This window comes from Dreissena polymorpha, chromosome 15, assembly GCF_020536995.1.
Source record: "Dreissena polymorpha isolate Duluth1 chromosome 15, UMN_Dpol_1.0, whole genome shotgun sequence".
NCBI lineage: Eukaryota > Metazoa > Mollusca > Bivalvia > Myida > Dreissenidae > Dreissena > Dreissena polymorpha.
This window is the reverse complement of record NC_068369.1, coordinates 12728555-12800643: the sequence shown is the minus strand read 5'-3', so window position 1 is coordinate 12800643 and position 72089 is coordinate 12728555. Positions and strand designations below refer to the sequence as shown.

Here is a 72089-nt window from a genome sequence, read left to right as displayed (position 1 = left end):
ACAACCTTTTCAACAATATTTGAAGCAAATTTTACATATACAAAGTCTTTGCAATTACTTGATTTTTCTATTTTGTTCTTCCGATTATTCGATTCGCAAAAAAGTATTAGAATATTCGGTGCGAGACCAAATATTCGGATATTCGTTGACATCCCTACATATGACACTAGAGGCATGACATGTGACCCCAGAGGCATAACATGTGACCCCAAAGGCATGACATGTGACTCAAGAGGAATGACATGTGACCCCAGAGGCATAACATGCAACCCCAGAGGCATGACATGTGACACAAGATGCATGACATGTGACCCCAGATGCATGACATGTGACCCCAGAGGCATGACATGTGACCCCAGAGGCATAACATGCGATCCCAGAGGCATAACATGTGACCCAAGAGGTATGATATGTGACCCCAGATGCATGAGATGTGACCTTTGAGGCATGAAATGTGACCCCAAAGGCATGACATGTGACCCAAGAGGAATGACATGTGTCCCCTGAGGCATGACATGCAACCCCAGAGGCACGACATGTGACCCCAGATGCATGACATGTGACCCCAGAGGCATGACAAGTGACCAAAGAGACATGACATGTGACCGCAGAGGCATGACATGTCACCCCTGATGCATGATATGCTTTCCAAGATGCATGACATGTGACCCCAAAGACATCACATGTGACCCCAGAAGCATGACATGTGACGCCAAAGGCATGAGATGTGTCCCCAGAGGGATGACATGTGACCCAAGAGACATGACATATGACCCCACAGGCATGAAATGTGACCCCAGAGACATGACATGTGACCCCAGAGGCATGTCATGTGACCCCAGAGGCATGACATGTGACCCCAGAGGGATGACATGTGACCCTAGAGGCATGACATGTGACCCCAGAGGCACGACATGTGACCCTAGAGTCATGGCATGCGACCCATGAGGCATTACATTCGACCCCAGAGGTATGACATGTGACCGCAGAGGCATGACATGAGACCCCAGAGGCATGACATGTGACCCCAGAGGAATGATATGTGACTCCAGAGGCATGTAATGTGACCCCAGAGGCATGATATGTGACCCCAGAGGGATGATATGTGACCCGAGAGGCATGACATGTGACCCCAGAGGCATGACATGTGACCCCAGAGGCATGACATGCGACCCTTGAGGCATGACATTCGACCCCAGAGGCATGACATGTGAACCCAGAGGGATGACATGTTACCAAAGAGGCATGACATATGACCCCAGAGGCATGACATGTGACCAAAGAGGCATGACATGTGACCCTTGAGGCATGGCATGCAACTCCATAGGCATGACATGTGACCCCAGAGGGATGACACGTGACCCAAGACGCATGACATGTGACACCAATGGCATGACATGTGACCCCAGTGGGATGACATGTGACACCAATGGCATGACATGTGACCCCAGTGGGATGACATGTGACCCCGGAGGCATGACATTTGACCACAGAGTCATGATATGTGACCCCAGAGGCATGACATTTGACCACAGAGTCATGAAATGTGACCCCAGAGGCATTACATGTGACACTTGAGGCATGATTAGTTTTTAATCAGTGTCATGATTTGAACAAACTTCAAAAAAGAAAACTATACAATTTTACAAACCAAATTTTAGATTTTTTTATGTTTATATGTTTATTGATATTTTCTATGCGCTTTACAAATCATTTGACCCCTGAGGTGTTGAAAGCTTTGGCCATAGGGGCATGATTTGAACACAATTACCAGAGGACCAATACAAGATAACATGCCAAATAACAGATCTCTAGGCATTGATGTTACAGAAAAGATGTTTTTTAAGTTTTTACAATATACATATGAGCCCATAGAGTGTACCAATTTTGACTTCAGAAGCATGATTGGAAATTGAAAGAGGATCACATGAGGACCATGGGACAATGTTAAACACTAAATATCAATCACCTGACCCTAGAAGGTTCACATTCTCTTTTTTTTATTATTTACTATATACGTCTATATAAATCATGTGATTTTAAGGCATGGACAGTTTTGACCCCAGAGGCATGATTAGAATGATAAAGTGTCATTATTTGGACTAACTGTGTGTGATTTCATGGAAGAAGAATTTTAAAGTTATTTACTACATAAGTCTACATAAATCATGTGACCCCTGGGGTGTGATCAGATTTGACCCCAGGGCACTGTTTTTAAAAACTTAGTAGAGGACCAATAGACGATGTTACACACAAGATATTAAACCCCTGCTTTTAGAGAATAAGATTTTTGAAGTTGTATATTTAAAATATATTATTAGTTCGGTTGCAATACATATGGAATTAACCAGAACGATTTGAAGAACTTTGATAGATGATCACCTAAAGATCATTTATGTGTACTGGTAGTTAATTTAAAATCTGTCAACGGGTTAAGGACGGGAAGTTAGAAGAAAAAGTTTATGTAGGCAACTATCGCACCTCACTCACTAATGAACACAGTATTCTATAAGCTCCCCATGAGAACTTAGTGCTAAGATGAGCTAAATATAAATGAGCACTTAATCTAAAGAATTATCAAATCACCCATTTTTACAGAATATAAACTATTTAACAAAGTTCACAAAAGATACATAGCCTCTGTTTCTTCATGAAAAACCCACATTGAGTAATCTATCATATACAATAATGTAAAAGACATTAACTTCTCATGTTCAGCAATTAAAAGATGATTGCTTGTTAAACCTCATCTTCAATTTCTTAAATTTAACTCAAACAAATGATACCGTCCGACCTATCGAACCCCACCCACGTCTCATATAACGACATTCACAGCAAAAATTAAGTAGCTGCCATCTATATATGCCAGCATGAACTAGAAACTCTATGTTGAGCAATAATTCAACTCCTAATGGCAAAATTTATGTTGACCTAATTGACAAAATTCTCTCAATTGACATTTCACAGGGTCAAGTATCAACCAATTAATATAAGGTGTCATATAGCGCCATTTCAATGAACACTTTCAGTCACTCATCACTAACTTCTACATCAAGTATTTTATTTCATTACTTTTCAGACAGACATGTAACCCTTGTTAAGTGCCATTAAAATTAAATCATTAAAAATGACAGCCAATCATAACAATTGTTAAAATAAAAAATATAAATTATTATCAATAAAAGTTTGCTATTTATTAAATGGTTTATGATTACCAATAAAATTAGAATACATTTAGTATCAACTATATAATCTATACAAATTTAATGTCTTGACATTCAATTTCGTTAGTGATTAATGTATCCATTTTTATACTGAAGGTGATATTTTAAAAGTTGTGTCAAAAACCTAGATACAGACTGATATAAAATGGTGATTTGTATATACCAGGTAGACACCTACATATCATTATAACACATTATGTTGTATATAAATGTGGTAGTGGGTGTAATGATTCAATGCTGTCTCTCCACAAAGTACCTGCAAATTGCAAAGATGCCCTATTACAAAGAACAATATGAAGAATAATCAGTAGTTAAGTTCTCTGGAGTCAAACATAGGAATAAGGAAACCCCAGCAACAGTATGAGGAGAGTAATTCTTGTAACCATCTGATTGTGTCCTTATTAACTGCCGCTGTAAGATCTTTTTCAAAGGGCAACATCTTTTGAATGTGGTTTTTAGTCTATTCATATTGTTTTAATCTTATTACATACATATTTATAATATAAATTCAAACAAAATGCACAGTGCTGGGTAAAGCAAACCTTTGTTCACTTTCTTTACTTTTTAAAATAAATATACAGTAAGGACACAAAAGAAGAATATTGATCTAAATTTAAATTGTTTCACATAAAACAAATTACAACTGAATGTAAAAAACAACAATTAAACAAGAGAGCAACAACTGCTAACATTTTAAACCATGATTTTTGCAGTTCTTATATGCCATACTACCCTATATGTCCTTATTGACGCTCATGCCCTTATAGACGCTCCGGCTGTCTTATCTGGGGTTCATCAGAATTTATCGGAACCATAAGACAAGATTAATGTAGCCCATAATCCATTAAAGAGTGGCTTATAACATCAGAAATCATTGTTTTTGCGGCCATTTTGTTTGCAACACGATGACACCGTCAATATGCTACCGTGCGAGTATACTATGTAGGTTACAAACCAACAATAATAATTATTGTCGTCAGCACAGGTGAGTGATAAATCATAGAGGTATAGACTAGTTTTATTTCTTCTTTCATAACAGACAAACATATGATATTGGTCTAAGGATCGCGTACTATAATTATGCATTTGATTTCTTAAAAAAAAACTAACAAGTACGCTGTTTCTGTTACCGGTAATCAATTACCATTTACATTGTTCATTATTGATTATATATTTTGTCGATGTATTTTCCTCAAGGACTGAGTGTAACATGAATGGGTGCAGTGGGTAGCACTTGCGCTTTATGCTGATGACGCCAACTGTATGGTATTGAGCGTTCGGGTGTATTGTTTGTCACACTATAAATACTTATAAATCAACTAGACGCAGTGAAGGAGCGAAATACCGTGTTAAACTTGATTTAATGGTGAACATCTCTTAATGGGGAAATATTTAAGTCAATGAAAAATAAAATGGGATCCCAGCCGATTTGCATTAAATTGGACATCCCGATGTAGCGGGTTTGCAGCAGACTATCTCATACTATTGGATTAAACAATGTTGTCAGCGGCAGGTAATGAAAACGTTACACTGTTCAAATGTGAGGAATAGGTAATAGTGGTTCAAATTTAACGCGCATAGGTCTTGAAAAAACACGCGCACTGCGCGTCAATAAGGACATAAACGGTAGTTATAACTTAAAACCACTATAATTGGGCCATGCTCTGTGAAAAGGGGATTTAATGCATGTGCCTAAAGTGTTGTCCCATATTAGCCTGTGCAGACTGCACAGGGATGACACTAAATGCTTTTATGATATTTTTAAGAAAGTCTCTTCTTAGCAAAAATCAAGTTTATACAAAAAGTGTTGTCCCTGATTAGCCTGTGCGGACTGCACAGGCTTATCTGGAACGACACATAACGCTCATGCATTAAACCCTCTTTTCACAGAGCGCGGCCTGTTGCAGTAAAATTATGCAAACGACAAATGCTAGGAGCGTCTGCTAGGAAAGAATACCACCACATCTGCCTGTTTATAGTTCAACACTGGTACAGTGCAGTGGGTGTATATGACTAATAGTGTTTAATAGCTTGTAAGAGGACATTGGATAGTCTAGTGTTTATTATTGAAATCTGTACATGGCTGCTTTCAGTAAAAATGCGGCTTCATGCATGTCAGATAAGATTAGCCAGTGCACACTGATTAGCCTGTGCAATGCGCACAAGCTAATCAAGGACGACACTTCTGATTTTATAAAAAAAATTGTTTAAAGAGTCTCTTGTACTGGGATGACAATAAATGCATATGCATTAAGCCCTGTTTTCCCAAAATGAAGCTTAAATTATATTTTTTATTAATGATTTAAAAAAAACACACATCTAGACCTGTGCTTTAAGACACATTCTTTATGGGTTGTGTTCATTTAAAACTTGCAATATAAAAATCTATAACATAATTTTTAAAACTGAGTTGCGTCTAAACTTATACAACAGCAAACACCTACAGTGCCTTCAGCGCTTTGATTTATATATACTTCAATAAGCTTCACGTGTTGAAATGTTGTTTCCCTGATGGACGGCCATGTAAACACCAAAGTTAATGGCCTCCTTTACTATGACAACAATCATTAGCAGATTAAGCCTTCATTATACCTGAAATGTTATTCCAAAATCAAACTGTTTGTGGTGTGTTTTAACAACATTAGACTGTTAATGGGGGTTAATTATAAGTCTGGAAATATTATATGTTTAAATACAAATTGTTCTTTTATGTGACAAACCAACATAGTGTTTTGAAAGATCAAAAATTAGATGTGAAGCCTTTCTGACTTATGAACAAACTGGTTTTTATTGTTTTCAGGTATACTCCTTTTTTATGATTAAATAAAATGAAAGCAAATTGTAAATTTTGCAAAATGAACATTCAATGGAATTGATGGTGTATACACAAAAGTTCCAATGTTGCTAAGGGTCCCTGTCATGTTTTTAACATAATGGTATGGGCCCTGTCATCTTGTGAACATTATGCTTGTAGTGTCGAAGCAACTTCATATAGTAGTGTCACACCTATTAGTGGTTTTATACCTACTTTGTAATTCTCATGATTTAGTAAATATATTACAGTACTGTTCCTGAGAGCAAGTTTTCTTTATTGTAAAACATCTTCAATAAAATACAAGAAACACGAGCTGTGTTCGATTGTTTATTGATCCAACAATGACTTTATAATACTGCTATGGCCCCTTTAATGTTGTAAACATTATGCTCTGGCCCCAGTCACCTTGTGAACATTATGCTATGGCCCTGGTCTCTTTGTGAACATTATGCCATGGCCTCTGTCCTTATGTGAACATAAGGCCCTTGTCCTGTTGTTAACATTATTCTATTGACATGTATATGCTATTAGTATTTTATTACATGAATATCACTTGTAAAAGCGTGTTGGATTAAAAAAAAAATATTATAAATGTATTATTTGGAACAGGCTTATTTTATTTTATTTGAACGAGATCATAACAATTCTTCAAACGTCGGCATAACTAAACGGCAAATTATATAAAACTTGAAACAAAACTCTTTATGTTGACAAGCAAAACATTTGTAAATCATAATATTTAAACATACTGGTCTCGTTCACCGCCATGTCCACCGCACTACAAAGCTTCATACTGCGACATGTGTGTAGATGACGTTCAAAGGGAAACAACACAATCAAATATCCCAAACTCTGTGTAGGTGCTACTTCCCATACATCATAAAACGAAGCATCCTCGTTTGTTGCTGTTATTTTTATTATTTATTGAACATAATTGGATGTTTCAACAGAATTGGAATTCCTATTTATGATCCGCGCTCTGTGAAAGTCGGGCTTAGTGCATGTGCGGAAAGTGTCTCTCAGATTAAAGTGGGTATGCACGATTTTGTTAAATATTTATGAATTTATATAAAATGTATCATACATATATTTCAATATAATATAAAAGTTAAGAAGAACATGTGTCGAAAATGCGAAATAAGCCAGATATTAAATTCTGAAAATGTATGTACAGTCGAATTCGCCAGCATGTATATCATGCATGTACGATGTGAATCTAAATTTAGTTTAACGGATCATTTTAATTTCCTGCAACGATATCTACTCATACGACACACGAACACTAACTACGATCCTAATAAAAAGACACATGCTTCGGTTATTGTAGAAAAATATGTACGAAATATCTTCGTCACAATCGGCTCGGGGCGCTAATTTGTCTTTGCTGCATTTTATGAAATTCGTCTTCAATGTATAATTTTTCTTGCCTATTTTGTATTATTGTAACATATTTTTATCCATATAATTATTACAATTTAACACATATAAAATCGTGCATACCCGCTAACCTCTGCTGTCCGCACAGGCTTATCGAGGATTACAGTTTCTGCCTACACTGGCCCGCTAACCTCTGCTGTCCGCACAGGCTTATCGAGGATTACAGTTTCTGCCTACACTGGCCCGCTGACCTCTGCTGTCCGCACAGGCTTATCAGGGATTACAGTTTCTGCCTACACTGGCCCGCTGACCTCTGCTGTCCGCACAGGCTTATCGAGGATTACAGTTTCTGCATACACTGGCCCGCTAACGTCTGCTGTCCGCACAGGCTTATCGAGGATTACAGTTTCTGCATACACTGGCCCGCTAACCTCTGCTGTCCGCACAGGCTTATCGAGGATTACAGTTTCTGCCTACACTGGCCCGCTGACCTCTGCTGTCCGCACAGGCTTATCAGGGATTACAGTTTCTGCCTACACTGGCCCGCTGACCTCTGCTGTCCGCACAGGCTTATCGAGGATTACAGTTTCTGCATACACTGGCCCGCTAACGTCTGCTGTCCGCACAGGCTTATCGAGGATTACAGTTTCTGCATACACTAACCTCTGCTGTCCGCACAGGCTTATCAGGGATTACAGTTTCTGCCTACACTGGCCCGCTGACCTCTGCTGTCCGCACAGGCTTATCAGGGATTACAGTTTCTGCCTACACTGGCCCGCTGACCTCTGCTGTCCGCACAGGCTTATCGAGGATTACAGTTTCTGCATACACTGGCCCGCTAACGTCTGCTGTCCGCACAGGCTTATCGAGGATTACAGTTTCTGCATACACTAACCTCTGCTGTCCGCACAGGCTTATCAGGGATTACAGTTTTTGCCTACACTGGATTTTAGATAAGATGAAACTTCCTTCAAATATAATTTCGAGAGTTGATGAAATATATTTAATATTAGACACAACTTTGCAGATATGGATACTTTTAATAATATACTATACGCATCATAAGGTGAATAAAATAAGAAACATAGATTTAAAAGAATTACGACACTTTAAAAGTTAAGGTTATTTACTATTATCGATTGAATAGGATAATTTAATATAAAGGTGCACATGTAAATTAGTCGTAACTTGTTGCACAACACGATGCTAAATTAACTATAAATTAATACAAATAAGAAATGTCTATGCATGGACGTCCGCACATGGGACCCTCCCCCCCCCCCCCCCTCCGTGGAAAATCGGTGAGCGGAAATGTTAGTAGACAAGTTTGGTCAGGTAAGTTTCACACGAACACCAACTCACATTTACATGTAAAAAAAAAATCATGATTAATTTGTGCGAAATCGAGGGGAGAAATCAATCAATTAACATTCATGTCAATCAGTCCATAAATAAGAATTGAAGAAGACGTGAGTCTGCAGAATGTCTCTATGTTTTTTGTATGAACATATGAGCCTTATTCTGACAAAACTGGGCTTAATGCATGTGCGTTAAGTGTCGTCCCAGATTAGCATGTGCAGTCCGCACAGGCTAATCAGGGACGACACTTTCCGCCTAAACTTAATTTTCGGTAAGGTGGGACTTCCTTAAAACTAAAAATGCCATAAAAGCGGAAAGTATCGTCCCTGATTAGCCTGTGAGGACTGCACAGGCTAATCTTGGACGACACTTTACGCACATGCATCAAGCCCAGTTTTCTCAGAACACGACTCTTATTCTTGTCGGTGTTGATCCGTTTCCTGTGAACGCTCATGATGCATAATTCTGAGAGCCTGTCGTCGGACATGGTTGATACAATCCTTCTCTTCACTCGTCTCAGCGTGCTAAATGAGCGCTGCACCGTACAGGGGGTGGCAGGCAGGGTTAGTAATATGATTATCGCCTCACGTACGCCTGGAAACAAATCCGTATTTTTCCCTTATCATGAAAATCTGACTTGATATCTATTGAATTGATCCTTCTAACTCATGTCGTACCATAGCATTGTATCTTGGTCAAAATTATTTATTCGATAAAATTAGTTCATGGTTCGAATACCTGGCCGCGAACCTTGCTCAAGTTCAGACCATACTTCTTGCACTGTGGTACGATTTTCCCTGCAAATTTTCTGCGTCCATTTCATCAAGTACAGTAAATCCAAGGAACTCTTCTTTTATGTTTTTTCTTCATCGAAAAATCTCAGTTCGATAGAAAGTTGCTCCGTTCTCGAGGTATCAGCAGTCTCATCCGCTAAGATTTAACTCTTTGCATGCTGGGAAATTTGTCATCTGCTAAAATGTCGTCTGCTGAATTTCTAAAATTAGCATTTTCTTCGATTTTTTTTTCCGAAGAATACTATAAAAATAGCAAACAGTTTGGATCCTGATGAGACGCCACCTTCTGTGGCGTCTCATCTGGATCCAAACTGTTTGCAAAGGCCTTCAAAATTCGGTTCCAGCATTGAAAGAGTTAAAATCCAGTTGAAATGTTTGCTACAGTATCACTCTCATCCCTCACAGTCTCTTCACATAAACTTATCAGTTCATTTTGGATAAGAACCGAGGTATATTTGGCATTGTCACCTGCGAGCTCAATATGTCTCTTCAATACGTCATCACCAGATTCGATTCGAAACGAACCAGATCATTCAAATTGCCGGCTTTGGAATCTTTACCCCTTAGTGCAATACAATGGGTATCACAGAAGATAATTCCCGACAAAATTGAAATTATGTTTGCACGGTTCTTTGAATCATTTTCATTGAAGGCACTGTCCCATTTTCGCACTGTTATAGAAGTCGTGTTGTAAACTTTCGACAAGGGGCACTGACTCGTTACCTTCCAATATTCTTCATGATAAACCATTATCTGGCCTTATTCTCAACATTTTCTAACCCCCCCCCCCCCCATTGACCCCCCATGATTATTCCTGCGAACGCCCATTTGTCTTAATACTAATTCTCCATTTAATAAAATTTCAGACGTAATTATTTTTCCTAATACCAATTAAGTAATTATATTTTTGTAAACACAGCCGCGTGCTATTGTTAAGATGAAACTCTCATTTTGGAGTCATTTTACGCCATCTTTGAATTAAAACACGGGTTGGGAATTCAAAATACAACATGCATACCATTTTGACACAATGATTTTAACAAATATAAATTCCTTCAAACTTAAATTAACTATCTTTACCATATTTATTTGAAATATAGCAAAAATATACCATTTTTAATTGATCGTTTTCACCATAAACTGCAAAACTATTACTTGTAATAGGCAGACGTGACACGCCTATAATGTCGCTATGTTTTAACCTACTCGTTACTAAAGATTACCTCTAGTAACAAAAATATCTAACACACATCACTTCGTAACTGCAAAAAAAAGTGAATCATGAAATTTGCATTTGCTTAATATAATAGATGTTTTTATGTATGTATATTGCACCTTACATTTACAACCAAAGCAAAGATCTACACTTAGGGACTTTTCTAACGCAACACTTGTCAAACTTGAATATCTCTGTTTTAAGTTAAGATTTTGATTTATAATTTTAAATTTGATCAAATTTCGTATTTTTGCACGTGGAAATGGTTAAACGCAATATTATTATAAATTTATACGAAACGCCTCCATAACTTCAACTAATCATGGAATCTATAATGTACACGCAAAGGTGACAATAAACCCAAAGTACCGGTAGATAGTTTCTGTTTTTTTTCTTTTAAAATAAATATACTCGCAAAGTATTGCATATAGGCCATTAATAATTGGCAAACAATAAACACATACACCTATAATTCGTCTTTTATAAAACCGTGAGTGGAAATGTTGCATTCAATTTTGTATAGTGTTTAAATAAAATGCATGTGTTTAAATTGATTAAATTAAGCTATAGGTCTGATCGGCTGAAAAAACTTTTTTCGAAATATTCCAATTGCACTCCGACATAATTTATAGAAAAGGTTAAGCGGGAAAGTAAATGCCACACGACTGTCATTCTGTTAAACTGTGGCATGTGTTAAGATTGAATGTTTTCAAAATCTGCGATATATTTCTACATCTATTTTACTTTATTAATCGGGGAAATCTCTAAACATATTACTTCAAAAGTGTCTATGGGGATTTTTCTTTTTTTTTTGCTTGAAGACATCAATTTTAATCAAATTATAAACAGAACATGTTGTCTTGAAGTTGATATCAGCCTATCAAAGTATGCATGTAATACATGTTTTATTTTCATTTGTTAAAAAAAGATCTATCAATAAACGTGTCTTACTAGATCTTTGTAAGAAGTAATAAGAATAATGGGAAATGATGTTTTTAAAAAATAAATTAATAGTGTGTTTGAACAAAAAGTATTTAGTGATGCTATTTAAAATCAACAATACATTTCTACACACTCATTTAAAATAAATGGTGAAGTTTTTGTTGTGAACGCACCAGTGTTGCGATATCTTTGAGTTGTTTGCAAATCTTGTTGATGCCCACACAGTTATTATTGAACTCGAGCTGCGTGCTTATTTATGTTCGATTGGTCATTGTCGTCTCGGGAACTACTTATATGTAAACCGGGTACGGTAAATATACTTAAACGTACCAGAAGTGCGTTCAGTTATAGCGAACGTTCGCAATAGTTCGCTTCGGTCCGCGAACGTTCGCTATTGAACGCTTGGTTCGTCGCGAACGTTCGCGAACCGAAGCGAACCGTCTCGGGAGGTAGTTCGCTATAGTTCGCTAGCGAAACCAAGATGGCGGACAATTAAGTTGTTGTTGTTGTTCAGTGTAACTTCGAAAAAAAAAATCATTTCTTTTGTAGTACATAAAATGAATTGGATTATAAACATAGTGTATTTTATTGGTTAAGTACTTTCTGTGTTATAAGCGATTTCCTCCATCAAAATCGCAATCAATTCTCTGGGAGCCGCCATCTTGAAACATTCGCGCCGAACTTATCGTTCAATAAGACCGAATCGGAAACGAACGATCATTGGCGAACGTTCGCTGTAACTGAACGCACTACAGGTCGATATTAGACTGTACCCGAGTTGTTTTCCCGCCCTAAACCCGATGTCGTAAAACGCGCTATCAGTTACCGTATAACTTTATGGTTGATCTTAAACAAACTTCTCTTCAAAAAAAAACCTGCATCAACATGCTTTTTGCTATAGTCACTCAAGGTTTCGTGGTCTCATATAACGCAGTCTGTTCACGAACTGCGCTGACCGCTATAGTCACTCAAGGTTTCGTGGTCTCATATCACGCAGTCTGTTCACGAACTGCACTGACCGCTGTAGTCACTCAAGGTTTCGTGGTCTCATATCACGCAGTCTGTTCAAGAACTGCGCTGACCGCTATCACGCAGTCTGTTCACGAACTGCGCTGACCGCTATAATCACTCAAGGTTTCGTGGTCTCATATCACGCAGTCTGTTCACGAACTGCGCTGACCGCTATAGTCATTCAAGGTTTCGTGGTCTCATATCACGCAGTCTGTTCACGAACTGCGCTGACCGCTATAGTCACTCAAGGTTTCGTGGTCTCATATCACGCAGTCTGTTCACGAACTGCGCTGACCGCTATAGTCACTCAAGGTTTCGTGGTCTCATATCACGCAGTCTGTTCAAGAACTGCGCTGACCGCTATCACGCAGTCTGTTCACGAACTGCGCTGACCGCTATAGTCACTCAAGGTTTCGTGGTCTCATATCACGCAGTCTGTTCACGAACTGCGCTGACCGCTATAGTCACTCAAGGTTTCGTGGTCTCATTGCACGCAGTCTATTCACAAACTGCGCTGACCGCTATAGTCACTCAAGGTTTCGTGGTCTCATATCACGCAGTCTGTTCACGAACTGCGCTGACCGCTATAGTAACTTAAGGTTTCGTGGTCTCATATCACGCAGTCTGTTCACGAACTGCGCTGACCGCTATAGTCACTAAAGGTTTCGTGGTCTCATATCACGCAGTCTGTTCACGAACTGCGCTGACCGCTATAGTCACTCAAGGTTTTGTGGTCTCATATCACGCAGTCTGTTCACGAACTGCGCTGACCGCTATAGTCACTCAAGGTTTCGTGGTCTCATATCACGCAGTCTGTTTACGAACTGCGCTGACCGCTATAGTCACTCAAGGTTTCGTGGTCTCATATCACGCAGTCTGTTTACGAACTGCGCTGACCGCTATAGTCACTCAAGGTTTCGTGGTCTCATATCACGCAGTCTGTTCACGAACTGCGCTGACCGCTATAGTCACTCAAGGTTTCGTGGTCTCATATCACGCAGTCTGTTTACGAACTGCGCTGACCGCTATAGTCACTCAAGGTTTCGTGGTCTCATATCACGCAGTCTGTTCACGAACTGCGCTGACCGCTATAGTCACTCAAGGTTTCGTGGTCTCATATCACGCAGTCTGTTCACGAACTGCGCTGACCGCTATAGTCACTCAAGGTTTCGTCAAGCAGTCTGTTCACGAACTGCGCTGACCGCTATAGTCACTCAAGGTTTCGTCAAGCAGTCTGTTCACGAACTGCGCTGACCGCTATAGTCACTCAAGGTTTCGTCAAGCAGTCTGTTCACGAACTGCGCTGACCGCTATAGTCACTCAAGGTTTTGTTGTCTCATATCACGCAGCTGTTCACGAACTGCGCTGACCGCTATAGTCACCCAGAGTGTGTAATCACGCAGTCTGTTCACGAACTGCGCTGACCGCTATAGTCAGTCTGTTCACGAACTGCGCTGACCGCTATAGTCACTCAAGGTTTCGTGGTCTCATTAGCGGAAAGGGTAGCTCCTGACCAGACTGCACCTATACGTATGTCTCACCAGACTGCGCCTATACGTATGTCTCACCAGACTGCGCCTATACGTATGTCTCACCAGACTGCGCCTATACGTATGTCTCACCAGACTGCGCATATACGTACGTAAAACGGTAACTTGTTTTTCCAAAGCGACTATCATATACGACATATACGATAGCAAGACAAGACACTTTATTGAGACTTGTACAGAGTGCATCGTCTGAATACATCAATAACAAATACATACATGATGTCACGTTTTTAACATTTTGTTTAAAATTTGTTATGTTTAGATATAGGTTTACAATACATAAAAAACTACAAATATATTTATATATTACTTAATGACAAGTTATAACATTTAATTAAATGCCTAACAAGATCAGATATAACAAGTATTAGTACAGTATTACAGTGTTTAGGGGGAAAACCCAATGTATACTACAAAGTAGTGTTCAAAAATGTATTTCTTGCGTTTAACGCATACTAGTATTTAACATATTTTGCTAACATTGATAGCTCATTTGTGTTATTACCATTTATTAATTGGTGGAATTTATACACAGATGGTTTATTGTAGTAAAATGGTTTTATATATTTCTTTCTGATAGTGATATATTGAGTACATTTACATACAAAGTGGAACTCATCTTCTAAATCTGATAGCAATGGTAAGTCAGGATGTTGTCAAGGTGCAAACACTTTCAGGGTTTTAGATAAAACTAAAGAATATTTTTTTATTAACTTTGATCAAAATCATATTAAATATCAATATAAATTTTAAAAAGCTGTTGAAATTTGAAAAACGCTTAAGTATTTCAAAGAAAATGAAAGAACTAAAATATAGAAGCACTTTTCCGTTTGAAACGAGGCTTTGTCAGTATTGCAATATTACCCATTTGCATGCTGGGAAATTTGTCGTCTGCTAAAATGTCGTTTGCTGAATTTCTAAAATTAGCATTTTCTTCGATTTTTTTCAAAGAATACTATCAGAATAGCAAACAGTTTGGATCCTGATGAGACGCCACGTTTTGTGGCGTCTCATCTGGATCCAAACTGTTTGCAAAGGCCTTCAAAAGTCGGTTCCAGCACTGAAAGAGTTAACTAGGGTCCCAGGCTGCTCCTTTTAACTCCTACAACTAGATTGTGCTTTACGATTGTAGTGTCCAGTAAAAAAAATGCATTTGTATCATTTCATAAACAAATACCATTCCTTGTTGGCAAAGCAGCAATAAATTAAAGATTATTTTATTTTTTTCCAGATGTCTGCAAATTATGATGCTCAACTATGCTTTTTATGTTTTATGTGTATACCATGTTTCAATATCATATCTTATTGTCTTTTTTTTCTGCAATGTTGTGTGTGTTTCTAGTTTTAACAAGTTCCCTGGAGAAATAAAAGGTATTGCATAATCCTTACATCACACGTTATGGGTATATAAAGTATTAACAATAACAACATGTTCCTTTTGAGTATCCAGATTTTGGGAATGGGCCGATGAACGATCAGAGGGCGAGACAGACAAATGGCGTACATATTTCAAACATTGAATGTAATAAAAAAATTCTATTCGCAGAAAGAGCGACCAGACCGTTTAACCTCTGGTGATAAATAAATATGTGTATAAATCGGATAGCCATTCATAACATGTTACCAAGTATGCAAAGTTTCATAAAAGTAACAACTTTAAGAGAACTTGCAAAGTCCCCCTTTTTGGACGGACAGACAGAGGGCAAACCTATACTCCTTCCGGTAAAACACTCTAAAGGTATTAAGAACATTAAACATAATCTTTTTTTTTATCAAAGCTTTATTATTTTTTTATTGGAAAATACCAACATAAATGGAATTGATAATACCACAAACAAAATAGTAAAAAATAACTGTACACCCAACATGACAAAAAACACATCACATTGGGAAATTAATAAACGATTTAAGACGATCGAGTAATATTATACGATGTGCACAAAATTAATTTGAATATTTGAAAATAGTGCCAACATTGCGCCACAGGAAGATTTTAGTGGTCATTTTTGTAAAGTAATGTAAGCCTCATTTTAGTGCTCATTTTGTAAAGTAATGTAAGTCTCATTTTAGTGGTCATTTTTGTAGAGTAATGTAAGTCTCATTTTAGTGGTCATTTTGTAGAGCAATGTAAGTCTAATTAACTGGTCATTTTGTAGAGTAATGAAAGTCTCATTTTAGTGGTCATCTTGTAGAGCAATGTAAGTCTCATTTTAGTGGTTATTTTTTAGAGTAATGTAAGCCTCATTTAAGTTGTCATTTTGTAAAATTTATCTCTAATAGAATGCGTTTGTTTTCATTGATATTTAATTTAACTTTATGGACTTTACGCATTTCGGATTTATGCAAAACTTATCAACACATGTTTTAATAAGTAAATACGACATAATGCGTATATATACAGGACTTCGCAGTTTAATAACACATATAACGATCGATAATGACTAAGGCACAATGTAAGTTGATGAATATTCAAAGTGTATCTGATTGACATACACGTGCGCCTGTAGGACTCGGATCAGTCACATGCAATGAGAGCGCTCTGGCAAATCATGATCACGGCGCGTTCAGTCTATGGATAGCTCCAGGCGTCCATTGATCCCCGTTACGTCACCGTTGAAGTGGGATCTGGGGATCACAATCACGTCCGCAGAGCTTGCTGTAAAAAACAAAACTTACAATTACATGGTATGATCATTTGTGTTCGACGAAAATCAGTAAGCTGTATTGTGAACAGAAGAAAAGCTTTACAATTTTCATATTCTCGAAAAGATCTTTTGCAGTACCCAGTTCTATTTCCGCCTCTGGGAAGGTGGCCAAGTCCTTGTACGGTAGGAAGATGTACTTGTAGACGCCGGCGGCGACACATCCTCCCAGCACGGGCCCCACCCAGTACACCTGTGGGAGAGGCATACACAAGCACATTGTATAGTGGTGCCTCACCCAGTACACCTGTGGGAGAGGCATACACAAGCATATTGTATAGTGGTGTCTCACCTAGTATACCTGTAAAAATGGTATAAAAAGTATCGACCCAGTATGCTCACGAGGATAACGTACGAAGAAACCCTAAAAGAATTTAGTGGCTTAACCAGTAAACGTGAGAATGATGTGTACACAAGCAAACGGAATAGTCGTGCCCCTCCTGCTGCAGCTCGACATGTTATGGTCGGCACAGGTACTACTTAAAAGAACCCCGGGTACTTTTTAGTATTCTACAAGGTACTCGGTGTACGGATAATTATCCCGGAGTATGACTGTGTGCTTTTAAGCGTATCTTCCGCACCCAGGGTATATTGTGGTATACATGTACTTCAGAACTTAAGAATCTTTTGAGTAGTACCGGAGTCGACAACGACCAATTGAGCAACACGGCATATATGGTAGACCAACAAAATAACAGTGTACCACCCGAACACTTGTTAGATAAGCGTAAAATAGAAAAATGAATAGTGTTGTTCAACCAAGTACACCTGCGGGAGAGACATACACAAAAATATTGTTGAGTGGTGTACAACCAAGTGCACCAGAGAGAAAGGTAAACACACGAACATTGTATAGAAGTGTCCAACCTTGTTCACTTGTGAGAGAGGCGTACACAAGAACACTGTATTGAGGTGTCCCACCTAGTACACCTGAGAGAGAGAGTCGTACCCAAAAAAACATTGTATAGAGATGTCCACCTAATACACCTGAGAGAGAGAGAGAGAGAGAGAGAGAGAGAGAGAGAGAGAGAGAGAGAGAGAGAGAGAGAGAGAGAGAGAGAGAGAGAGAGAGAGAGAAAGAGAAAGAGAGAGAGAGAGAGCGAGAGAGAGAGAGGGGAGAGGCGTACACAAAAACATTGTATAGTGGTGTCCCACCTAGTGCACCTGAGAGAGAGAGAGGCGTAGAAAAGAACAATATATAGTGGTGTGCCACCTAGAACACCTGAGAGAGAGTCGTACCCAAAAACATTGTATAGTGGTGTCCACCTAATACACCTGAGAGAGAGAGAGAGGAATACACAAAAACATTGTATAGTGGTGTCCCACCTAGTACACCTGGGAGAGAGGTGTAAACAAGGACATTGTATAGAGGTAGAGGTGTCCCGCCTAGTATTTCTGAGAGAGAGGTGTACACAAGAACCACAACACATTCGAGAGAGGCGTACACAAGAACATTGTATCATGATATACCACACAGTTCACTTGTGTCGGAGGCGTACACGCGAACATTGTATAGTGATTTTCCATCCACTGCACCTGTGGGAGTGGCTTACACAAGGGCATGGTATAGTGGTGTCCCTCCCAGTACAAATGTAGAAAAGGCGTTCACAAGAACATAGTATAATGGTGTATCACCCAGTTCATTTGTGGGAGAAGAGTACACAATAACATTGTATAGTTGTGTACCACCCAGTTCTTTTTGGTTTAAACATATTTATTCAGTAATGTGTTTTACAACATAATGTACAAGCATCTAAAGTTTATAGGATTGGAACGATAGCTAGGCTAGTAGGGTTCCTTTCCTCAGTTCTTTTTGCTTTAACCTATTTAGTTTACCTCAATTGCATAGAAAGCCTAAGGCTTATTCGAAACACCATCGAGCCAGTTTCCTGGAACTAGAACTAGTACATGGTGTTTATGGGGGCAAATCTAAAGAACGCCCCCACAGTGGGGATCGAACCGATGACATCCTGATCGCAAGGCGGACACTATATCCACTACACCACTGCGACCCAGTTCTTTTGTGAGAGATGCGAACAAACGGACATTGTAATGTTGTTTCCCACCCAGTGTACATATGGGAAAGGCGTACACGCGAACATTGAATAGTGATGTATAACCCAGTACACCCGTGGGAGAAGCGTACTCAAGAACAATTTATAGTGGTGTTCCACCCAGTACACAAGTGGTAAAGGCAACACAAGAACATGGTATAGTGGTGTCCCACCCTGCACACATGTGAGAGAGGAGTACACAAGAATATTGTAAAGGTGTGTACCACTAGTGTACGTGAAAGGCGTACACAAGAAGATGGTATAGATGTGTAACAACCAGTACACCTGTGGGAAACGCGTTTACAATAACATTATATAATGGAGGCCCACCCAGTACACGTGTTAAGGAGGAGTTTACAAGAACATGGTATAGTGGAAGTACACCTAAGCGAGATGCGTACACAATAACATGGTATACCGGTAATTGCAGTACACCTGTGTGAGATGCACACACAAGAACATTGTATTATAGCGTTTATATATTATTATACGTTATTATAATACAATTTTTGGGCTAAGTAACTTCAAACTTTCTGTTTGACTTTTAAACTGACAGTTCATGTAATAAATAATTAATAATTATTAATATTGGACTAATGGACTTAATTAAAACATATATTAACGCCCATAAATACTTTTTTTCTCCTAAAAAATATTTACCCGGGGTTCTACTAAAATATATTTCAGTAGTATAATGAAAAAAATAAAGTAGTCACACTATTTGAATCTTTAATGCGTCATGTCCGTACCCAGAGATCCGTGAAGTCCCGCGAGACGACTGCGGAGGCGAGGGAGCGGGCAGGATTCATACTGGCACCTGTGAACGGGATCTAAAACACCCCACGATGTACGAGTCATTATGAGTGACTGTCCAAAGAGAACGGTCAATGCGATTTAAAATCAGCCTCGCTCTGGGAAAACGGGGTTTAATGCGTTTAATGCGCAGTGGCTAATAAGGGACGATCATTTTTTGCATTAACTGGATTCCGCTAAGAGGCTTACTTATAACAAAAAAGGCGGAGAGTGTAGTCCCTGATTAGCCTGTGCGGACTGAACAAGCTAATCTGGGACGACACTACGCACATGCATTAAGGCCGGTTTTCCCCGAGCGAGGCTCAAATACATGTAGATGTATTGAGCATTGTCGTAAATATATAACCGAGGAACACATTTTTGTGAAATTATTTCAAATCCAAGCGAAGCTTTCTGTAAATAACAAGATGTGGCAGTTTTAAATACATATACATGTATTTATTCTGTGAACCAACCCAGACGCGTGGAATCGGAAATGGTACTTCACTCAAACGTTCTCAATTAAGTGGAATCAAAACATGTCAAGACTAATGACCGAAAGGAAACAGACAAGAGTCGGGAAAAAATGCGCATGCCAATAACTTTTTAAATCGCGTTCTGAGAAAACTGGGCATAATGCTTGTGCGTAAAGTGTCGTCTCAGATTAGCCTGTGGAGTCCACACAGGCTAATAAGGGACGACCCTTTCCGCCTAAATTGGATTTTTGCTAAGAAGAGACTTCATTTAAACGAAAAATTTCATAAAATCGGAAAGTGTCGTCCCTGATTAGCCTGTGTGGACTGCACAGGCTAAACTGGGACGACACTTTACGCACAAGCATTATGCCCAGTTGTGTCAGAACGGGACTCATTTAAGTCTCGTTCTGGGAAAACGAAACTTAATGCATGTGCGTAAAATGTCATCCCAGATCAGCATGCGCAGTCCGTATAACGTTTAGAATGTCATCCAGATCAGTATGTGCAGTCCGTATAACGTTTAGAATGTCATCCCAGATGAGCATGTGCAGTCCGTATAACGTTTAGAATGTCATCCCAGATGAGCATGCGCAGTCCGTATTACGTTTAGAATGTCATCTCAGATGAGCATGTGTAGTCCGTATAACGTTTAGAATGTCATCCCAGATCAGCATGTGCAGTCCGTATAACGTTTAGAATGTCATCCCAGATCAGCATGTGCAGTCCGTATAACGTTTAGAATGTCATCCCAGATGAGCATGCGCATTCCGTATAACGTTTAGAATGTCATCCCAGATGAGCATGTGCAGTCCGTATAACGTTTAGAATGTCATCCCAGATCAGCATGTGCAGTCCGTATAACGTTTAGAATGTCATCCCAGATGAGCATGCACAGTCCGTATGACGTTTAGAATGTCATCCCAGATGAGCATGTGCAGTCCGTATAACGTTTAGAATGTCATTCCAGATCAGCATGCGCAGTCCGTATAACGTTAAGATGTCATCCCAGATCAGCATGCGCAGTCCGTATAACGTTTAGAATGTCATCCCAGATGAGCATGTGCAGTCCGTATAACGTTTAGAATGTCATCCCAGATGAGCATGTGCAGTCCGTATAACGTTTAGAATGTCATCCCAGATCAGCATGCGCAGTCCGTATAACGTTTAGAATGTCATCCCAGATGAGCATGTGCAGTCCGTATAACGTTTAGAATGTCATCCCAGATGAGCATGTGCAGTCCGTATAACGTTTAGAATGTCATCCCAGATCAGCATGTGCAGTCCGTATAACGTTTAGAATGTCATCCCAGATGAGCATGTGCAGTCCGTATAGCATTTAGAATGTCATCCAAGATGAGCATGTGCAATCCGTATAACGTTTAGAATGTCATCCCAGATGAGCATGTGCAGTCCGTATAACGTTTAGAATGTCATCCCAGATGAGCATGTGCAGTCCGTATAACGTTTAGAATGTCATCCCAGATGAGCATGTGCAGTCCGTATAGCGTTTAGAATGTCATCCAAGATGAGCATGTGCAATCCGTATAGCGTTTAGAATGTCATCCCAGATCAGCATGCGCAGTCCGTATAACGTTTAGAATGGATTTTCATTAAGAAGAGACTACTTTAAACGAAAAAAATCATAAGAGCGGAAAAAGACGTCTGTGATAAGAATTAGCGGACAACACATGCTAATATGCGACGATACTTTACTTACATGCATTAAGCCCTGTTTTCCTATCGCGCGGCGCATTAACACTGATATCGGCTGCCTATCGCGCGGCGCATTAACACTGATATCGGCTGTACATTAACCTGCGCATGATGAGTATAAATGCAGTATCGGAGCCTTCATACAGACGTTCCTGTGCTCTTCGTATTTTCGCGATTATGATGATTTATTAATTAATGGACTAATATCGCGACTCGTATGAGTATAAGTTTCAGTTGCCATTGTCGCTAAGTGTGTTACAGTAGGACGCACCCCGGCGAGATGCAAGACGCCGACAGTGATGCCAATACCAAGGGAAGGGCTGCCACACAGGGTCCTGTTCGTGTCCGTGCAGGCAAATACGGAGGTGACCAGGAGGAAGGTTAACACGAACTCGCAGGCAAAACCCTGGCCGCCACTGAGCCCCATGTGAACGCTCGTCACACCCAGGTTACCATGGAGATAACTGGGTGTCACCCTGAAACAACACTCCTTGGCCTGTTTTACCTAATAATCCTTAGATTTAAGTCTAGATAATAAAGCATATTCCTAAAATTGGAATATTATATAAGTATTTCATTCAAACTTGGCATTAACCGCATCTATCTACGTCATTCTTCTTGTAGGACATTTTGTAAATTACATTATCACCAGTAAAGACCTGTATATATTCAAACACTGGGCGTATTTTTATTGGACTTAAGTCTAATATGTCTAATAGTGGGTTGATTAAAACGGCTCTGGCAGATGGGACTTAAATTTGAGCAGGAATTATAATAATAGCCCCCCCCCCCCATGCTTCTTTAAGCGTGACTTAAACTGGTTTCCAGAGATTTGTGACCCGACCTGTAGCGTTATGTCCACATTGAATAGTGGACATTCCAAATGACAATAATAAACAATTGAGGAATCATTCATTTTTTTGTAACAAACTCAACATTTGAGCCTCATTCTAGGCAAACGTTGCTTTATGCATTTGCGTAAAGTGTTGTCCAGATTAAATTGGGCAGTCTGCGCAGTTTTATCTATGCCGTCACTTTCCGGTATCATTTAATTATTTCTTTAAAGTAAGACTCTATTTCAAGAAAATCCAGGTAAGACGGAAAGTGTCGTCCCTTATAAGCCTGTGCGGACGACACTTTCCACTCATAAATGAAGCATGACTCCTCCATGGCGCGGCCCAATATTAAATTCAAAGAAGTGAAGCCTTTTTACCCCTTCAACAGTAGGGATCCCAGCATTCCACCGAGGCACTGGGCAGCTGTGTACGTGACGGCACGAAGCGGACTGATCTCCATGGCAACCGCCATTGCTATGGAGACGGCTGGGTTCATGTGACCACCGGACACGTGACCGATGATTTGGATGCACACGGTTATCATCAGGCCGAATGTCAACCCGACCTGCAAACAGCCCGTATTTTAATAATATTTCTTTTACGAAATGGTAACGAATTTTTCAAGGATTTAAAATAATGAAATATATCGCGATACATGATATGTGTCGAGCCGCGCTCTGTGAAAAGTTTTTTTTTATGAATGTGCGTATAGTTTCGTCCCAGATTATCCTGTGCAGTTGGCACAGACTTATCGGGGACGGGCCTTTCCGCCTTAACTGGATTTTTGCTAAGAATAGATTTTCTTTGAACGAAATATATCATAAAAGTGGAAAGTATCGTCCCTTATTTGCCTGGGCTGACTGCACAGGCTAATCTGGGACGACACTTTACGCACATGCATTAACCCGCTTTTCATAGAGCACGGCCCATGTGTGTATATCAGTCGGGTTCACATGTTATTTGCAGTTGTAAATAATATTGAGAGGATGCTCCTTGTATAAGATTGCTAGCACTGTAGTAAGATTGATTTTTATACACAAAACTGCAACATCGCCCCTCTTATCTGCGTATGAGTGTCGCTCTGAGTATCGTCGGATACCCACGTTCGACCCATTCCGCTACTCTCCATTTATCTAATGCTGGAGAGTAACGGGATGATTTAGTCGTGGGTATCCGACGATGCGGTCTGGGATAACTATTAGTCGTGGGTATCCGACGATGCGGTCTGGGATAACTGGACTTTCCGCTGGATTTGCGCTAGGAAGAGATTTCCTTCAAACGAAAACTACCATTTGGACGGATTTTGTCGTCTATAATTATCATGTGCGGACTGCACGTGCTAATCCGGTACTACACTTAACGCACATGCATTAAACCTAGTTTTCCTAGGGCGAGGCTCATATATTTACGGTCAACTTGGGAACGTTCTTGTGACATTGTGTTGGCACACGTCGAAGAAATTCGGAAACAATGTAATGCCAAGCACGCATATTATATTGTTCTTGGTTTATATGCTATTACTGGCGATACACTGTTTTTACAACACGTTTGACGCGTTCATAGGTTGCATGCACTATATATGCACTTATGTATGGGAACAAAGTATTTGGCGAATATGTGTATGCTTTGCTGATACCTTTTTTGCCATTTCTGGATCCGGCGACTTTGGAAGTTTTTATTTCAGAATGCTTACAAGCAACGATAGTTCGATGTTTTAGTATAGATACCCGAATGAACTTGCTCGTGACGTCAACAGGCTGCGTTATGTCCACCGCTGACATCGTGCCGATGAACACGAACAGAAGAGTCGCTAAACACTCGGCCGCTGCAGCGCGCCAGAACTGCAACTGTTTAAGCTCGCCAAACCAACTTCCGGAGCGGTTGTTGGCGTCTTTGTCTCGTCGCAATTTTTCCAACCGGGACGCGATGTACAGGAAGTAGCTGTCCATTGTCGCTGCAATAAAACAAAGCTGCACTCGAGAGGGCGCCGTTCATGCGAAACCGACCGCTTCCTCGTACAATCTATCGTGGCTGGCATTACTTTGATCAGACAGATTTAAAATGAAAGGAAATTTATGAGTTAAGTGGAAGTTTTCCTAAGATCAATACAATGCACTTTCAGTAATAGCTTAAAGTATTAGTAGTACAGTACAAAATAATATATAGTGGATACTTTTATTCGGGAATGTAAATACATGTTTACTACAATCACACACATATGATAATCCATGTCTAACCAGACGGCAACACAATAGTATACGTGCAGGGCCGTACCCAGGATTTCTTGACTGGGGGGGGGGCCCAACCGGGAAGGGTTTGGGAGGGTTCCCCCCTCCCTATATATATACTTTTTTAAATTTGGCACTTTGCAGGTGAATTTTATGCTTATAAAAACGATGTTTTGTGATATGAAGTAATGGAATATAACAAGTAAATCAGCACATTTCGGAAGTCTTAAGCTTTAAACATTGGTGTGAATTCACAACAATACTACAAGCTTTTGATTTCCGAAACTTACAGGTTTAAACTGACTATTATCCACATCAACTCTCGTATTGCTTCCACCATTTTTTTTTCACAAATCAATAAAGTCACAGTTTTTTTCTCAGATTTCTTGGGAAAGACCTTGCCTTTTTTAAGGAAAAAAAATGCGCAAAAAGCCTAATTTTGGGGGGAAATAATGAAAGACTTAAATAATCAATTTAACCTACTTTACTGTTTTCAAACAAATTCAATGCAACATATAATTTAATTATACAATATTTTTCTACACTGGATCAGGTTAACTTATATAATGAGATCGATTTGTTGTTTCAATTTTTCTTTTTTTACCAATGAACCATTAATAGGTTGACATTACTCAATTCTCGATACTCAATTACCAATGCGGGGAATCACGTAGTCAGCTTTGATATAAAAAAAAGGCAGCCGATGCCTCGATTCGATGGAGAAATTGAGTCTTCAAACAGGTACATCTACCTTATTACTTACTTGTTTTTAATCGGATAACGCCTATCATAGGGCCAGCCGGAACCGTTTTCGGCTGGTTGGTCTGAGTGTGGAGATAACTCATGGAATATTTCGCGATTTCCTGACGGAAAACGTTTGAAGACTCAATTTCTCCATCTAATCGAGGCATCGGCGGCCATTTTTTATCAAATCTGACCACGTGATTCCCCGCATTGAATTATTTTAAATACTGAATTCTGCCAAATTCTTATCTGTTGCTCGGCAAATTTATGAATCTGTTTTTCTTTTCAACAGACATGTTAACTATCTCATCGTAGTCTTTTTCAGTGATTTCCTTGCAAAAATGATAAATACTAAGTTTTAATACCTTTGTCAGTGTTTTTGTTCCGGTTTAAATTCATGGCCCTATCTCAATGTAACAAGTATATATTGGGACCTAAAAATCCCCAAATAAAAGGTTTCCAAACACAAACAAGTTAACTTTTATAAGAGAAAAATACGTCTAGGGGAAAGGGCCTTCTCAAAGAAGAAAAAAAAACCTGCGTCAGCAATTATCAGACCATATTCTACAACCTCCTGTAGCAGTTGCTTCCATTTGCTGCACTAATCAAAATACATGTACATAAACCATCGATAGATGAAGCATTCATGATCACAATGGGGGACTGATCGGGGATGTGTATACAAGGCGATAAGAAAGCATTGTCTAGGGGCTTACCTCGATTAGCGAGCGCTAATCCCCTTGTTTATCAGGGACAATAAAACATAGCTGCTCTTTTGTTTTGAGGGAAAGTGTACTGTGGGCCCTTGCACGAGAGAAAAAATTGAAGTGGGCCGATCATTAAAAAAAAAATCATAGTTCGACAGCCAGCTGGGGGGGGGCCCGGGCCCCTGGGCCCATGGCCTGGGTACGGGCCTGACGTGGTTGACATTTTCTGTCGCACTATTTACTGCTAGTTTTAGTCACCTTGACACGAAAATGGAACCTAAGTTTAGCAAGAGCATTCTGGCCATGCCGGCTGTGTGTGAACGTATGTTTGATAATTTTAACCTTACATGATATTTAGCGATGCACGCAAGTCGTGCTCTACTATAAGGGCTATTCGGCATTCGCCTACATCTAAGATAAGTAACCTTTCTGTGTTTTGAGAAACAGTTTTCATTATAACCATTTATGAATCAAGCATGCCTTTATACGTCAGCGTGCGCAAAATAACATTGCAGTAAATAAGCCTGTTTTCCTTTTCAACGATCGAAGAAATAAAGTTTTTACATTTTATCGCATTTGAAGATTGTAGGTAACATATATTACTAGTATTATGCAGCGACTCGTTAACTAGATATGTATGTGATCCACCATCTTAATACACAAATTTCCTAATCATTAGACATCGAATTTCGGACACTATTTAAATATGAAGATCAAAATTTGGGGTCCATGTGTGTTATTATTATTGTGTGATCGTTCGATGTTCACAAGTTAGAATAGACATTCGACCAGTTTCACAATACTACTGCTGTCGCTATTTTTAAATATCACGTGACACGTCGAATTTCAGAACGAGGCTGAACGTGTATAGATCTTTGGCGGAGAATATCGATGATTATAAACCAGTTGAATTTTATTTATTACATTCGCGATTTTTATGAGTATTGACACTGGTAACAATAACGACAAACATATGCATGTGTTGTTTAGTCAATACATTGATGAGAGGTTATAAAATAAACATTCTCACACCTAAGTCATATTTCAAAGACATAGTAGATCTATTTACTAGCACTAGCGTATATATTATACGTGTATATACATATTATTTAATCTTGAAGCAAATTCAAGATACCCATTGCCATCAGAGAAAATGTGATCTGAAGAATAAACATTAATTGCTAATTGCACAAAAAAAAAGGATATACACAAGTCGTATAACACAAAACGTTATTAAATAACTTAAATTCTCAAAGGTATGTTTGCTGGTCTGTAATATTTTTCACGAACGATCGAACGTGTAAAATGTGTGTGGACTCAATCATAAGAAAAAGCAATAGAAAATGCAAAGCACGAAAACTATATAAATGTTATGTCATTTTCTTTTAACTTTAATTAATGTTCTTTTACAGTAAAAGACAATATTGAAGAATTTTTTTATACGGTGAAAAACAACGAACGTGGGGCAAACTGAACCGTCTTTGCATGCACCTTGATTTCTCTTAAAACGTGATTATGGGTGATATATATATATATATATATATATATATATATATATATATATATATATATATATATATATATATATATATATATATATATTCCAAACACTAACGAACACTCTTTATAAGACTATGTAATGACGGAGTTTTATTTAAGCGGTACCCGCTAAATAGGTTTCGTGTTTAGCATACAAGTTTATAAATATTTCAAATGTATTTAAACATATTAAGTACTTAATTATGTATCCGAAAATTCTTACACAAGGAAAATCGTTTCTACGCTAATTTTGACAAGGCGGACATTCATTAATATGTTGTTTTAACTACCCGGACATTCATTACCACGCTATTTAGACATCCCGGACAATCGTTCCAACATTATTTTGACAGACCGGATATATACTCCTATATAGTTTTAACGCACAGATTTTTGCAAGGTTTGGCAAATTACAGATCAAAGTGTAAGTCGATATATTATTATATATTTTAACGTTATCATCCTCATGATCACGATACAATCTTACAACAATATAAAGTATTACACAAAATATGAGAATTAAAAAAAAAATATTTTCATAATGACACATTAAAATACCGGATAAAATGCCCAGAGTGTCATATTATTTTGATAAAATGTGATAATAATGACCGGGATATCAATTATTCAGGAACGAATCTCCGGGCTGTCCAAATATCGAAGGAACGAATGTCTGGGCTGTCAAAATTATGTAGGAACCATTATCCGCATTGTCCAAATAACGATGGCACGAATGTCCAGGTTGTCAAAAAACATAGGAATGAATGTCCGCCTGTGTGAAAAATAGGCTAGGACGAATGCCCAGCATTCACTGTATTATTATGATTAAATGGCTAATATCTATACAGTATTTAGTTTGAGTCTTTGGCGTTACATTAGTCTTAGAAATGACTACGTAATACTTCTACCACGAAAATACATTGGGGTACCATACATGGTTTTCAATGACCAGGCATCTACCACGGGTGGTATATGACACCATGCTGTTATTTAGTTTTTGTCGGCACAGTATCTGATAATAACGAGATAATGGGATTATCCGGAACACAGGGGTTATTTACGGAAACGTATATGGTACACCCCAATAATGTGGTCATGCCGGAATAATCTATATCGACTTACTGTGAAATAACATGGTATGTCGACATAGTTTTTTAGCTTTCCCCACCTTAATTTTACTCGTCATAACGACATTAAGTTGAAGTCTCGACGTAAATGTTTCCGGCTTTTCCCGAAAATATATTTGGTCGACATGATCTAAGTCGACAAATCTACATAACTTCTAGCGTCATGCTCTTGTGAAAATGACTTGCCATCATAGTTTTAGTCGACACGATGAGTTATTTTTTACGCCATGACACCTTTTTCATATCATGTCGTTGTAGAATTTTGACATCATCACATTATTGCAATATTGGTTCATGACTTCCGGCGTCGAACAAGTTTTTAGTTTCTGGTATATTCTTTCGAAACACGCAAGACCTCAGACAGTCCATTTTTACAGCAGGAATGCTTGGTATAAATGTTAAAATAACATACACTGTTTGCAAACAATAAATATTAATGTGTTCGTTGGGTTTTATGAGCATTTAGAGAGCTTAAATCTCGATTGATTCATTTAGATATTTTTCTTTATCTAATACATGCAAAACGTGTGTTTAACGACTCACAACTTTTTTATATTGCAGATTTGTGTCTTAGTGGCACTGATATATGTTGACTCATCATTAGCTGTACTTTCAAATCAAGAAAGGGATGTTTGGATTTCCCGTTATCACAAACAGGGCTATACGCGTCTGGATATATGTGGATTTTTGCTTTTCCTACACAACACTGCTCTCAGTTTGAATCAACTGAAACGGATACTGCGAAGGTCTCAAAAGACGCAACGCGTAATCTCCTCTTCCACACGTTATACGAGCAATTCGCTCAGTAGATAAAGAAGGGGTGGCTGTATGTGGTTATAAAACTATATGGAAACTGGTCAACACAACCACAAATGTCAAAGTAACTCAAGAAACAACAAGGTGTGTATGCAAGGTAATTGATCCTGAGGGTGTTGCTCTCAGGTCTGCACATCGCCTGCGACGCAGAGTCTATACCAATAAAGGTCCTAATTTTACTATACACATTGATGGGTATAATAAGCTAAAGCCTTTTGGAATTGCTATACACGTTGCGGTGGATGGATTTTCCAGTTGCGTATTATGGCTGGAGGCATGTTATTCGAATAATGACCCTCGAATTATCGCGGGCTTCTTTATTAACTTTGTGAAACGGATTGGTCGCCTTCTACGTCTGGTTCGTGGTGATGCAGGGACAGAAAACGTTTGGGTACGGGCTATGCAGATAGCGTTTAGGTTTAATGACAGAGATAACATGTCTGGAATGAACAGTTACACGACTGGGAGATCCACTGGCAATCAAAGAATTGAACGTTTTGGGGTAAATTTAAGAGTCAAATTTACTGTGTTTTGGAGGAACTATTTCAAGGATATGGTAGACAGCGGCTTGCTTGATTGATTGATGATCCTGTGCATTTAGAATGCTTGGGATTCTGTTTCATACCATTAATACAACGTGATCTGAACTCTTTAACCCATCTATGGAATTCTCATCGGATTCGGCAGCAAAGACATGTGGAAGCACCAAATTGGATACCGATAGTAATGTACCACCAGCCTGAGACGTATGGAACCCGAGATTTTTCATTTCGGCTTCCTTGCGAATTGGAAACCATTGATCGCTTTCAAGAGAGATACTTTGTAAAGAATCCTAAGTTTGGATGTAAAGATGACGTCATACCCGTCCTAGAACATGCGTGTGAAATGCAGCGGGAGCAACTGCCAATTCCTGAATCGATTGAAAGTGCAACTTCTTCGTTCTTGGCCTTGGCATGAAATATTAGATGGTTTTTACTAATTACATATGCAAAAATATATGTTTAAAAATTGGTTATATTTTGCAAATTTTGCAAATTTAATCGTTAAGTTAGTTTAGTTTAAGTAAGTTTCGTTTCGAGGTTTTTTTACAATGTGTCGATAAGAAACACAAAATTGATATTCTTGTTATTGATATTGATCATGAAGTAGTTAAACGATGTTTTTTTTCTTTGCCAAAATAAATTCACTCATATTGTTGTACACATTTACAGACATTGCAAACTTGGCAAAAACAGATTAATCATGTTCATCATTCAATTGTTAGATTGCAGAAGAATGAATGAAACGTCAATAATTGTTTGAAAACATGGCGGTCATTTAATTATGAAATCCTCGTAAATTGTGGAATGTTCCTTTCAAAATATGGTTCTTTCAAAAGATTTATTAACATTTCATTTCAAACTTCAATATATTAAACGAAACGACTGTTGTAAATCTTATATTTACAATTAACAATGGGGGCAAATATATGATATGTTTATTTTGTATTTTCTTACTTGATTTGCTGTTCCTGAAACTCTAGTGTATATAGTACATGTTTGAAATAAGTGTTCATACTGCAATTCGATCTTTATTTTTTTGAATGGTCAAATAATTCGTTTTTTCAGAAAATGGAAAATTATTCAAATGTGACACAAAATTGGGCTATTTGTAGATCAATTTTAGGGCTAGTTAATGTGATCGGTCTTTCTTCGCCGTCCGTCAAAATTTTCACTAAAGCGAAATCACCTACTCAGCTGTGTCAAAAATACCAAAACATGAACAGTCTTTAAAGCTAGTAAGGTTGTAGTTTGCTTTTATTTCCATATTATGTCCACATCGCACATTATTTATAAAAATATTTTCAAAAATGTGAAATATTTGTTTACGAGCCGGTATAGTTTTTGTATGAGTTGTGATACACGTACCCTTTGACTAGATCGGTCTATGGTCTGACCCTACATATATATATATATATATATATATATATATATATATATATATATATATATATATATATATATATATATATATATATATATATATATATATATATATATATATATATATATATATATATATATATATATACTCAACCGGATTATAAATGTGTTATTGAAAGCGAATTATGCATTTAATCGCCAATTATACGTGCCATCATCATTGTAAAACGACAAAAATGAACGGCGAATAAAAAAGTAACGCTTGGCTTTAATGGCATTATATTTTTCTTGCAGTTGATTACATAATAATAATAATAATAATAATCTCTTTATTTACCGAGGGTAACTCATTAAGACAACACATTGATACAAAGTCATGCAGACAGTTTAACAATGGCAATCTTATTTTCAATGAGGCCTTCAAACAACTATGGTATGTATAATGCATTTCTACAGTATAATGCAAACATGTAGACTTTGACGGACATAAGAGTACTGTAACAGTGTAATAGAAGTGTCATAAAAAGCAAGTATATTATATGACTTCTCTTATATTATTAATTTCTCTTCCGATAATGAAATGGTCTCAAGGAACAAATATTTATAAACAGAAAGTATTTAAGAATATAAATGTATTGTTGATTACATTTTCCCATATGCACACACTAACGCACGCACGCACACACACACGCGCGCACGCACACACCTATACACACACACACACACACACACACACACTTATACAATTACCATATCTTAATTAACACGACCAATATCAATAACAAAAAGTTAACAAAACAGCCGCGTACATTATTGTACAAAGTCAGAGTTTAAAAACGTGGAATACATAATTCTTGAAATAGTTAACGATTGATAGAAGCGGCTGATGTACACAAATATTATAATTACAGAAAACCATATTCATGACCAGTGTTGTTCACAATAGGATATGAAATTACCCAACTGTTATGAAGAATAGCCTGCACCTCCTTGCTATATAAATAGTTTGAAAAAGCAATATGTATATTTGATTGCAGATTTTAAATCTGCAGTAATCATTACGACACTTATGGAGGAGTATTTGACTTTTGAATAAGAGGAAAACAGAAAAATGTTACTACGCGTGAGACTCATTTTGCGCCTCAAAGAGGAAATATTTCTTAAGCCTATGTTTGAAAGTGGTGAGAGTGAGAGATTGGCGAATACTAACCGGTATGTGGTTCCATATTTCCATACCAGAGTAACTTAACGACTTTTTTAAAAGGTTTGAGTGAGGTGTTTTATGCGTCAAATCATTGTTTGATATCGATCTTAAATTGTAATTATTGTTTTTCACCAGTTTTATCAAGTCGTCAATATATGTGGGCGTTAAATTATGAAGAGATTTGTAAATAATTATACCTGTGAAATATTTACATCTGTTTTCAAACGAAAGCCATTGTATTTTTTGTGATTAATCATAATAATTTATATTTAAGTCATTACGTAATATTACTCTTAAAAACCTTCTTTGCAGTTTTGATATTCTGTTTATGTCTCTAGTATTTGCATTTTGCCATGTGACACATCCATAATCAATAATTGGTGTTACATACGCATTATAGAACATAATTTTCATCTCAGGTGTTAGAAAATATTGTATTCGCCTGAATAGTGATAATTTCGATACAAGTTTTGAACAAGTTATATCAACATGGGCCTTCCAATTAAAATGTTTATCAATATGGATACCTAGAAGTTTTTGGGTTGCAACATGTTTTATTTTTGAGTTATTTACAAACAAATTTAGATCTTCTGAATGTTTAAGTTTTTGGCGTGATCCTATAGTCATGCAAGTAGTTTTATCTGGGTTGACTGCCATATTATTTATCATACACCAGTTTTGTGACCTTAGTAAGTCGTCTTGAAGTGTGCAATTTATCATAGTTATATTATTCCCTTTACAGTGGATTGTTACATCATCAGCATACATGTCAGATTCTGATGTTAGTTTTAAGGGTAGATCATTCACGTAAAGTAAAAATAACACAGGTCCTAAAATGGAGCCTTGTGGTACACCGGAACTTATCATGCAGGTGTCTGATGTTACTCCATCTGCCCGAATTAGTTGCAAACGGTTTTGTAGATATGATTCAAAAAACTTCAAAGACGAATCCGAAAAATGATATAATTTCAACTTGTGCAGAAGAATGGTGTGGTCTACTAAGTCGAATGCTTTTTTGAAATCTACAAAAACAGTTCCTATCATATAACCATCGTCCATACAATTTAACCATGAATCAACGAGTCTGATTAAAGCAGTTTGGCATGAGTGGTTTTGTCTAAAACCCGATTGGTGTTCATTTAGTATACAGGTTTCTTTTAAATATTTATTTAATTGAATGGCTACATGTCTTTCAATTATTTTAGAAATTGTAGGTAATAAAGAGATAGGTCTAAAATTATTTGGATCATGTTTATCTCCTCCTTTATGGAGAGGTACAACACTTGCTAATTTAAGTAAGTCTGGAAAGATTCCAGTTGAAATTGAAGTATTTATTAATGTCGTAAGTGGTTGTACGATATAATCTTTGCAAAGTTTAAGGATATCAGGTCCTATTCTGTCTAAGCCACTACTTTTATTAGGATTAAGTTTATCAATTAATGTAAGAACTTCCATAGGCGATATATATTCTAATTTGAACTCTCGATTACCCAATTTTTCATCTAAGAAAATTTTTAAATATTCAAAATTTTCAGGTTTGAAAACTGTTTTCTTAATTATATGAGATATGTTAACAAAATGTTTGTTAAGTTCATTAGCCACAAGCTGTCTTCCACTAACATTAACATTGTTTATGTTTAATGTATAAGGTAAAATTGCTCTTTGATTTTCATTATCATTTGATATGCTTTTGATAGATCGCCACAATTGTCTAATATCTTTCTTCTCTTTTACATAATTACAAGTACCCTATGTTTCACTAGTGTACATTATTCTGATTGGCTATAGTATATCATTTGACTGGGCTTTACTATTCAATGAAGCGAGTTGCCTCCACGAAGCGCACGAGGAAATCAAGCGTGGGACTACTTGGATTAATTATGCCATTTGCGACATGTACACAGTCGAAACTGCGAATTGGAAAAGGAGGCGCTTACTAAATTCATGCACGAATAAATCCCAAATTATATTGTCTTTTAGCCAAACCATTGAAAACATATGCACATGCAGAATGATATTGCAATTACATGTATAAGAATTGAAACGCTCTTTTTTTCGCTTCATCGATGTAAGTAGGTTAGTTTTGGTATTTAATTCGGCTTTATGCAAATTAGTTCCTCACAAAAAAACATGCACATTTTCAACTAGAGACAACTTAACATCTTACATTTAAAAGACCGAAAAGCGCGTTCAAGATAACACTTCAATAGATACAGTGAAGTATCAATCAGATACTATAATGTTGAGCATTAAAATCCGATTCAATAAAAGCTTTATTCAGATTTAACAAAAGTTGAGCTTCAAATCTTCGCATAGAAGCTGATAATTTAAATTATAAATCTTTTATTCTAAATGTCAAATTTAAAAAGATGAGTTATAAAACAACATAACAGCTAATGAGTTTCAAACCGTTCTTCAGTATTTATTCAGAAAAAGTAAGACAAATGAAAACAAAGTTAAGGACATATGAAATGGTCAGAAGTTGGTGGGGTAATGTAATTGCTTGCATTAACATTCTATTATGAAGTTTGGGACAATTTGCACAATTAAAATAACATATACTTCAGTGATACATGAACCAGTTCTAATGAAAACTTTCAAAAAAAGTAAATAATAACATGTTTTCACCTTATAAACCACTTACTTCTTGGGCTTTGGAAGTCCTTATTTTCATGTTTTGTTCATAAATCTATTGACACCAGCTGGAACCTACAATTTATAGCCATGTCCGGAAAACTGTCCCGCCCCCTGGCGGCCATGTTTTTTCAACCGACCAAAACCATTTTCAAACTCAAGAAGTGACATATCCTTTACACAAACATTTTGGAAAAGTCAATGCGACTTCTAGTGTATTCACAAGGTCTTTATTTTTTGACCTAGTTTTCGACCCCACATGACCAGTTTAGAACTCAGTTGAGGTATGATTTGGGCAAATGTCCTGACAAAGTTTCATGAAGATCGGACAAGAAATGCGGTCTCTAGTGTTCATAATGCAAAGGTTCACGACGGACACAGGTCAATCAAATATCACCATGAGCACTAAAGTGCTTATGTGAGCTAAGCACTGGGCAGCCAATTTGTTGACATAGGCATTGAAAGGACAAATAGCTGTTGAAGGACGAGGCGCTGCATGCATGCATGCATGCATGGCATGTCTGTCTGTATGCATGTATGCATGCATGCATGCATGTATGCATGTATGCATGTATGCATGTATGTATGCATGTATGCATGTATGCATGTATGTATGAATGTATGCATGTATGCATGTATGCATGTATGTATGTATGTATGTATGTATGTATGTATGTATGTATGTATGTATGTATGTATGTATGTATGCATGCATGCATGCATGCATGCATTCATGCATGCATGTATGTATGTATGTATGTATGTATGTATGTATGTATGTATGCATGCATGCATGCATGGTTGTATGTGTGTATGTGACCATATGCGCATCTTGGTACTTCTATATTTTTAATATAAATTCAATTAGTGGCTGCTGAGTGCAGAAACCGTAAAGGTTATACCTTGTAGTGCCTATGGCATCAAGGGCAATAACTCATCGAATCAGAATGATTAACATTGACATGAATAACATTGTTTTGTAGTTTCATTCAAATGTTTTGAGAATTATAGAAATGGTTAAAGTTGAAAAAAACAACAACATTTGAACGTCCATCATTGGGAGAAAAATATATCATAAACATACAAACATTATGGAAAATAACTCATCGAATCAGAATGATTACATTGGCATGAATAACAGTGTTTTGTACTTTCATTCAAATGTTTTGAGAATTATAGAAATGGTTAAAGTTGAATAAAGAAGAGTTGTCTCCATGGAATGACATATGCCCCTGAAAAATGCTTTGATAGAGTTATGAGCATTTTTCGAAACCTAAACGCTGATTTTGAAACCTTAGCGCGGACCGTAAGTTCAAGGTCAAGGTAAAAGGGGTCAAAAATTGTGTGCGTATGGTAAGGTCTTGTTCATATACGCATGCTTACCAAATATGAAGGTTACATCTGAAGCGACATAGAAGTTATGAGCATTTTTTGAAATCCTACCGCAGATTTTAAAACCCAAACGCGGACTCTTAGCTCAAGGTCAAGGACAAAGGGGTCAAAATTTGTGTGCGTATGGAAATGCCTTGTTCATATACACATGCATACCAAATATAAAGGTTACATCTGAAGTGACATAGAAGTAATGAGCATTTTTCAAAAAAGTATGACGGACAGTCCGATCACTATATGCCCTCCTTCGGGGCATAAAAAACAAAAACATTTGACCTCCATCATTTGAAAAATAATATATCATAACCATACTAACATTAAGATAACAAGCAAATTCCTTGAATTGATATCCCTGCCAAATAAATTGTGTTTATGGATGGGTGTAGAACTAAAAGAAAAGATATAAGTGAAGGGTTGTGCCTTTTCTCAATTATTTTTTATAACTCATTTGATGGGTTTGCAGACAATAAAATGCAGTTATTACAAAATCCTTTGATGCATAGTAAATGAATAACCTAATAATGAATCAAATTTGTGACCTTTGACCTCGATGTGTGACCTTGACCTTAGACCCTAGGATTATGGGTGTTGAATGTGAACACCCCCTGATGATTGAGATCAACTATGGCAAGTTTCATGGCTCTGACTCTTGTGTTAATGGAGATAAAGCTCTAAGCTTATATTAAAAAGCATTTTTTTTTCAAGATATAAAGGGCCATAATTCCATTATTTACAGATGGTGTACAGTGCCATTTTGCGTGCATCATCCTCTTATCCATATATATACTCATACCAAGTTTCAATAAAATCCGCCACAGCACTTCCAAGGTATGGCTCCGGACACAAAAGTGCCGGTAGGACGGACGGATGGACAACGCCAAAACAAAATCCCTCCGCCTATGGCGGGGAATAACAAAATCAAGATTAACAACAGACATATCATGTTTAAACTTAAAAAAGTGTCCCTCAATTAGGTTTATCTGAAAGAACTGAACAAAAGTGTCACTATCTATGTAAAAGCCATACAGCACTAGTTAGTGTATGGATGAATCGTATTGAAAGTACTGAAGTACGCTCAATAGAACATTTGCGATAAAAACTGAACTAAAAATGAGCAAAAATAAATAAAACAATATAGCACAATAAAAACTGAACTAAAAATGTTATTTCACAGTAAGCCGATATAAACTAATCCGGCATGACCATATTATTTGGGCACCATATACGCTTCCATCATTTTTAAACAACGACCTTTGTCCACATAAATTATATCGACTCCTTCAGTTATATCGCCATGTCAACATTATGTTTCTTGCAAGTCATCAAGATATATGCCGTCATACAGTAAACAACACAGAAATAGTTAAATTTACAAGACGGCTAAAGGTTAAAATATCGTCAGAGATTTAGTCTCTTATGTCAACATGCGGGTTGTTTAAGTCTTGACAACTTATTTTATGTCGACAAATCAACATAATTTTAGGCGTCATGCTCTTTTGAAAATGACTTGCCATCGTAGTTATAGTCGACACGATGAGTTATATTTGACGACATGACACCTTTTTCATATCATGCCGTCATATAATGTTAACATCATCACAGTATAAGGGTGTACCATATACGTTTCCATAGTTATTAAACCACAGATGTATCAATAAACAAGATAGATCTTTATTCAAACAGCGCGATAAAAAGCTCTAACAAAGCGTGTCAAATGTGTGAAAAAAACAAGAAGAAAAACAAGCAATTTAAAGCGGGTATATACGATCTTGTCAAATATCTATTAATTAATATCAAATGTGTAAAATCTTATTATACATATATTTCAATATAAACAAAAATAAAAGTAAAGAAGAACATATGTCGAAAAATGCGAAATAAGCCAGATATTTAATTCTGAAATCGAAAAAGGCTGTACGGCCGAATTCGCCTGCATGCATATCATGCATGTACGATGTGAATCTAAATTTAGTTTAACGGTTCTTTTTAAATTCCTGCAGCGATATCAATGGATATCGATTCATACGACACACAAACACTCACTAAAAAGACGATTGCATCGGTTATTGTAGGAAAAAATGTACGAATTATCTTCGTCACAATCGGCTCGGGTCGCTAATTTGTATTTGCTGCATTTTATGAAATTCGTCTTAAATGTATCACTTTTTCTTGCATATTGTGTGTTATTATAACATATTTGTATCAATATATACAATTTAACACATATAAAAATCGTATATACCCGCTTTAATCAAAACAATTTATTTAATGTTTTGACGCTAATAATGTAAAGTACATATGTATAACTTATTCTGACAATGTCATAATGTGTTTTTAAATCGTTACATCGCCGAATGTTTAAAAGAGTGAATTGTTGAAATTAAATGCGGCGTTGCGCGGGACAATTGGATATTTATACACATTCAGCCTCGTTCTGGAGTTCTGCGAGTCACGTGACTTTGCGCTCTTATTAACGCGACATTTGCTTTTGGTGAAAAAGGACGTTGGAATATCGTAAATGTAATTCTTCTTACGGCAACACATAAAGATTATGGTCGTCGTAGAGAGATGGCTAGGTACTTAACCGTCATCGAATATATTTATGTGAGCCCTAGAGCGAAATTGACGGTGATAATAGAAGATCAGCCGAAGACCAGTCAACGAAACCCGCAACCGGAAGTAGGGTCGATTGATCATTTACAATATTTAAATTACCGGTATCACTTATTTTAATAAACTGAACGAAAACCGAATATTCACGATTACACGTAAGAAAAAGTCTTAACAGAGCTTTAATTTACACCTTTGGCAGGAGCCCTACAGGATTTAGGGCTGTGTGAATGTATATATTTGTATCATATAAACTATTTAAGAAATTTACATAAGCATAATGCTTGTTTCAAAATATAGTCAGAAGTAATAAAAAGAGCCTATATTCACTCAAGATGGTACTGATGCTTTCAGACAACAACATGCGCATATGTATACTACTGTTTTTTCTTTGAACTTAGGACAAATGCGTTTTTTTATTTTATCCACAAAAGCGTAATTATGTGCTGTGCATTTACATAATTTCTGAAAGTCGAATAAAGGCTGTAATTTAAAGTTAAAATTAATTAAAGAACGCTTTTATTTACATTCGTGAAACTAGAAAATAAAGGCTTTTCCGGAAGATTAAACTGGAGGCATGTGGAAAGTAAAAAAGCTACGATTTTTATTAATTATTATAACTAAAAAAATAGTTACTTATAAAGATTTTATCTTAAAAATTTATCGAACAAGTGTATTACATATAACAGTTTTAACTGAAAAGTACGGGTAAAGTTCTTTTTACCAAAAATGAATTAAACAATACCACCAACCGCATTTCAAGAAAGTTGGCGACACATGACAAAATCCGAAAGGGAAATATTTAAATTACCGTATCTGTGTGTAAGCACTATAAACTTATTATTTATTAATACAGCACTCCAAATAAGAATACCGACGTTGTTCATGTTAGTACAGTATCTGCTTTATTTGTTAATATATATCTTCAAAGACATACACTAGTACCATAGCATCGATACAAGCATACACGAACACAATCACACATAACTTGTACAGGTAAAATATAAAATTATTAACTAAACTAAACAAATAGTTGATACTCATATTAACACTATAATAGTATACTTTGATTAACCGAAAAGCCGTCAGATAGGTCACAAAGCTCATAAAACTTACCCTTCTAATGAGATGTCTTCGTTTGTTCGCGTCCTGATTTTTCTTGTTTATTTTGTTTTATTCGTTGTAAGTGCGTATATATTTAGAAATCACAATTTCGTCAAAGGATATGTCGAAGTTGCCTGCAATTCTGTGTCACACAAAGCGTTTACAACTTGTACGAGACGCGTTTGCAACAGGACGAGGCATTGGGCCCCGTTTTATACCTGGACTTACATATATATATATATATATATATATATATATATATATATATATATATATATATATATATATATATATATATATATATATATATATATATATATATATATATATATATATATATATACAATGGTACTTGATGGAAAATTTACAAGAAATTCTCAAGACCGTCGTGGATCGACGGTCCTTCAAAGACTACTCGAGTCTACTTGAAACTTTATGTTTTTTAACGATTTGACACTGTACGAGTCAGAACAACCCGAAAACTTGGGCCAGAATAAACACGTATTGTATATAGTTTCGGTATCGATTGATCATTTAAGTGTCTTGTCATAGAATATTTACACTCTGTCATTGTATGTTTATAAACTAGTATGTTATAATTGCATTCGCATCCACATGTATCCACCTTTATTACATGATAATTTTCTTTAGTTGGCGGGCTTGAACGCTGTATAATCAGCTAGAAAGTAGAACATTCCTAATCATTTATGTATGGATTGAAGGAGAATTTTATGTCATAGTGACCTGAAAATCAATAGGGGTCATCTGCGAGTCATGATCATTCTACCTATCAAGTTTCATGATCCTAGGAATAAGCGTTCTTCAGTTATCATCAGGAAACCATTTTACTATTTCGGGTCATCGTGACCTTGACCTTTGACCTAGTGACCTGAAAATCAATAGGGGTCATCTGCGAGTCATGATCAATCTACCTATCAAGTTTCATGATCCTAGGCCTAAGCGTTCTTAAGTTATCATCCGGAAACCATTTTACTATTTCGGGTCACTGTGACCTTGACCTTCGACCTAGTGACCTCAAAATCAATAGGGGTCATCTGCGAGTCCTGATCAATCTACCTATCAAGTTTCATGATCCTAGGCCTAAGCGTTCTTGAGTTATCATCCGGAAACCATTTTACTATTTCAGGTCACTGTGACCTTGACCTTTGACCTCGTGACCTGAAAATCAATAGGGGTCATCTGCGAGTCATGATCAATCTACCTATCAAGTTTCATGATCCTACGCCTAAGCGTTCTTGAGTTATCATCCGGAAACCATTTTACTATTTCGGGTCACCGTGACCTTGACCTTTGACCTAGTGACCTCAAAATCAATAGGGGTCATCTGCGAGTCATGATCAATGTACCTATGAAGTTTCATGATCCTAGGCCTAAGCGTTCTTGAGTTATCGTCTGACAACCACCTGGTGGACGGACCGACCGACCGACAGACCGACATGAGCAAAGCAATATACCCCCTCTTCTTCGAAGGGGGGCATAATAATAATAATAATAATAATAATAATAATTATTATTATTATTAGTAGTAGTAGTATTAGTATTAGTATTATTATTACTATTATTTTTATCATTATTATTATTATTATTATTATTATAATTATTGTAATTATATTACTATTATTTTATATTATTAATATTATTTGTATTAGTATTATTATTTTCATTATATGATGCTTTTGTAATTATTTTAAGGCTGATTGCAGTATGATAGACATTGTTGAGTTATATTTACATATATTGTGTTTTTGAAGACCACATTGTAAAAAAGATATGCTATTTCTTAATGTGTTATCTTCGTGAAATAAAGTTATTATTAAGGACGGTCCCAAGCCCGCGCTGATTTGGCGTAGTTCTAGCTACCAAACCCTGTTGAAACCTTATTTCTACAGAAACGTTAAACAGAAAAACAACAGACACCTGGGAGAATGTGGACCTCCAGCTGGAGAACGTATGACGCCCAACGGTGAAAGCCAGTTTCAACAGTAAGCCATCAGACTGAAGACCATCATCTCCATCCGGACCACAGCCACCATCAGTACATGGAATGTCCGAACCATGTACGAGACTGGGAAGACAGCAGAAGTGGCCGCAGATGTGAGGAAGTTGAACCTCAGCATCCTAGGGATCAGTGAGTCAAGATGGACTGACATTTCCGATGAGTAACTGTTGTTCTCGGGGCATAAACAAGAGGATGCAGCAGACGCCAATGTAGTAGCCCTGATGCTTTTCCAAGGCGGAACCAAGAGCGCTCATCGGGTGGGAGGCGCGCGGACCTCGGATCTTTCCTTACAAAGACGAAGAGGATCAACGTGGACATAATCTAATGCAACGCCCCGACGAACGACAGTGAAGAGGACGAGAAGGACAACTTTTAAAATTTTGTCAATTATTAAACAAGACAGACCATATAGAAACATCATCATTCTAGTTGTTACCTTCCGCCAGCTGAAGAACAATTGGTCAAAATCAAAAAATTAGTCAATTAAATACCATCTCGAGGCAACAAAAGCGGACGGGCAGCCTATCAGAACAGAACTAAGGATATGTACTCCATCACCAAGAGATTAGCAGGAAAGTTTACCAGGCCAGAGAGGCCAGTAAGTGACAAATGGTAGAGTTATAACAGAAGACGAAGGGCATAAACAAAGGTGTATTGAGCACTTCCAAGAGTCACTCAACAAGCCAGCTCCTGCAAACCCACCGGAGATTTCACCAGCTACAAGCGATCTGCCAATCAAGTGCTGGAACTCACACGAAGGAAGAGAGCGAAATAAAGCAATTGAAAAACGGCAAATATGCAGGACCTGACGGTCTTAGGATAGTACGCGTTTGTTTCATTTAATAAATGGAACTAGACTTTTAAAAAATCGTTATAAGAACATGTACGCTCTGATTTCTATTAACAATATTTCATTTCGATTTCTTACATGTCTTCTAGTTGTAAAAAACAACAACATACTACAATTGTGTTAAACGCCGTACAATGTGCAATAAATATAATCGTTACCAAATACAACACAAGACAATGAAGGTTTAAGAAAACATAACTATAAAACAGAAAAGCGAAATGACGTCCAAGCTAAAGCTTCTTTGTATCAGAGACAGAATTATATAAATTAACAATTTAAAAAAAATGTACATAAATTACTCACATTTCGTAGCCTTGAGTATATGCTACTGAAAGAACTCTGCAGTCATTCAAGTCGCGAGCTTTGAATATAAGTGTGTCATGTAAATCAGGACCGCCACAAATGTCCGCGTCGTCAATTCTTGTGGTAAAATTGTTATCATGCATGAACTCGTACTCTACTTAATGGCCTTTTATTTATAGCTATGTTGTTACATTGTTGTTACATATGCTGGCACTTTCTACGTTACAAAAAAATAACAAAGTTCTGTGAACTGATTGACTGTAAAATCATCCGATGCTCACACATTTGCGACCTATATATTGTAGCTGATACCTGACACCAACAGATAACCTGAGGGGCACATCCTCAAATCAAATTGAGCCGCGTTCTGGGAAAACTGGGCTTAATGCATGTGCGTAGTATCATCCCTGATAAGCCTCTGCAGTCCACACAAGCTACTCAGGGACGAAACTTTCCATCTACACAAGCTTCTCAGAGACGAAACTTTCCATCTACACAAGCTACTCAGGGACGAAACTTTCCATCTACACAAGCTACTCAGAGACGAAATTTTCCATCTACACAAGCTACTCAGAGACGAAACTTTCCATCTACACAAGCTACTCAGGGACGAAACTTTCCATCTACACAAGCTACTAAGAGACGAAACTTTCCATCTACACAAGCTACTCAGGGACAATACTTTCCATCTACACAAGCTACTCAGGGACGAAACTTTCCATCTACACAAGCTACTCAGGGACGAAACTTTCCATCTACACAAGCTACTCAGAGACGAAACTTTCCATCTACACAAGCTACTCAGGGACGAAACTTTCCATCTACACAAGCTACTCAGAGACGAAACTTTCCATCTACACAAGCTACTCAGGGACGAAACTTTCCATCTACACTAGATTTTTGTATATACGAGGCCTCCTTGAAACGAAAACTTCAATAAATGTTGACCCTGTATACAGAGCTCCAGATAAGAATTTAGTCTAAAGGGTATTCCACCCTCTAATATTATTGTTAAAGCGTATTTTACTCCTTTGTTTAAGCCATAACGGGTATTAAAGAATATTTAGGGGTATTTTCCGTTTTCAAAGAAAACTGACAAAGTAAATGGCGTGTTTAATCAAGAAATATTATTATTTGTTATTTATATTATTAAATGCAAACAGAATGAGTTTAAAATGACGATATGAACAGACTTTTTAAAAAAATATTCCCGCAGGAGCCGCTGATCGCTTAAAACGTCCTTTCTGTATCCACAAACATGATGGGCCGCCATTTTTATTTAAGCTTATTTTGATTGACTTACTTTTGATTCAAAGGTTAACTTTACTAAAAACTCAACTGAATTATTGGTTAAACCGGTTACGCACTTTAATCAATTTAAAATACGTACCAAGATTTGTATTGCGTTTTGTTACGTAGTGGGTCGATTTTTAATGCGTTTTTTTTTCAATGCGTAAATACGCAGATACGCCTCTTATCTGGAGCTCTGCCTGTATAGCCTTTGCGGACGGCACAGGCCAATCTGGAATGACACTTTCTGCACGTGCATTAGGCCAAGATTTCCCCGAACACGACTAAATTGAATTCCTGCTTCATTTGTCCACCTGCTTTAAATACAAACAAACAGCAACGAAGACGATTGTTAGTGGTCATCGAGGTGTATAAGCGGTGTTGTCAAACAAGCCATCCAGGATCCAACGAATACAATTACTGTATAATTAACTTGGTATTTCGGATTTTGGAGTAACCAAAATTAAGTTGCCAAGTTGATGATCAGAGTTATGAAACTTGGTAACTGACGTCACACAATGATGTTCGAACAAATGTTAAGATACTTTTGAACACCAGCAGTAGAAACAGTGATATCGAGATTTGCACGTTTACCATATGTTAAGGACAAAGACGGGGAATAATTCTGCTTAATGAAGGTCAGAATTATGGAACTTGGTCAGTGACCTCAAACAATCACCCAGAACACATGAATCAAACATTACGTACAGGGCTCTCGGAAACACTTAATCGAGCGTTTTTGTACGCATAAAAATTTGACAAATGACGCTAATCGGAAACTCATTGATAGTCGCCAGGACGCACCTTTTTGCATAACTAGGTACTTCAAGTCAATTCATTAACAAACAATACCCGTAAAGCAACCTCCTATTTAAATTCAAGCAAACTATATTTATTTCCTCATATCTGTTTAAAATACAATTAATCCATTCCAGTAAAATGTCAGGATAGTTCCTGACTTGAAGTACCTAGTTATGCAAAAAGGTGCGTCCTGGCGACTATCAATGAGTTTCCGATTAGCGTCATTTGTCAAATTTTCGTTTTATACTTTGATCGTAGTTAATCATAATAAATCCTAGACATGATATTTTTTATACTTGTATTACCCATCTTACGCCTCTTCACACCTATTTGTACGGTGTATTGAATTTCTAAATGTGGGACAATCGGGACGACACCGTTCCCTCACATCCAATCCTCGGTAGAACTAACGCATTAATGGTGTATCTGACAGTATGTGCATGCTTCCAGTAATGTAGTGTTGATTTATACCGTTTGAAATGGACACTTGCTGATATGGTACATATTTACAGTTTTAACTTCCTAGCAACTGCCCTCTGGGCGTTCACATCAAAGACCTTTGATGTCTGCCAAAAGCATTCTAAGCTTGCAGTTTTTTTAGGCATCGGTTTAATTGATCTCATAAGTAACACTGTTGTGGTACTAAAATAGAGCATATGTACATTTTCCAAACATGTTAAAAATGATGTCATTGGTGAAACTGATTTGATGTTGTTCAGATTACTTACATATTTGATATTTTGTCACTATGAAATCATCAGGGTCACTGATGTCAATTGATGTTCACTCATGCATGACACGTATTTGTAGCTGACTAAGAAAACCACAGCTTCCATAACCCGACATAAGATATTGTACAAGTATTCTCATAACCTGACATAAGATATTGTACAAGTACTCTCATAACTTGCTTCCATAACCTGACATAAGATATTGTACAAGCATTCTCATAACTTGAAATAAGTCAGCATCCTATAACATTTATTAAACATTTTCTACTATTTTTACTGAAATGCAATTTTATATGCAACCAACCTAAAAATAAAAGTAATAAAACATTGCCAGTATTATCTCTCTTTTCACACTCCTTCACAGTAAATGTTATATAGTAAATATGTGTGTCTGTGCATCAGTAACTTTATAAAAAAGACTATAATTAAAGGGACCTGTTCACAGTTTGGTTAAATTGACAAAATTGAAAAAAAGTTTCAGATTTGCAATTTTTTGTTGTAGTTATGTTATTTGGGAGGACACAATATTACTGAACATATACCATGCTCTAAAATATCCATCATATGCATCTTTTGACGATTTAAAAGTCTGATAATTATAAAGCGTTACAAATGCAAAACAATGAAATAATTTGGAGAGTTCTGTTGTTAACAAAATATTTTGTGACACTACCTGGATTGCATATATTAAGTAAAACAAGAGATGTGTTTGTCAGAAACACAATGCCCCCTATTGTGCCGCTTTGAAATACAATTTCAATATATCATTTGGAAGGTTTAGAAATTATCTCCCTTTTAAAGCTTATTACTTCCCTTGGATTGTATTTTATGACTCTTGACCTTGAAGGATGACCTTGACCTTTCACCACTCAAAATGTGCAGCTTCATGAGATACACATGCATGCCAAATATAAACTTGCTATCTTCAATATTGCAAAAGTTATGGCCAATGTTTAAGTTTTTGGAAGGACGCACAGACGGACTGACAGACGGACTGACGGACAGTTCAACTGCTATATGCCACCCTACAGGGGGCATAAAAATCTAAACGATGTGTATAATAACAGATGGCCGAATGGTGTAATTAAGTGTTAGACTTTTACTCAAAGGGTCAGTGGGACGAGTCAGGGTAACTTTATTCTCTACATATATTTCTTGTTTAATACTGTAGTTTTTTAGAAACCATGTTAATCAATTTAAAGCTTTTACTGACAAATTTAAAAACATATCAAAATCTGTGAACAAGTCCCATTAAAAAAACAATTTTACATTTTGAGTTGTCTACATGAACATCAGTAAAGATGTACATTTGTGACGTGCAGTAATTAAACAGTGTTGGACTTAGCCCAAGGAGTTTAAAAATAAGCGCTAAATCAAACCAGTATCTGTTTACAAACAGATTAACAAAGCTGAAGAACGATAAAATATTCTTTCATGAACTGACAACATAAAATGCAATTAAATGAGAACTATATTTTCTGCACTTACAGTACCTTTTAAAGGCTCTATAAAGGTCACAAATCCAATTATTATGCATAACAACTGGTCTAATTTTTACAGGATTTCAGTTACTCTTGCATAAAAACTGCTAATAACACAGCTTAGGTACAACGTTGTCAAGAATTATGGAAGATAAACCCGTTTCATATTTGGAACAAATGTTTACATTTTTGCAACTAACGTGATGTGTAGCCTCAGAGCGTTGACATATGCTAAAAATAGCCAAAAGAAAGTTCAATTTTAAACTATTTTAACAACTTTTTACCAGCAGAAAGTAACTTATTAAATCACTAGAAACGTTTTAACCATTTAGAAGAGACCTACTTTGTGAGTGATACTGGAAAACGTTCAAAGTCATTGTTATATTTTTGGTTACCTAAGTCACTTTCACTTTCTCTATCACGAATAAACAGCGATGCAAATAAACTGATGGTTTGTAAACAGAATTGACTTGGAGGACACTTTATTTTTAGCTCAAAACAAGTTGTATTGCTCATTTTTTTTATTATTGTGTCCAATAGCATATATATATTGTTTTTTGATAACCTTTATAAATAAAATATGAAAAAAATATTTAAAAATCTGTAAATAATTACGTATCTTCACCTTTATAGAGCCTTTTAAGTCTTTTCCTGTTACAAACAAAAATACCAATTAATGTAAAAAATAATTTACATGTCATAAATGATCAGTAACAGATAAATGATTCAACCTTAGTCAGGAACCCAAGTCTTAACATTTTGTGTCTTTGTCACTGCCACATACTACACAGATTTTTAATACCTGATAGAAGCACACACACAAGCAAAGTATGAATTTCAGCTGGTAGACTATATAGTAATTGCTGCGCCCCCTCCCCCCTCCCCACACACACATCCAAGTGTCAGATGTACGTCGGCGGGCAGCCTCCAAGGTCACCAGCTCAGCTGTTCTTGGCCACCAGGACCCCACCAGCCTTGGAGGTATCCTGACCGTGACCTTGCTTCTCGGGCTCCTTTGACTCTTCACCCTTGATTTTCAAATTGTGGGTCTCTCTGTATTTGTTAATTTCAAGTCCCTTTTGTTCGAGAGATTTGTTTAAATTCTCTACAACTTTTCCCATCTGAAAATAAACAGTTTTTGTGTGTAAAACATTAAATGTACTATGAACTCTAAATTAGTTAATACCTATTTATTTTAGCTCAATTGCATGTTAAGTGCTAAGTACGCTCTCAAGTGTCCGTTTCCTTGGATAAGAACCAGTACTTGGGAGTCTATGGGTGAAAATTCCCCCACTGTGGGGATCGAACCTTTGACTTCCCAGTCGCTAGGGGGACACCATATTCACTACTCTTAAATGAGTAAGATATGAAAAGAACAATCATATGTTGTTTAAAAAATACACATTGCTATATATAGAGATTCACTGTAAGGTTGGATAGAATATTCAGGCAAGTTGGGAGGTTTGTTAGGGGCCAAAAATCACAAAGCATTTTAAATTAATACACACTGTATATTACACAAAATTTTCAACAATTACATAGAACATGTATAGTGTTCATGTCTTCAGATGTCTTAACCAATATGTCAGGTTCATTCACGCATGGTAAATGTAACAGTTTAAGAACACACGCGTCAAAAGAACACGGAAGCCCCAACTTTCTGATAGGTTAAGGCAATAAAAGGTTAACAAACTTGACATCTATCCGAATAATGATGGACATTTCTAGAGATGGCAGTGGCTTGAACCCTTGAATTGGAGGTAATCGCTACTTATGTTTGATGCTGGTTAATACTATTCAAGGGTTTCATCATTCTAGCAGCAGTACTTTTCAAATTATTATGCACACAAGTTCCAAAAATGTCATATTTTGCAAAACTAATGGCTATAACACTGCATATTATTTGTACTTTGGGACAACAGGGCTGAATGCTTGGGGAAACACTCCACTTTTATATTTGGATTTTTTATTATTTGTCAGACTCTTCTTAGCGTTAAATCCTGTCTAGGCAAAGAGTGAAGTCCCTTATCTGGGACGAACCTTTAACCCTTTCAGTGCGGGAACCGAATTTTGAAGGCCTTTGCAAACAGTTTGGATCCAGATGAGACGCCACAGAACGTGGCGTCTCATCAGGATCAAAACTGTTTGCTATTCTGATAATATTCTTTAAAAAAAATCGAAGAAAATGCTAATTTTAGAAATTCAGCAGATGACATTTTAGCAGACGACAAATTTCCCAGCATGCAAAGGGTTAAGCACATGCATTAAGCACAGTTTTCCCAGAAAAAGGCTCATCAGTAAAACAAGAGATGTGTTTGTGAAACACAATGCCCCCTACTGCGCCATTTGAAGCCATATATTTGACATTTGACCTTGAAGGATGATCTTGACCTTAACTTTTCACCAATCAATATGTGCAGCTCCATGAGATACACATGCATGCCAAATATAAAGTTGCTATCTTCAATATTGCAAGAGTTATGACCAAGGTTAAAGTTTTTGGACAGACACACACAATAAAAGACAGGCCCAAAACAATATACCCCGGATCATTCGATCCTGGGGCATAAAACTACGTTCTAAAATAGGTGCACAAGTTTACATGCATATGATTATTCTTCTAAAGTTTCATCACTTCCTACCATGGGTATGGAAATATTGATATTTCTTAATTGTACACACACAAACTTGCTTGCAAAATTCTACTTGTCCTCAAGCGAATATTCCTGCTTTCATCCTTGCCTCAATACTCAAAGTGTAAGGGCAATTGAGAACAAGAAGAAGAACAAAGAAGCCAACCTGCTCTTTATTATTAACAAGGGCTGGGAGGACATCTTTCACAGTTCTCTCTACCAGGACGCCTCCAACCAATCGGAAACATCTCCTGTTCTCATCTACTTCCTTCAGTGTCTCAATCACCAGCCTGTAACATAAAAGTATATTCATCATGAAACATCGGAATCTAACCAGTCTGAAAACCTGTAAATTACATGAGATGTGTTTGTCAGAAACACAATGCCCCCTACTGCGCCACTTTGATTTAAATATTTTTGTTTTTGATTATCTCCCTTTAAATAATATTACTTACCTTGTAAATATAATCTGTACATGCCAAATGATAAATAGAAATTATCTCCCTTTAAAGCTTGTTACTTCCCTTGGATTTTTTTTATTACCTTTGAACTTGAAAGATGACCTTGACCTTTTACCACTCAAAATGTGCAGCTCCATGAGATACTCATGCATGCCAAATATCAAGTTGCTATCTTCAATATTGCAAAAGTTATGGCCAATGTTAGTTTTCTGAAGGACGGACAGACTGACTGACAGACAGACAGTTCAATTGCTATTTGCCACCCTACCGGGGGCATACGAATATACTCATTCTGTAACATGTAAATATACAGGTCTGTTTTTTTTTTCTTCTTTAGCAAGGGCTTTATAAATGGCCATTGCCCAAGAGAAAAGCCCTTCCCCAAAGAGAATGTCTTTAAAATGATGCAATTTCCCCCAAATTTTGATCTTACTTTGGTAAATTGTTTTCTCTTTTTCAGTTGTCGACAGTTTTTTCCCCACAATGAAAGGCTAGGCTCTTTTCTCAAATGAAGAAAAAAAGGCCTGATATATTATTATATACAACATGTAGTCTAATGTATTGTAATATAACCAGTCTAAATCATAGAAATATAACCAGTCTGAAACTTGGAAATATAACCAGTCTGAAACATGGAAATAAAAGCAGCTTGTAACATGGAAATATAGACAGTATGAAATATGTAAATATATAAACCGTAACAAAAATATATGCCATGCATACTTACTATGACTGAAATAATTTGAACAAAGTTTAAAGGGGCCTTTTCACAGATTTTGGCATGTTTTGAAGTTTGTCATTAAATGCTTTATATTGATAAATGTAAACATTAAATTTTAAAAGCTCCAGTAAAAAATCAAAAATATAATTTAAAAAGGAAAAAAAAAGTAGCCCGCAGCAGGGCTCTAACCCGTGACCCCCGGAATCCTGAAGTAAAAACGCATTAGCCAACTGAGCTATCCTGCCAAGCATACACAAGATGCGTATTTTATACTTTATATAAGCAATCTTCGTAGTTTCACAAATTTAAACGACAATAACAAAACTCTCCAAATTATTCAATCGTTTCGCGTTGCAACGCTTTATAATTTTTAGGTTTTTAAATCGTCAAAAGATGCATATAATGGCTATATAAGACCATGGCAAATGTTCAGTAATACTGTTTCCTCACACATATCATAACTAAACCGAAAATTTGCGAATCTAAAACAACTTTTTTCAATTTTGTCAATTTACCAAACCGTGAAAAGATCCCTTTAAAGACAGTATATATGATTTTCAATGTCAACATTTTATTTTTGCATTCAGTACCATGGAAATATGCCAAGTTGGAAACACACAAATATATCAATAATGTGGCAGTGTTGTATTTTGTGGCTTAAACATTTTGTTTGTTTGTTATTCATTGACCAATACTGGTAAAGCCAAATAGTTCCATTATTCTAAGTTCTAGACTAGCCTAGACTAAGATAAAGAGGCCCCACTTGTCAAAAACAGTAAACAACCAAGGCATTTATATTGAGAAAAACTTATCTGCCGAGTTTATTATTCACAATAATTTTATTTCACTTTTTTTTCCAATTTGCACTTGTTGGTATATGTTGCATTCAATCCTAATTTAAATTAAATTGTTGATTGGTGTTTATGAGTGACTAAGAACAGTGCCTGATGAGCACACGATGTTATGTAATATGTGTGCATTTTCAATAGGAAAACCCCGGTCTTGATTGGATATTTAATATGGAAGTATTAAAGCCCACAATTCATATTATTATATTTAGTTACAAAATGCCGAATGTTTGTGAAACTGTTGAACATGTGTGATTATGTATACATTCATCATCAACAATTACGAGGATTAACTTTGTTGAAAAATCCCTCTTTAAATCAGTATGAAGACTTGCCGCAATTGTTGGTCCTCCACTTTTTCCAACAATAATTTGGAAAACCGGACATGATTTTAAAATTGCAGGGCCTCGTTTCCCGTTATAAAATTATGGCAAAATTTGGAATTCCATATGCTATTTTTAGAAAAGTTTAAAAAGCTAGTTATAGATGTAATTTACTTAATTATTAATTGATACTCTAGTAATTATGTAAAATGTTTTTTCGTTGGTTGCATTTCCTGATACCATAAGTATCCTAAGATTTTTTGCCGCATCGTAAAAGCAAAATACACTCTGCGTCATTATTATACGAGTACATTCCGAAAAGGGAATAAAGACAACCATGTGGGTTTTGGTTCCCGTTTTAGCGGATTAATTCGTAAGTAAGCAGGGCATATACAAAGGTCATTGTGAAATTACCGCAAACTGTCAACATCAACACAGGAGTTACAATACAGTAACGCAACATTTATTAAAACAACAAACACAAAAACAAGTATTTAAGAGAATTTTTAACTTGCTTTCAATAAAATATACAAAGTGAAGCTCTCAGAAGTACATTATTTGATTAAGAAGAATTAAGTTTAATTATTTGTAAGTGACATTTATGAATATTGATATTAAATGGTTTATTATAATGATAATAAAATATTAAAAAATATATTATTTTTGTCTTTAATAATCTTTTTTGATTTTTTGGGCCGGATATGCTCCGTCCGGGCTGGCAAAGGCTGCATGATTATAGGACCTCCTGGGCGGCAATAAATTATGATTTTAGGAAGAGGTATATGTATTTTTAAATACGTGGTTTTAGAAAGTCCACAAATATGACCGGCTTTTTACCAGGTGAAAGTTTGACATTATGGAATAAGTATCTACTCATGTGATAACATCAAATTACTTAGACAATTATTTTTCTTTTTGTATAATTTTAAACTAATAATGCAGTAGAGTGTCCGCCTGATTAATGTGATTTGGAACTGGGAGGTCCCGGGTTCAATCCCACAGTGGTCAGGGATTTTTCTGGCTGGATTCCAAAAACATACTGTATCACTCCAGATTTGGGATATCTTCTCAATAACTTGTATAAATGTGATGTAAACGAAAGTAATCTGAAACAAGAGTAGTTCTTCTTGAATGCTCTGAGCTTTTATGAACTACATAGGACGTATTACGTACAGCTCAGAGTTCTTCATGATGAGACCAATTTCCATGTCAAAAAATAATTTCTCACAAATTTCTATAAAAACGATTTCAAAAAACCTAATACACCGTGACAAACAAAATACCTATTATCATCAACATCAATTGGCGAGTCATTTGTGGAAAAAAAAACTCAAAACACAAACTTTACACAAAAGCTGTTATCAAATCGAAAGCTGAAGTTTTGAATTCACGTTTGGATCTATCTTACGAACGTTTCGGAGAAATTTGGTGTATCATGATTGTCTGATTAGACACGAGATCTTTCTCGCACAGGATTCCTGAAAAAGTCGATAGCGAACATGTGTTTTTTCAAATTCGGAACACTCCGCGTTTTCCATTGCAAAAACTTGCACATTTTCATGAACCGTTGACGTGTTTGAAACTTTGGAATAATATCATTACTATGCGAGCACACCACATCACGTAAGTTGTTTTAATTTGCGCACTAGTGATATATATATATTTATCCTATTACCAGATGAAAATCGATAGTATAACAACGATCGTATAAATTTTACCTTTATATTATTGCTATTTTTAGACCATGGTTTTCCAACCTCTATCTTAAGAACAGTATATGTTTCAATGTGACGTCATAGCAAATGATGACGTTGAAGTAAACAAACACTTCGGAGTCAACTTGGAAAACCAGCGCTGTTTCATTGAATTTTAAAGTATTTTTACTCTTTTTGAACGATAAACGTCCACAAAATAATAGGATAAATAGAATATTATGTGAGTTTTGGATAAAGATCAAGTTTATCATGCGAGGCTTAGAACCATGTTAGCGCTTGGCAAGCCTCGCGCTACATTGGTTCTAAGCCTCGCATGATAAACTTGATCTTTATCCAAAACTCACATAATATTCTATATATGATCTATTCATGCCAGAAAATAAAGAGTATGGTCCTAATATTACCGATTAAAGTGTCGCCCGAAATTTGGGCGGCACGTTTCAATGAAACATATTGTTACCAGGTTCAACTCCCTGCGAACCGGAGGTTCAATAGCTGGGAGTTGGATTATTGCAACTAGAAACAAGAGCAAACATGTTGTCCGAACTATCCGAATCATACAGCATCAAGCAACAAACAATACAGTTTTAAAATTTAACGAACATATCAAGTATCATACTCGTGTTCTTTCATGTCCATCTCAATGTCTGATACTTTGCCAACAATTTGCCTTTGTTGCTGTCTCAGTTCTTGAAAACCAGCAATAACTTGCTCTTGTGATTGTTTCTTTGACGCCATTATGAAAAATATTGGACCAGATGATACATTTAGTTGTTTGTAACCATGGATTAATTAGTTAACCCAAAGTTAAAACGGTCACGTACAAATTGCAGAGTTGTCGTTCCATGCTCTCACATACAATTCACGATTTCGACATTGTTAAATCACGCGTAACGAGACTGCCGAGATAACGCGAGATTAAGGGTTCGGGGGGGGGGGGGGGTTCTGCCAGTATTCGCTCTACAGTATACACACCTTACCTATCCGCTATATTGACTTTATAAATAAAATAAAAGCGATAAATTGCCGATTTGTAACTAATAAAAGCAATCTTTAGTTTTATTATAACGTTCAACGACCATCTGAGTTAACGCGTGACGTCACACGCACCTGCAAAGTTTAGACTCCGCCCACTGGTTGGCAAAAAGAGGTGGAATTCATATAAGCGTATATAGAGAAGGTTGACATAATCTTCGTTTTTATTGATACTCATGAACTGCATCAAATATAATTTTACTATTTATGTCTGAATAAAACATAAGCATGCGTGGAAATTCATTTTTGGAACGATTATATTGTTATTATTTGTTTTTACTAATAACGAGCTATGGAGTGGAACGTACAGTATCTACGAGCTCGGTATGTGGTTACCACAAAAATCTCTACTAAACGCATTTTCACGTCCATTTTAGATACAAAATTTCAGAAATGGAAATTCTTTTAGAATAAATTAAATTTAATGAAAGAACACAAATAAGGATGAAAACAAACAACAAATAGATCGCTTTTTGTTCGCAACATATAGTAACTGATTTTAACCTTAATATATCTGTACAAACTTACCTTGTTACACAACAAATAAATTCATAAATCTAATTGTTTTATTTAATTGTGCACACCAATTTTGACACTTTTGTTTCAGCATTTCTAACCTGGTGTTTAATGGCACCGTTGTTCGTCACAAGCATATTATCTCGTTATGATCGGAGACTGCCCAGACAATTACACAGAAAACATGCCGATGTCATAAACATAGGGACCAATACTTTAATTGGGTCCCTGCATAGACCGCATGTGGCAGACTTTATGATACCTCCATGTCATCTCTTGGCATATTGAGCAGTCATATTGAGCAAGCCAAATATTAAAGCCAAAATACGTAACATTTGCTTTAATAAATAATTTAACATATTAAAAAAAGAAGATATTTGTCTGAAACGGATTAACAAGAACATGCGTATTTATATGTAAGCCAGTTTAATCATAATAATACAGTGCTTTATAACTTTAAATTTAAAATATTGTTCAATATTACTGCTACACAATTGATGTATTTACCGCGGGTACCGGCAAATGTAAACTCGTCAATTTAGTGTAAAGATTGTACGTTCTTGCATTGCACGTAACACCATAATGACACCAAGCAATCACAATGGAAAAACAATATTTGCGTAAAATAAATTAAATTAATATATATATTTATCATAAAATGCTAGATTGTTAAATGTATCACTCCGTATTACTTGTTAAGAGATTTCAATATACATGCAAAGACAGTTCAATTTGCACAAGATGCAGGTTTTATTTTCATTTGTTTATTAAAATTTATTAATATTGTAATTCAATGGAAACGAAACGAAAATTCATTCTATGGAAAAGAAAATTACCACAACATTTAACGATTGTAATGTATTCCGTTTTTTTTGGCTTTGTTTTATAATTGATTAAATGCGCCTCTTATAATACACTTTTGATCGCTGATGAGCAATAACAATATCCACACCGTATATAGTTATAATCAAATTAATATATGTTTTATAAGCTTTTAAATATCATTTTTAAAGTCTTACTATAAACAAGAATACGGCTAATTTATTGTTTTGTTGTGTGGTATTGTCAGTATTTAGTCTTCCGACCACGTTTACTCTGATGCTAATAACTAATTTGTATTTTTATAAAGAGGAAATTATACATATGATGATACATTTATTTATTGGTACTAAATATGATATATTTGCACTATTGTATAAGAGTTGTAATGTTTATTTCGGATTTTTTTATCGTTTAATTGACTAAACAAAAGCCCTGTATACATGTATTACGTTACTGTAACCAGTGTTTTTGCCAACCAGTCAGTGCGCATGCGCGGAAAATCCCGAATGTAAACAATAACAATTAACTCGCCTATAGTTCAGTACCATTGTACTACTGACAAAAATAGCATGATCATACCTTACTGTACGGTGTGCAGAAACATGTCAGAAATTAAAACAACTCCAGACTCTTATAATTTTTGAGTGCAAGTTAATTTAAACACACCCACTTATAGGAGGTTTTGGGGATTCCGATAATGACGTCACGTTTGCGCATGCTCAAATTTTGGCCGTCAAAACTGCGGCCATTCTGCTATTGTTTGCATTTGATGAACCGCATCGTAATACGGTTACACTCATATTCGCGACCCTTTTGAAGAACAAAAAATACTCAGAAATTGAAATTCTTTGAGATTAAATTGAATCCAATGAACGAACACAAATAAGGACGAAAACAAACAACAAATTGATTGATTTTATGTAATCAACATATAGAAACTGATTTGAACCTATTTGTCTGTAAAAGCTTACCTTGTTACAGATTAACTAAATCCTCTTGATAAATGTAAATGTTTTTATTTATTTAACTGTTCACACCTATTTTGACACTGTGTGTTTCAGCATTTTTAACCCAGTGTTTAATTGCCACTTTGTTTATCACAAACCGATTATCTCGATATGATCGGATACTGTCCAGACAATTACTAAGAAAACAGTATGTCATAAACCCAGGGACCTATGCTTGTATTACTCTGTATGGGGTCTCTGCATAAACCACATGTGTCTGGTCATTAAACACAATTTATGATACCTCCTTGTCATCTCTTAGCATATTAAGTCAAACACTTAACAGTTGCTTAAACTTGCTTTAATAAAATATTTGAACATATTTAAAAAATAGACATTCGTCCGAAATGGATTATAGCTAGGAACTAGTAAGTATATATAAGTTAACCAGTGTAAACATAACAATAAAGTGTTTAATAACTATACATTTAAAATATTGTACAAGTTCACTGCTACACAATTAACGTATTTAACGGGTACCTGCAAATATAAACTCTGCTATAATGTGTAAAGATCGTGCGTTACTGCAGTGTTCGAAACATCATCATTAAAACAAGCAATCGCGATTGGTCATCATAGGGATATAAAATACTTGCGTAAAATAAATTAAATGTGTGGATTTATGGTATCATAAAATGCTAGATTTGTGTCGCTCAGTATCACTACAGAAGAGTATTCAATGTACATCCAAAGACATTTCAATTTGCAAAATATTCAGGTGTTTTTTTTTTTCAATTTGAATGCTTAAATTTATTAATATTTTCATTCAATGCAAACGAAACGAAAATTAATTCAATGTGAAATAAAATTAAAACTTCTTTTCAAGATTGAAATGTATTGAGTTATTTTAGGGCTTTGTTTTATAACTGATTCAATGCACCCCTTACACTTAATCTCAATCGCTGATGAAAAATAACACTATCGCATCCACACCATTTATAGTAATATTCAAATTATTATATGTTTTATTATTTTTGAAATATCATTTATTAAAGTTTTACTTAAAAATAGAATGCGGGTATTGATAGTTTTGTTTTGTGAAATTGTAAGTATTAAGCCTTCCGACGACCTTTACTCTGATACAATGTAATTGGCCGCGATCGAGAAGTTGACGGCCAATCTATTTTTAGTAGCGGAAAACCCCTCTTGTGACGTCACACAAAAACCTCCTATTAAAATTAAACCTTTTTTTTCGGCGTTAGCTGAATAAGCCAGCTTTTCACCCTGACTTGACCTTTGTAAGTGTCCAATAATACTCAAATAAAATTTCCCGCGGCTAGGTACGAATGAATACACTTCATTTATTCCATTGGCTGATTTGAGTATAACACCATAACATTGGAAACATATCCGCGTCTTTGTAACACTGTTTTACTGCATGAAACAATTTTATCTCTAATGAAAAGGCTCAATAGATAGAACAGTTTTACAATCAATTTTCGACATAAATACAGTTTGTGCGTTCACCTTTTATTTTCAGAGAATTACCAGCGCAAAAGCGTTTATACTAGTAGCTATGTTGTCATATTTAGTACTTACTTGCATTGCATTTCAACCCGCGAGGTTTCGGGTCAACTCCCGGCCATTTGTGAAAGTCTGAGTTTATATACAGTTCATCACCGGAGTTCGCAGAAGGGGTTGCGATCATTGTGTTACACCGGTCTTACTGACAATAACGTACTGACTGTAATGCATTGCATTCCAATCCGCAAGGTATCAAGGTCAGTTTGCGGTCAGTTGCAGAAATCTTTATATAAACGCCGTCTCCTTAACTTTGTGCACTTGAAGTCTGTTTTGATCAGAAAGATACTAAATAAAGATATTCGGCGATATTATTGTGGTATGTCAATCATCGATTTTTAATATGGTTTTAACATTTGCATGATAAGGACCAATTTTGATAAAAATAATTAGAAATATTTATCCATTTAGACCAGTTTATTAAGCATGAGCACAATAATTCACTATACTATAATTATGCAATTAAATAAGATTCGAGTATTGCCGGCTGACCTATATGCAATCGTTTATTTTCATGTTTCTTGTGTTTTTCTATTCTGTAAATATAGATATCTGAGTAATAATATCACATAAAGCAAAATAAGCCACGAAATCTGGCGCAACACCCCGTAATTGATTTGCTTATGATGTAGCTAAGAACTGCGCAGAAAAAAGGCATCCGCTACTTTTTATCTCATAGAGATAACTTTTGATCGTTCATAAACATCGACCACAATCAACGCCGTATATCTTTTTAAAAGATATTTCTTGTTTATATTAGCTCATTTTTCTAAATTTTCAGAAATAAAAACCAATTTGTATTTGCACATTTCAGTAAACCTAAGACTACTTTATTGTTAAATATGTTTGATTTGTAAATTGTATAATAAATTAATAATCTATATATTTTTATTAGTTCTGTTGCAAGCCTAATTTAAGTTAAATATGTTTGATTTGTAAATTGTATAATAATCCATATATTTATATTAGTTCTGTTGCAAGCCTAACTTAGTGTGTTTTTAAAATACATAAAAATCATATTGTTGACAACTATAATATTATTTAAGATCATTATTAAGCAAAAGTAAGTCCCCCAAATCAAATCAAATCAATATTTATTTATTGTCGGTATGGTATACAAACATTATAACTTAAGCTATGAATAGCTTTTGACCGACAGCTTACCCCGGCCAGCTAAACCGGTAGAGTGCTGATCTCTGACTCGCTCATGGGTTGGTAAGTTTAAGCCTCAACTCGGGTTCATCTCTTAGAAATAATTACACCTTAGGCTACCCTGTCTGTAACCCAAATTGCAGTCGAGGGTCACCGACATACATGTATCAAATACAATGTATGTGCTTATGTTAACATTTCCTGAAGATTCAACCACTGAGCAGGATAACTAAGTTAACCCCATATTATTAATGACAAAAATTAAATATACTATTAGATGTATCAAACAGACAAACCAACTAGTACCTACTAGTACTTTCATAAGGAACATCATCCATTAACCATCTATACTTCCAGGTCTTTTGGCTCTGCTACATCAACAGGAATTAGCGTTGGATTCATGTTTTCTGTGTTAATCATAGGGATTACAATTTATAATATTTCATCCCAACAACAAAATCTTTATAATGATAGTATTCATTTTACAGTCAGGGTTTACTTCTATTAGGTTAAAAACTAAATAGTGAATCAGTTTTTGAGATGAGCTTGTACCAAACACACACACACAAGCTCCTGTAAATTTTATACACACTTTAATGAGCAAGTATTTGGACTGTCACAGTTATTGCTTGTTGGAATGTCTCAGACTAACCAGGATATACAAGCAGTCTTCACTTTAGCATTTTTGAACAACTAGCCTGAATCTTTATGCATTTATAGAACAGATTAAAATACCCACTAGCCCGACTATATGAATCAGGAAATTTTAATAGCCCAAATTTATTCATTTCACTAGCCCCGGGCTGTTGGGCTAGGGGTTAGCGTCAAGACTGTAAAAGCAATAACAATTCTTCAAACATTGATACTTGTCTTGTTTTGAACAAATCTGCCATGACGGGTAGTTAATGGGGATAGCCCAACAAACAACCAGTTAAGGATGACTGTGATACTGCTGAAAGTTTCACCAATATGGATATTTAGCCAATGGACATTTTACCAGGGACACTTTATTTAATTCGAAGTAAATGTTTTCTTAGCAGTGTTAATAGTCATGTCAACACATCACATGTTATGTTAAATGACTACATGACAACATTGGATGTGTAGCAACTTAAACCACCATCCATTTTATTATATTTCTGAATGTGTAGGATATTTTTTAATGTAAGGGTATGAAGTAGACGGGAGACGGAAAACTACAACGGGCGAGGCATGGTATGGTATTGCGCAAGGGGGGGTTAGAGGGTTATGGTTAGGGTTTGGGTTAGCGTTAGGGGTCGGGTTAGGGTTTGGGTTAGCCTAAACCCAACCCTAACCCTACCCCGACCCCTAACCCTAACCCTTACCCTAACCCTTTTTTGGGGTTATCACCCCTGACCATGCCTCGCCCGTTGTAGTTTTCCGTCTCCCTGAAGTAGACACACATCTGAAGTATCTTTATTTTATTTTTTTCAAAGAAGATAGTTATGTAACTGTGGTGATGTATAATATTAATTGCAAGAGTTAATAACATTCCAGGTGTAGAATTCTTGAGCTTCATGCAGAATGAGATACAGTATTCCAGTTTCTGACTTCTGTTGACACTGTGATGTTCCTGAAAAAAAAAATAAGTTATAACAATAAACCATTCAATAACATTTAAAGACAGCATAGTTATCTGTTTTAAAATAATTGTTCTTTTCAAAGAAAAGTATTTTACCAAAGGTAATCAAACTTCTAATTTGCCCAAACTTAATTAATAATATATTTTTCCATACCCCACCCGCTTTGCCTTTTGGCATGTTTCGTTTTTACCTCCTTTAAACACAATAAAATCGAAATAAAGCATAAACATGAACTACAATTAAATCAAAAATACTAAGCTAATAACAAATTACAAAAAAATCATACCATATAAGTTATATCTGCAAATTATTGGGAAATTATAATTGCATCAACACAGAACTCTATGCAGACGCACTGCAGTAGATGATCGAGGGTGTCCAGTCATTACACCCCCTGGACGTTACACCCCTGGTCATTACACCCTCTAAGCCTGGACATTACACCCACCAAGATATTGATTAGATTATAAAGGTGTAATCAACTTATGAACCACTTATGAACCACTAATAGGATTGGTCATGTAAGATGACACTGATGAGATTAATGGTTGCTCAAATTATTTAATTGAGCAGCCATCATTTAAAACATTAATTTTTATTTCACCAGAATGACTGTAACAATATGCATCTAAATAATAAATACTTTTTTTCAAGAATATACAGGAAAAAACTTGAAGAAATAAAAATAAAGATAAATGAAATAAATATTTAGAATAAACAAAACACAATCTTAATTCATATACGTTTATTTTTATTTCACCATAATGTTATAATATGCATCTAAATCATAAATACTTTTTTCAAGAATAGACAATTATATATATAATTTAAACATCACAAAAGAAGATTTTAATTAAATAAGATATTAAATCAATCATTATTCTGTAATTGATATGTTTTGTTTTTTTAAGTAATTTATTGTAAAAAAAAATCTTTAAAGCTATAAGAAATAATTCTTTATTATTTATGGAAACGGCCTCAAATACATAAGGACTAAGGCAATCTCTTTATCTCAGTGTATCACATCTGTTACTTAAGTTTTATTACTATTGTAGTAACCATAGTATTTCACTTATATATTGATATATCTATTTCATTAGCATAAAATGCATGCAGTGTTATGTCTCTGATATTGACAATGAAGCAAATCTGCCCTTTCATGTCACTCAAACAAAAGGAGGTAACTTGCTATTAATTTAAAGCAAGTATTAATAAAGTAAAAATATCCTATATCTGTTGGTTTCAGTGAGTTTGTTAGATATTGAAATAGAAGTAATATATTGTCACTGTATGATATATAAAATTTTACTGCAGACTTCAAAGTTCATTAATTACAATATCATTAGACTTTAAAGTCAGAATTGATAATGAGGGATCATTGAAGAAATACTTTTTTATATTGAAACACAATTAACAGGAATCTGTCACTTACTGTAGCAATCAAAGCATGTTTTCACAGTTTATGGGAGGGCCCTAATTGGCACTAGTCTGTGTATCTTTTATTGCCCCTAATAAACAGTTAGAGGGTCTCTGTCTGGCCCTAATGTGGCCCAAATAGGTCCAATGTTTATCTAAGTGGCCAAGTGTTACTGTTAGTTTTACAAACTGTGTTTCATAAATGATGACTCAAAACTCTGTCAATGATTTAAAACACTAAATTGAGGCATGAGTCTTAATGCAACATAAGATCAACTTAATTATTTGAATGATAACAAAAATATATATAACATGTATAATCCCTCATGTCTCTACCCATTTCCCTTTTCCTGCATAAATACCATTCTGTTACATATCATATCATATTTTTAGAAAAATAATTTTTTTTTTTTTTTTTTTTATTCAATATCCTACATACAATGTAAACATGTATATGATCATACAACATAGTGATTGTACAAAGCAATATAGTTCAGACATGTTATACAAGATATGCTAATATATATTTATTTTTTTTGAGAGAAAAGAAAAGAACAACAGAGGAATAGTTATGAAATATGATGAATTGTATAAAGTTGAAAGAAAAGATACTGGACTTGTGTGTTTTGTTGTATATTCACAATGATCTTGTCTGACTGAAAAAATAAGAATAAAAAAAAATAAACAAACTATTTTAGAGAGATAGACTAACATTAGAGTGAAATGTATATACGTGGACAAAAACATTATGAGAATTTAATCCGATTCCATTTTTGTTCAAAGATGTGTAATGTGTCATTACTGAGGGCTATTTCTTTCTCAATTTGAATTTTTAGTTTAAGACTGTGGACAAAACAATTAAAATTTGGTACTTGTTTTTTGTACTTCATGTTTAAGATAAAATATTTCATTAATATAACCATAAAATTCACAATATTATTACAGTCTATTGATTTCAATGAGTTAATTCCGAAACTTACATTTAAGAGAGATAGTTTAACGTTTAGTTGATGTTGTTCAAGAAAAGATATTAATTGATTCCAAATAGGCTGGATGTGTTTGCACTCCCAAAAAAGATGTTCTATAGTTTCAATGTTTTCACTGCAGAAGTCACACAGATTTGAGTTAGATAATTTACATTTAAAGATATATTTATTTGTAGCTATAATTCTATGGATGTATTTATATTGAAAATTTCTCAGTGTGCTTTCAATAGTTGCTTTATATGGCATGGTAAATATGTGTTTCCAATTAATTTCATTTTCTCCAAAAAGAACTTGCCATTTATTTTGGATTTTGGAGTTTTCTGTAGGGTTTTTAATTTGTAGTGTGTAAAATATTTTATTTGTTTTGTTTTTTCTTCCAAGTATGTTTTCTACAAATGTTGTTTGAGTACATGGTGTATTATTTGTATTGGTTTCCGATTTAATATGTATGGGTATGCTTTTGATAAGTGTGTAGTACTTCAAAAAATTATTTGAAGGTATTCCGTATATGTAGCATATATTATCAAAAGAGTAGAAATCCTTAATTCTGTAGTCATATAATTGGTCGACATATTTAATGCTTCGTTCAAACCAGTCTTTATAGAAAAACGTCTTATTGTTTAAAGTTATGTCTTTATTGTTCCATAAAATTGTTTTACTGCTGGTTTGGGTCTCTAAGTTATGAGTGACATCACTCCACGCTGATAGAACATCAGACAGAAATATGTTTTCGTTTGCAATTTCATGTAAGATATTATTGCTGATGTTACATTCAAAGAGTAAGGAGTCACCATATTTTTTTAGGATTTTCTGGTAGAATAATTTCCATTTACTCGTATTGGTATTATCTAGGTATCGTTTAACCCAGCTGCATTTGATTGCATTCAAGAATGATTCAATGTTCGTTAATTGGATACCTCCATTTTCTACAGATTGAATTAACTGAGTTCTTTTTATTTTATCAGGCTTACCGTCCCATATGAAATTGAATATTGCTGATTTTATATCGTTAATAACATCACTTGGTGGATTTGGGAGAACTGTTAATACATATATTAATTTAGGAAGTGCAAACGTTTTCAATACTGTGTTTTTTCCGATTAGTGTAAGTTTACGATGATGCCATGATTTTAAGCAGTTTTTAAAATTCTGTAATTTAGGTATTATGTTTTTAAGAACTGTATCCTTTTCATTATTTGTGAATGTAATTCCTAACGTTGTGGCTTCATCGGATGTCCAATTAAATTTCATTTCTTTTTTATATTGAACATTACTTTGTTTTAATTTACCTACTCGTAGCACAGTACATTTACTTTTGTTTAGTTTAAGACCCGATGTCATTCCGTAAATGGTTAGCAACTCTATGAGGTTATGGAAAGAATCGCTATTGTTATTTAAAAAATAAGTTGCATCATCAGCAAATAGGGATTGTTTGATTTCTTCGTCAGGTTCTAGTGATATGCCTTTTATGTGTTCATTTGATTGGATGTGATGTGATAGATACTCTATGCAAATAATAAAAAGCGATGATGAGAGTGGACATCCTTGTCGAACCCCTCGTTCGATGTTAAAACTGTTTGAAAAGAAGCCATTGTTGATGATTATACTGTTAATATCAGTATAGAATAGTTTGACCCATTGAATGAGACTTTCACCAAAGTTCATATTTTCTAAGCAAGAGAACATAAATGAATGATCAAGCGAATCGAATGCCTTTTCAAAGTCTGCAAAGAATATTAGACCAGGATTATTTGAATTGTTGAAATAGTTTATGCATTCTTGGATAAGACGAACGTTTTCACCAATGTAACGTCCTTTTATGAAACCAGATTGAGATTTTGAAATGATTGATGGTAATATTTTTTTTATTCTGTTTGCTATACTTTTAGTTGCAATTTTGTAATCATTGTTAAGTTAACTAATCGGGCGCCAGTTTGATAAGGATTCTAAGTTTTTTCCAGGTTTTGGGATAAGTGAAATAATACCTTGTTTTTGTAGCGTAGTTAAGTTTTCGTTGTTAAATGAATAGTTAAGTGAATTAATTAGATGTGTTTATATATCATTCCAGAATATTTTATAAAATTCGATTGTGATGCCATCAGATCCTGGGCTTTTGTTATTTTGCATTTCTTGTAGGGCTAATCCACATTCATATTCATTAAGCAATCCGTCGCACAGTTCTTTTTCTTCCTGGTTTAAAGCATGATGTGTATTTTTAAAAAGAGTGTTATTTTCAACATTTTTTCGTTTATAGAGGGTTTCAAAAAACAAACGTTGTTCTTCTAGTATTTGAGTTCTGTTTGTTATATCTTTGCCATTGACTACTTATTTGTGTACAGTTTTTTGTTCACTTCTACGTTTTTCAATGTTTGCGAAATATTTTGTATTCTTTTCATTGTGTTCAACATGCTGTGCCCGCGCTCTTAGTATTATTCCATTGAGATGTGTATGATAGATTCCATCTAGTATTTGTTTTTTTAATGTTATTTCATTTTCAATGTCGGTGGTGTCATTTGTATTTGTTTGATGCAATTGTTTTTCAAGTGTTTCAATGGTTTTGATGGTTTCAGTTTCAAGTTTGTGTGTTTCTTTTTGTTTAAATGATGTGTATCTAATTGTTGTGTTACGTATATTTCCTTTAATTACTTCCCATAAGGTGTTTGGGTTTGCATCTTTATTATTTTGAACTGTATTTAATATTTCCTGTTTTATTTGTGTTTGATATTGTGTATCTAATAAGATGCTGTTGTTAATTTTAAAGTATCCTGGGCCTCTTTCAGGTTGTATCTTGTGCAGTTTAAGTTCAACTAGAGAGTGGTCAGTCATAAATCCTGGTTTTATTTTACATGTGTCAATAATGTTGCAAAGAGATTCAGATATTAAAAAATAGTCTAATCTACAAAATATTGTTGGTTTTGTGTTTGAATGCCAGGTGAATTTGCTCTCGTTTGGGTATACTGTACGCCAGATATCTATCATATTGTAGTTTTCAATTATGTTGTTTAAAATGTTTCTATTTTTAGTATGAGTATAAAGGTTTCCATTCTTTTTATCTATTAATGGGTTCAGGAACGTATTGAAATCACCACCGATTATAATGTTTTTATCTTGGTTATTTATTATAAAGGATTGTAATGTTTCGTAAAATGTGGAATCGTCTATGTTAGGGCCGTAGACGTTGATTAATGTTATTTGTGTTTCGTGTATTTTGATATCTATACTTGCTTGTCTGCCAATTATTATTTCCTTAAAGTTATCGACTGTGACACCTATATTATTTTTTATCAGAAAGGCAATGCCTTGTTTATTAGTATGTTCTCCACTGAGATAGATTTCTCCGTCCCATTCATCTTTTAAGGTTTGTGCTAAAGTAGGTGTCAAATGACATTCTTGTAAAAGGCATATACTATATTTTTTTTCGTCTAACCATTTGAAGATTTTTATGCGTTTGTCTTTATTGTTTAATCCTTTTACATTTAAAGTACATAATTTAATCATTTTAGTAGGTGGAGGGTGGTGTGAATCGTAATTTGTATGTGCTTGTCCAGTAAATTTTTATTTTAAAATGTGTCCAGTTGGTTTCTCTTATAGGACATAAGATGTCCATACATACAAACAAAAAAAGAAAACAAAAATTAAGAATACAAAAAGATAAATATTCCATAGACTTGAAGAAGTCAAAAGAGATAATAAAATAAAAATAAAAATATACAATTTAACAAGAACACACTGAACAAAAATAGGTCCAAGTGCAAGATAAATTGCCCTAGATATAAGACAAGAATATTTGGTTGCTCAACTACTATAGCAAAAATAGCACAGTGTAGCACATTTTTATTTAATTAACAAACACAACAAAAAGTAAAGTAGCAGTGTTAACAATTGTATTAATAACAAAGAGACAAATAGAAGTACAAACATAATCAAATTCGAATCAAACAAAAAGCACAAATAAACCAGTGTATACAATGGAGGAGATTTGTTGAAACAGAATATAATTACACACAGTTGGATTTGGGTTAGCGTTAGGGGTCGGGTTAGGGTTTGGGTTAGCCTAAACCCAACCCTAACCCTACCCCGACCCCTAACCCTAACCCTTACCCTAACCCTTTTTTGGGGTTATCACCCCTGACCATGCCTCGCCCGTTGTAGTTTTCCGTCTCCCTGAAGTAGACACACATCTGAAGTATCTTTATTTTATTTTTTTCAAAGAAGATAGTTATGTAACTGTGGTGATGTATAATATTAATTGCAAGAGTTAATAACATTCCAGGTGTAGAATTCTTGAGCTTCATGCAGAATGAGATACAGTATTCCAGTTTCTGACTTCTGTTGACACTGTGATGTTCCTGAAAAAAAAAAGGTTTATATAAGTTATAACAATAAACCATTCAATAACATTTAAAGACAGCATAGTTATCTGTTTTAAAATAATTGTTCTTTTCAAAGAAAAGTATTTTACCAAAGGTAATCAAACTTCTAATTTGCCCAAACTTAATTAATAATATATTTTTCCATACCCCACCCGCTTTGCCTTTTGGCATGTTTCGTTTTTACCTCCTTTAAACACAATAAAATCGAAATAAAGCATAAACATGAACTACAATTAAATCAAAAATACTAAGCTAATAACAAATTACAAAAAAATCATACCATATAAGTTATATCTGCAAATTATTGGGAAATTATAATTGCATCAACACAGAACTCTATGCAGACGCACTGCAGTAGATGATCGAGGGTGTCCAGTCATTACACCCCCTGGACGTTACACCCCTGGTCATTACACCCTCTAAGCCTGGACATTACACCCACCAAGATATTGATTAGATTATAAAGGTGTAATCAACTTATGAACCACTTATGAACCACTAATAGGATTGGTCATGTAAGATGACACTGATGAGATTAATGGTTGCTCAAATTATTTAATTGAGCAGCCATCATTTAAAACATTAATTTTTATTTCACCTGAATGACTATAACAATATGCATCTAAATAATAAATACTTTTTTTCAAGAATATACAGGAAAAAACTTGAAGAAATAAAAATAAAGATAAATGAAATAAATATTTAGAATAAACAAAACACAATCTTAATTCATATACGTTTATTTTTATTTCACCATAATGTTATAATATGCATCTAAATCATAAATACTTTTTTCAAGAATAGACAATTATATATATAATTTAAACATCACAAAAGAAGATTTTAATTAAATAAGATATTAAATCAATCATTATTCTGTAATTGATATGTTTTGTTTTTTTAAGTAATTTATTGTAAAAAAAAATCTTTAAAGCTATAAGAAATAATTCTTTATTATTTATGGAAACGGCCTCAAATACATAAGGACTAAGGCAATCTCTTTATCTCAGTGTATCACATCTGTTACTTAAGTTTTATTACTATTGTAGTAACCATAGTATTTCACTTATATATTGATATATCTATTTCATTAGCATAAAATGCATGCAGTGTTATGTCTCTGATATTGACAATGAAGCAAATCTGCCCTTTCATGTCACTCAAACAAAAGGAGGTAACTTGCTATTAATTTAAAGCAAGTATTAATAAAGTAAAAATATCCTATATCTGTTGGTTTCAGTGAGTTTGTTAGATATTGAAATAGAAGTAATATATTGTCACTGTATGATATATAAAATTTTACTGCAGACTTCAAAGTTCATTAATTACAATATCATTAGACTTTAAAGTCAGAATTGATAATGAGGGATCATTGAAGAAATACTTTTTTATATTGAAACACAATTAACAGGAATCTGTCACTTACTGTAGCAATCAAAGCATGTTTTCACAGTTTATGGGAGGGCCCTAATTGGCACTAGTCTGTGTATCTTTTATTGCCCCTAATAAACAGTTAGAGGGTCTCTGTCTGGCCCTAATGTGGCCCAAATAGGTCCAATGTTTATCTAAGTGGCCAAGTGTTACTGTTAGTTTTACAAACTGTGTTTCATAAATGATGACTCAAAACTGTGTCAATGATTTAAAACACTAAATTGAGGCATGAGTCTTAATGCAACATAAGATCAACTTAATTATTTGAATGATAACAAAAATATATATAACATGTATAATCCCTCATGTCTCTACCCATTTCCCTTTTCCTGCATAAATACCATTCTGTTACATATCATATCATATTTTTAGAAAAATAATATTTTATTATTTTTTTTTTTTTATTCAATATCCTACATACAATGTAAACATGTATATGATCATACAACATAGTGATTGTACAAAGCAATATAGTTCAGACATGTTATACAAGATATGCTAATATATATTTATTTTTTTTGAGAGAAAAGAAAAGAACAACAGAGGAATAGTTATGAAATATGATGAATTGTATAAAGTTGAAAGAAAAGATACTGGACTTGTGTGTTTTGTTGTATATTCACAATGATCTTGTCTGACTGAAAAAATAAGAATAAAAAAAAATAAACAAACTATTTTAGAGAGATAGACTAACATTAGAGTGAAATGTATATACGTGGACAAAAACATTATGAGAATTTAATCCGATTCCATTTTTGTTCAAAGATGTGTAATGTGTCATTACTGAGGGCTATTTCTTTCTCAATTTGAATTTTTAGTTTAAGACTGTGGACAAAACAATTAAAATTTGGTACTTGTTTTTTGTACTTCATGTTTAAGATAAAATATTTCATTAATATAACCATAAAATTCACAATATTATTACAGTCTATTGATTTCAATGAGTTAATTCCGAAACTTACATTTAAGAGAGATAGTTTAACGTTTAGTTGATGTTGTTCAAGAAAAGATATTAATTGATTCCAAATAGGCTGGATGTGTTTGCACTCCCAAAAAAGATGTTCTATAGTTTCAATGTTTTCACTGCAGAAGTCACACAGATTTGAGTTAGATAATTTACATTTAAAGAGATATTTATTTGTAGCTATAATTCTATGGATG

General features: G+C 35.4%; 2 protein-coding genes and 2 long non-coding RNA genes across 4 annotated transcripts; all 4 read right to left on the bottom strand.

Annotated features, from left to right (window-relative positions):
• Positions 1-14434: 14434 nt before the first annotated feature.
• LOC127860200 (aquaporin AQPAn.G-like) lies at positions 14435-44267 on the bottom strand. Its single transcript, XM_052398128.1, has 7 exons — positions 44062-44267; positions 24589-24815; positions 23239-23426; positions 22297-22501; positions 19794-19874; positions 17072-17183; positions 14435-16944 (listed from the first exon to the last, which is right to left on the bottom strand). Exons 2-7 carry the CDS (start codon positions 24808-24810, stop codon positions 16853-16855), a joined length of 900 nt encoding a protein of 299 aa, XP_052254088.1. The 5' UTR covers positions 24811-24815; positions 44062-44267; the 3' UTR covers positions 14435-16852.
• Positions 44268-47121: 2854 nt separating this feature from the next.
• LOC127860203 (prefoldin subunit 2-like) lies at positions 47122-55851 on the bottom strand. Its single transcript, XM_052398132.1, has 3 exons — positions 55685-55851; positions 51164-51287; positions 47122-49485 (listed from the first exon to the last, which is right to left on the bottom strand). Exons 1-3 carry the CDS (start codon positions 55801-55803, stop codon positions 49306-49308), a joined length of 423 nt encoding a protein of 140 aa, XP_052254092.1. The 5' UTR covers positions 55804-55851; the 3' UTR covers positions 47122-49305.
• Positions 55852-62545: 6694 nt separating this feature from the next.
• LOC127860211 (uncharacterized) lies at positions 62546-63096 on the bottom strand. Its single transcript, XR_008039639.1, has 2 exons — positions 63009-63096; positions 62546-62712 (listed from the first exon to the last, which is right to left on the bottom strand). It is a non-coding gene; the product is annotated as an uncharacterized LOC127860211 (long non-coding RNA).
• Positions 63097-69306: 6210 nt separating this feature from the next.
• On the bottom strand, positions 69307-69865 carry LOC127860213 (uncharacterized). Its single transcript, XR_008039641.1, has 2 exons — positions 69778-69865; positions 69307-69473 (listed from the first exon to the last, which is right to left on the bottom strand). It is a non-coding gene; the product is annotated as an uncharacterized LOC127860213 (long non-coding RNA).
• Between the last annotated feature and the right edge of the window lie 2224 nt (positions 69866-72089).

What these genes read in the sequence shown, in the direction of transcription:
- LOC127860200 (XM_052398128.1), bottom strand. Translation starts at nt 24,810, where the DNA reads ATGGACAGCTACTTCCTGTACATCGCGTCCCGGTTGGAAAAATTGCGA. An exon ending in TCACGAGCAAGTTCATTCGG is followed by an intron (nt 23,427 to 24,588) that starts GTATCTATACTA and finishes GGCTGTTTGCAG; the next exon opens with GTCGGGTTGACATTCGGCCT. An exon ending in AGAGGCGGAAATAGAACTGG is followed by an intron (nt 16,945 to 17,071) that starts GTACTGCAAAAG and finishes TGTTTTTTACAG; the next exon opens with CAAGCTCTGCGGACGTGATT.
- LOC127860203 (XM_052398132.1), bottom strand. Translation starts at nt 55,803, where the DNA reads ATGGCGTCAAAGAAACAATCACAAGAGCAAGTTATTGCTGGTTTTCAA. An exon ending in ATGGACATGAAAGAACACGA is followed by an intron (nt 51,288 to 55,684) that starts GTATGATACTTG and finishes TTTATGTTACAG; the next exon opens with GCTGGTGATTGAGACACTGA. An exon ending in TTGTTAATAATAAAGAGCAG is followed by an intron (nt 49,486 to 51,163) that starts GTTGGCTTCTTT and finishes GTTTATTTTCAG; the next exon opens with ATGGGAAAAGTTGTAGAGAA.